The 72,089-nt window shown below is 37.0% G+C and overlaps 4 protein-coding genes across 5 annotated transcripts in view; 2 read left to right on the forward strand and 2 right to left on the reverse strand.

Moving 5' to 3' along the window:
* Positions 1-29,508: 29,508 nt before the first annotated feature.
* Positions 29,509-38,947, forward strand: baalcb (BAALC binder of MAP3K1 and KLF4 b). The gene is made up of 4 exons (XM_017455397.3): positions 29,509-29,814; positions 32,624-33,085; positions 36,259-36,452; positions 37,020-38,947. Exons 2-4 carry the CDS (start codon positions 32,902-32,904, stop codon positions 37,185-37,187), a joined length of 546 nt encoding a protein of 181 aa, XP_017310886.1. The 5' UTR covers positions 29,509-29,814; positions 32,624-32,901; the 3' UTR covers positions 37,188-38,947.
* nme6 (NME/NM23 nucleoside diphosphate kinase 6) lies at positions 36,626-46,515 on the reverse strand. Its single transcript, XM_017455396.3, has 5 exons — positions 46,126-46,515; positions 44,162-44,264; positions 43,790-43,829; positions 41,205-41,365; positions 36,626-39,943 (listed from the first exon to the last, which is right to left on the reverse strand). The coding sequence occupies exons 1-5, from the start codon at positions 46,216-46,218 to the stop codon at positions 39,792-39,794; spliced, it is 549 nt and encodes a 182-aa protein (XP_017310885.1). The 5' UTR covers positions 46,219-46,515; the 3' UTR covers positions 36,626-39,791.
* Positions 46,516-52,177: 5,662 nt separating this feature from the next.
* On the forward strand, positions 52,178-67,314 carry eif2b4 (eukaryotic translation initiation factor 2B, subunit 4 delta). 2 transcript variants are annotated; one of them, XM_053675906.1, is made up of 14 exons: positions 52,178-52,934; positions 58,256-58,417; positions 58,874-58,911; positions 59,499-59,673; positions 61,333-61,536; positions 61,772-61,854; positions 62,479-62,570; positions 64,020-64,134; positions 64,323-64,399; positions 64,545-64,647; positions 65,938-66,065; positions 66,179-66,359; positions 66,455-66,635; positions 66,736-67,314. In XM_053675906.1, the coding sequence occupies exons 2-14, from the start codon at positions 58,351-58,353 to the stop codon at positions 66,933-66,935; spliced, it is 1,644 nt and encodes a 547-aa protein (XP_053531881.1). In that variant the 5' UTR covers positions 52,178-52,934; positions 58,256-58,350; the 3' UTR covers positions 66,936-67,314. The 2 variants fall into 2 exon arrangements, with proteins under 2 accessions (XP_053531881.1, XP_017311472.1); XM_017455983.3 differs by having other exon boundaries at positions 52,180-52,934; positions 58,256-58,372.
* A 367-nt stretch (positions 67,315-67,681) lies between these two features.
* atraid (all-trans retinoic acid-induced differentiation factor) overlaps positions 67,682-72,089 on the reverse strand; it is a 4,445-nt gene continuing 37 nt past the window's right edge. The window contains exons 1-7 of the mRNA XM_017455981.3: positions 71,976-72,089; positions 71,750-71,868; positions 71,599-71,667; positions 69,636-69,707; positions 69,434-69,555; positions 69,216-69,316; positions 67,682-69,109 (exon numbers count right to left, since the gene is read on the reverse strand). The exon at positions 71,976-72,089 is cut by the window's right edge and continues 37 nt beyond it. Of these exons, the coding sequence (XP_017311470.1) occupies positions 69,005-69,109; positions 69,216-69,316; positions 69,434-69,555; positions 69,636-69,707; positions 71,599-71,667; positions 71,750-71,868; positions 71,976-72,080 (693 nt within the window). The 5' untranslated portion in view covers positions 72,081-72,089 and the 3' untranslated portion in view covers positions 67,682-69,004. The remainder of the gene's footprint in view (positions 69,110-69,215; positions 69,317-69,433; positions 69,556-69,635; positions 69,708-71,598; positions 71,668-71,749; positions 71,869-71,975) is intronic.

Here is a 72,089-nt window from a genome sequence, read left to right on the forward strand (position 1 = left end):
ATCCCCGACCTCAACCCAATTAAACACCTTTGGGATGAATTGGAACCCAAGACCTCCTCACCCACCATCGGTAGCTGACCTCACTACTGCTCTTGTGGCTGAATGGACAAATACAAACAGGTATGTTCTGAAATCTAATGGAAAGCCATATAACCTATTATAATAGCTTATAAACAACAAAATACTACTGATCATTTAGGGCTAGTTTCAAGTCTTTTTGTGTGTTTTTTGAGTTGTAGACGGGGTGGGAATTTTGCAGAAACTCCACAAAATCCACCCAGCGTCAATGAGCTGTTCTTTAACACTTGCAGAATAGTATAGTATTAGTAATAGTATATTATAGTAGTACAGTGGTATACTACTGTATATGCACTACTTTCCCCCCTAAGTTCATTTTTTAAAAATAGGTAAGTCATTTAAAATTTACTGTTCCATAGTTTTGACAATTTCTGGCTTCATCATTAAATGATTTTGATGTGAAATTGTCATCTTTAATAAGATTGCCTGGACTGTTTACACCTGATTAACCCTGGATGGCTCATTTGCATAGTGCCACTCATGAAGGACTGTATAGGCATCTCCTAGTTCACTTCTGTATAAGCTTTGAGATTTGGCCAGAAATTTACACACACACACACACACACACACACACACACACACACACACACACACACACACACAATTACATTAGCCGATGAAGCGTTAATGGCAGTAGAGAGAGGAAGTTTGTGTAATGGAGGGGGCTGGTTATATTCTGCTGGACAAGATTAAGAAGAAACATAATTGATCTCTGTTTGAAGATCCAATAAACATAATTTCTCTTAAGTTTTGTGCTTATCACCCAATTCTCATCATCACCTAGGATTGTAGACAAAACAATCTAAAACCTTCATTGCAGGTCATGCAACATTGAGCCATCAGTCATGTTCCGATTTATTTAACTTTTTTGCGTCCATCTTCCTTTTGTTCTCTTTTACTCTCTATCTCTCATCTATTTAACCACCTATCTAATTATTTCTCTCATGAAGAAATAAATAATGCTGAGATCTTTGCTCTCCAGCTCACTGACTTTGATCAAAATAATGGATTAAAATTGGGACTTTTTAAACAAAAGAAAAATTTCTCATTTCAAGGCATTTCTCATTTCACAATAGGACACAATATGCTTGCACACACTGAGTAGTGAGTGTCTGTGATGGGTGTGTGTATGCGATTCCATAATGGGGCCAGATGTTCCTTTAACAAGCACCATTTGCTCAGTAGCAGAACACAAGAGATTGGGCGGTAATTGCCATCTGGCCTGAGTCATTCTGCAGAGTCATTTTTGAGAAGAAACATACACTTTTACTATTGCAAGCTGTTGGTGGGTTCAATTATCCAACTGCATGGTGCACTTTCACTGCCATCGTTCAGTTAAATGCTTATTGCATGGAGTTTGTTTCATGTGTCTTTCACCTTTGTCTTCTTTAAGACCCTTCAGACATTTAGTAGTAATTTACTGGGAACTGGAGCCTCTCTCCATTGAGAAAAGAATCCAAACAGGTTTTCTTAATTTAAAGGAGAAAACTGTGGCTCTGTTGGGGGCTTTTTTTGTCATGGTTCAGTCCATTGGTCCATTTGGAGTAACTGCAAATAAATACATAATAAATCTTATTCTGACTGATCATCTTTATCCTATGATGAAACATTTCTATCCTGGTGGAAGCAGTATTTTCCAGGATGTCCACATCCACAGGGCACAAGGCTTTACTGGATGGCTTGATGAGTATGAAAGTGATTTAAAATCATATTCTGTGGTCTTCGTGTCATTAATGTTAATCAAACAACAAAAGACAAAGAAATATCACTCTCTGACTCATTTGACTGAATTCCTTCAGTGAATTTAATAAGAATCACTGTATATTTCATACAGTGATCTGTTTTATTTTACATTTAATTGATTTATTCAATTTTCATAGAATTTATTACTTGAATACTGATAGACATACCTGAGAAAACGTATCGTTATCGTGAAATAAGATGGTAGTCATATCTCCCACCCCTAAACATTAGCAATTTGGGATTCCAGTCTTGAATTTCATGTGAAATGTGAAATGTACCTCTTAATGTAGTAAATATCATAAACCCTGATGATTTTTTTATTTTTTATTTTAGGAATTATTGGAATTTTAGGAATTGGTATTTTTTGTTACATTTATGTTGCCATTGGTTTCTGTAGGTTAAAATATTAATTTAACAGCTCAAATTAAATTTCAAATCTTTTTACAATTTAATTACTTTCTGGACTCGGCCAGACTCGACTCGGACTCGGCCATTAAGGACTCGGACTTGAGTCCAACTCTGCCCCTTTTGGACTTGGACTTAGACTCGGACTCAATTGGTTAAAGACTTGGTCTCGACTCGAACTCAACGGGGGTGGACTCGGACCCAACACTATCAATCAGTAATGGGGTGACTGTGAACATGACCATGAATGTGGTGTATGGGTATTGTAGTCCAAGATGTCCATGTTTGTAGGCTTATGTGCATTGTGGAGTTCACTGCTGATTCTGGCATAGACTTGACAGATGCCAAGATCAGGTTAAACATAGATCCAAAGGATAACTTAAGAAACAGGCAGAAGGGCAAGATGAGTATAGACTTAAAAACCAAAAAAAGTGCAAATGTCTTTACCGTATTCAAACATTTTGCTTGGCACCACAAACTGCACAATCAGAACAGTGAATATTGTGATTATTTTAAATAAAGTTAAATTGAAAAAAATAATCTAGTTTGTTCACCTAAGTCAGTGTAAGAAATACAAGTTATTGTATTTTTGCTAGTTTTTCAATAATGCCATGAATGAGGTCAAATAACTGGGGTAAGGAAAGTACATTGAAAATTGCAGCAGACTGTAAATAGCAAACTCAGCAGTTAGTGGTAAGTAGCAAGCATGCAGGAAAAGACAGTGGAGAGCAGCCAGCACCAGATTTCTGCAGAAGAGAGTGTGATATCAGGCTAGGAACTGGAACTGCAGGCCATCTTTTTGAATCAATCAGTAGGTAATTTGAGTAACACATACAGCGGTCGATCGAATACTTACTGACATGCGCTCCATAAAACAAGGCTGGCTGCAATGAATCATTGTGAGGGATGACACTGTGGAGTGCAACAGCAGATAATAGAGCTAGCATGCAGTGAGGGGAAAAATAAGGAAGACTTAATCCCAGTAACAGCCCAAAATCGTAAGAATTAATGTCCTTTATGGAAATACAAATAGAAAAAGGCTATTAGATGATCCAGAAAAGAAAATTAACATTAACAGGCTGTCCCAACAAAGTATAGATGTGTAGTGAGCTCATGAAAATTTCAGAAAAAGCAACTATATAAGTGATAAACAATAAATACAAGTCTACATGACTTCTGCTTGTGAAAAAATATCAAGGCAATATCAAGTTAAATGAAGCCAATATGATATATGACTTACACGAGACAAACTTACACTTGCAGATTTAAACTAGATGAACTGCAATTCGGGATTCGGAATAAGCTGTTTGCTGTACAGCCTTTGCTTGTCAGTTGTTCAGAATGGTTATACATCATTAAAGACTAGATGCAGTTACACCGACTTACTAAATAAATCTGATCATTCTTACAATTATATAACCATTATGAAGCACAAAAAACAAAATCATCATGTTTAAAATGTACTGCATTCATACATCAGCACTGTTTTGAAAGCTAATTTGAATTTATCACCTGAATCTTCGCTCTGCTTACACCACAACACTTAAAAGATTTGTGCAGACATGTCCCGGACTCTACCATTTTAAAACCACTTTGTCATCAGCAGAAATGACCAGCAGCTCCTTCATTTAGACTCACTGGAAACATTTATATTGTTATATTTCCATTGACTTTGGGCTTTTATTCCTGTTGAGGCTTCGCTGTGCTGTTTTAACTATTTGGGTTGGGCCAGTTTGCCCGCAAAGCCTGGCAGTATGAGGCTTTTCCAGATTGCATCTTTGTGGGATTAATACCATACAAGTGTGAAAACAAAAATGTAGATACAGCCAGTCATATTTTGAATGTGGTTAAAAAGGCCTCCCTTTAGAACTTCCCCTGAACAGAATCCTATAATACATTTAATGAAAAATAACTAGTCTTTTTCTTATTTTATATTTTACCTAGAAATTGTAACCTGTAGATATTAAGCATATGTATTTAGCTAAGCTATGTATGAAATTTTAAATAACACACTGAAAAGAAACTTGATTGACTTGAGATTTACAGGTTCTAGCTATTTACTGGTGAAAGAAATTATCTACTAAATAGCACATCTTGCATTGTTGTTTTGTTTATGTAAGTGTCACATCTTCATTTGCAACCATCCATAAAACAACAACCATTCACTCCCTACACATCACTCATTTGTGTTCGTGCACTCTACTCCTAGAGTGAAAATACAGGAAGGGTACAGTGAGATTCTCACACAGATAATATTGTGTTTGTTGTAATCATATCCAGTTGGTTAAGGATAATTATGTCCATAGTAACATTTACTTTTCTATCTAGAAGAAGTACACAATACAAGACCTACAAGATATACCCATTTATTCTTTTGTTTAACATCCAGTTTGCATATTTATTACAAGGTAATATATGCTGGTTTCTGGTATTCTAGGTTGATATTAAGCCGCTATTTTATGGCCTGTGGTTACATGATGGGTACACTTTTCACTTTTCATCTAAACCAACATGTACTTGCAGCTGGGAAAAAGTGGGTTTCAATGGAAAGCTTTCTGTTTGTTAGGATTCTTTATAAGCATTCACAATTGCAAAATATCACCAAACATCCTCTCACATAATCAATTATTTTTCTCATGCATATATATATATATATATATATATATATATATATATATATATATATATATATATATATATATATATATATATATATAAAATTTCCTTACCCATGTGAAAAGGGCACCAAAAACTAGACCTTCTGTGCCACACAAACTATGAAAGAAGGAATCAGTGTACAGACATGAAACAGTGAATTATGTCATGTATGCTATTTGGAGAATGATTTAGGCAAGGAATGCCTAAAGAGAACTTGCAGAACTGACTCATCATCCTGTCATTCCACAGAGATTCACCCACCTTCACTGTACAAGAAAGCTGAGCCCTCATCTCTCAGTGATACAGCCCACAGTGTATCACAATTTCAGTGTATATGTGTGTATATATACACACAGTATGTCCACAATATATTTAATAAACTAATATACAGTATACAGGTGGAATATCGTGGAAAAGTTAGGGTTTTTTCCCATAATTTAATTCAAAATACATTGTAGATTCAGTACACATAAAGTGAAATATTTCAAACCTTGTATGTCAGCAATGTATATGTAATAAATACATGATTTAATAAATACAAAATAGGTACTGCAGGAATCAATTAGCCAATGAATTTGTAGACAAATAATTTAATTATTTGAAAGGTTTAAACACGAGGATTAACAGCTACAAAGTTAAATTATTGTCTGAAATCTAAACTGCATGCCTGCACTTATTGTGTATTAAAGTCTCAATAAATCCTAATACAGCAATGCGGTTGAGAATTTTGCGGTTCAATTCAGATGCGTCCCATGCATCACATCAGCCATATACAGCATCAGCAGGGAAAATCTTTAATACCATTAAAAAAAAAAACAGAAAAATGTGCTTAGCTAAAGGAATCCTTTGTGTGCAACCAACTGCTGTGGATTTAGATAAATTGGACATCATTATTTGGCAAAAACTCTAAAGCGCTCTCTTTTAAGAGCGTGAAGTGTGTTACCAAACCATTAAAAAGTTACAGCTTTGCATCGTTGCTCCCTACTGCCCAGTGGGATTATGTCAATACAAAGCTGCCACTGTTTGGCCTTTAAGTGTTACACACAAGGCAACGTTCAGTGATACAAAACCTTAAGACATCAAAAACCAAGCGTCCTCAAAAGAGACATCAATCACACACAAACACAAACAAAGGCACCGAAATGAATCTTTTCTTCGGGTGAAGTGATGCAGTAATAAACACTAAGCAGTAAATCTATCCGAAATACATATAGCTTCCAAAATGAGAACTTCATGTACATACCATTATTAAGGACAAATAATAAACCTTACTCACAAAAACTGAAACATGCAGTCATGAATGCTGGAGAGGTTTGTTTTCTTGGGAAGTGTCTCATATTTTAGACCCTTGAGCTGCTATGTAATTGAACTATGCCAATATTTCTTCACCTCTCCATGTCTGAATAATTTATAGATTTTCACAAATTCAGCCGAGTGGAAATCCCGGTTGATGTAAATGCGTGGCTTTAATGAAGTTGTTGATTGACAGTTGTGAATGAGTCACAATGGATGTTTTTATCTCTCACGAAATGATTATAATTACAAACTCTAATTGCACGTTCAAGATGGTGTCAGATATTTTCCAGGACAACAGCTCTAGCTGTGATTTGCCTATTATATTTTGACAGAGTGTCTAACTGTTTGAATTTCATGCTGTTCTGAATCATACATTTTTGAATTTGTCAATATAGTGGTGTGGTTGTACTAATAACAATGTTGTGTGAATATTACATCATAGCATCCTTTAAACAAACAAGGAATCTTAGATCAGTGAACAGTGCTCTATATTCACCATTTTTGTTGTTTTGTTTTTTTGCAATTTAGAAACGTTCAATCTTATGTCTCGTGACTATTATGTCATCTCTCACACTGGACCCAAGCCCAGAGCTCTGCACAGCCAGTTCAAGCTACTCACATGCCATTAAATCATTATTATGAGTAAGCTTTTTGGTGGCCCCCTTTTCTGTGCGTTTATGGTATTTTATAGAAGCCCTTAAGTGAGTTCTGTTTATTACATTTTTCCATCAGTATATTACTGGAAAAATAAATTATGTAAGCATGATTCCTGTTATTTACCACCAAGCAATTTGTCTGATTTATGATAACTCCTGGGAAGGTGACGTGATTTCTGTAATTCCCTCCCCTAGCTGTCTATTGCACTGCAGTCAAGGTATAGGCCTGTAGAGCTGTGCAGTATTGTTAAAGAATGACACATAGTGTATGTGTAGAATATAACAAACATGTTTGTGCTCGTCAGACTCCGGCCAGGTTTCAGTAATGGGTTTGTATATTTTCTGCAGTGCCGATGGCTATCATGGCCTCATTCACAGGCTGTTTTCACTTACACTATTTGCAAGCTGTGTTGGCTGGTAAGAGAGGATGAGAAAAGGTCAGGCTTACTCTGAGGTGTTATTGTGATTGCTCTGATCTGATCTCAGGCAAGAATTACTACTGTAAGAACAATTGTATAGTATTTTAGTTGAATTGAATTATTACAGATAGACACTAAACTGCTCTTCAGCTTAATTCAGCGTAATTATTCATGAATTTTTAATAATATAAGGTAAGGTAGAGGGTAGGAGTGCAGCGATGGCCAGGAAGTGTTCACATTCTCAGTTGCAGAACAATGCAATTAGGAACGTGGAGCAGAGGAAATGTAAGTGAATTCAAACTGATAATGTGTATTTAATGCCATGAGAATATTTGATCATATTTAACCTTTTGTTAACCTAATGTTTTAATGTAAATTTCATGGTGAACATGTGTTAATAGTAAATGGACCACACATTTACAGTGGCGTCCAATAGTCTGAGACCACACTGAAAATCAGTTTGTTTGTTTGTTTGTTTGTTTGTTTGTTTTTGTCATTCACAATTTGAAATAAACAGAAGGTTATAGAATTTGGAAATATTTAAAACAAGGACAGTAAATATAAATATCTAGAATATTTATCTTATCAGATTATCTTGAATTTGTACAAAAGGTCAGTTTTTCCTCATGTCTAATCTCTTCTATTAAAGCATGTGTTCAGAGGAAACTCTGATGGATTTGATCTAAAATGGATAATAGGATTTTGCACAAACATGTGGAGTCCATGTCAGCTCGAGTGCACACTCTCATTAAAACAAAAAGGGGACAGAGCAAATACTAAGAAACTCATGTAAAACGTTTTATAAACATGTTTACTTTACACTTAAAGGCAAAGGAAGTCAGTCACAAGCCAGTGAGAATCTTTAATGAAAACTAAACATGTGTTTATAATCTGTGATACACACCAGTAGGTTGTATTAGATTCATATTTGGATTATATGGCCACACCATGAAGTTGTGAAAGGCATAAACATGCTGTGTAGACTAAAGCCACTCTGCATTTTTCTTACAGGAAACCCTGAAGAACAACAACAGCAATAAGAAGAGGAAGAAGAAGAAGAGAAAAAATTTTTTACATTGCAACCAACACTGCAAATATTATAATGTGGTCTGGTTCTTAATTATTGTCACATTAATTAGAAATTAAAGAGCTTGTAAATGGTACATTTATTAACTCAAGTGTATTAAACTCATAAATATTACCTAAGAAGACTATTTACTGAGGAATATTTTCCTGAAGACCAACAACAAATTAACTTCACAGTCAAAGCTTCATTCTGTTAAGGAGATTAAGTTGTAAATGGTTAAGCCGGGTGCACACTGTGCGATTTTTAATAGTTGTTTGCGACTGTTGCTTGTCAGACTGTATGAACATGATCCCCGCTGTAAGCCATGTCACACTGTAGGATCTCGGTTGTCATTAATGTCGGACTGTACGACAGTCAAGATGCGAAAAACAGATGCACACAAGAAGACTCATACAGAGTAGGAGGAGCCACACTTTAGGACTGTGCCTCAAATCTTCTGACATTGCCAGAATTTAATCGGAGGAAAAATTTGATCGCAACGGCCGTTAATCTGCTGTCGGGAAACACATCAAACTAGCGATCAAAGGCTACAGATTAGGATTCTCAAATTTGCCTCAGATGACCAAATCGTGGCCAAAATCATACCGTGTGAACTGGCTTTAGTTAAATAAAGAATGACGGTTCAGCTGCTGCAGGGTTTTCAGCATTAACTGCTTCACTCCATCTCATTGGTATTGTTTGACCAGCTGCTACACATGATTGCTGAGGCTTCTTTAGAAAGGAAAAGGGTGTTGTATGTGGTTCCACAAGTCATTTTCTGCCAAACAACCCAACAGTGCAAGAACAAATCTAAGAAAGAGGAGAAGGGAAGGGAAGGGAAGGGAAGGGGGGAGCAGAGGCGAAACCGTGAAAGACTCTGAAGTTGATTAAAGAGAAGCTGTAGTTAATATGAGAAGAGAGGTAATCAATGTAGGTGATGAAGCATGGGAGTGATGTGCAGATGACTTGGTGTGTGTGAGCAGCTGAATTTTGAGTTTTCACAGTTAGCCCAATAAGAGAGCATTGGATTAATCAATAAGAAAGATAATATAAGTATGGATTGGTGTTTTAGTGTCATTAATATTCACGAAAGGTAAAGGGTGAAAAATGTGCAGTGTTATGGTAATCACAAACAAGCACAAAGACCTGCATGGATTTTGCAGCCACACTATCTACTTACTGTACAGTGCTGTGAAAAAGTATCCTGATTGCCTATGTTTTTGTGTATATCTCATACTAAATTGTTTCAGAAATTAAAGCAAAATCTGAGTTAAAACAAAGGCAACCCGAGTAAACACAAAATACAGTTTTTAAAAGATAATGTTATTTGTTTAAGCAAAAAAGTTATCCAATACCAACTGGGCCTGTGTGAAAATGTATTTTCACAGATCTATGGAACTGTATTCATAATGGGGTTCAAGTGGACTGGACGTAACCAGGCCTGATTTTTTCAAACGCTGTTCAATGAAATCATACACTGAAGTTGGTTAAAAGGTCTTACCCAGTAACACACTATACCAAAATTGAAAGAAATTCCAGAAATGATGAGGAGGAAGGTGGGTGACACTTTGCACCAATGTGGGAAGGGTTACAAAGCTACCTGTGGGACTCCAAAGAACCATTGTGAACCATTATCTGCAAATGGAAAAACTTGCACAGTAGTGAACCTTCCCAGAAGTGGATTGATGAGTCGAAAGTGGAACTGTTTGGAAGAAAAGGGTCAAGTTACATTTGACATAAACCAAACACAGAAGTCCACAAAAAGAACATCATACTTACTGTCAAGCATGGTGGTGGAAGTGTGATGGTGTGGGGATGCTTTGCTACTTCAGAGGCTGGGCAACTTGCAATAATTGAGGGAAACATGAATTCTAATCTCTACCAGAAAATCCTAAAGGAGAATGTCTAGTCTTCAGGCCATAAGTTGAAACTCAAGCGCAACTGGATTATGCAGCAAAACAATGATCCAAAGCATAGGAGTAACTCCTAGTTCAAGAAGTAAGTGAAAGACTGACCTCCAATTATCAGAAGCGTTTGGTTTAAGGGTGCAGTTATTCACATTGGTGATAGGTGTTGGATAACTTTTCTTCTTCAATAAAAACATAAAAACTGTATAGTGTGTTTACTCAGGTTGTCTTTGTTTTATGTCGTATTTCGGTTGAACACCTAAAACTATTTAGTATGAGATATAAACAAAAGCAGAAGAAATCAGAATGGGGGCAAATACTTTTTTTATAGCACTGTATGTCCAAAATGAAGATATGAGAATATGGAACATTCACATTCAAATGCACTTATTATATGTTTTTGTGATAATAGAGCTGACACCATGTGAATGACATTCTCATGCTAATGTAGTTATAATGTGCAGTGGTGCTTGAAAGTTTGTGAACTCTTTAGAATTTTCTATATCTGCATAAGTACCACCTAAATCATAATCAGATTTTCACACAAGTCCTAAAAGTAGACAACTTGAACCCAGTTAAACAAATGAGACAAAAATATGTATTTACTGAGGAAAATGATCCAATATTACATATCTGTGAGTGGCAAAAGTATGTGAACCTCTAGTATTAGCAGTTAATTTGAAGATGTCATATAACGCAGGGTGAGGCAGATGCAAGTGCAGATTGAAGTTTAATGCAAACACAAATAATACAAAATATTTAGAGTGGAAATGCAAAAGACATGAACTATGGTAGCAAGGCAAAAAGGTACATGGATAAAATATCATAACTAGAGTGACCCAAGACAAAAGCTAGACAACAGTGCAGTGCAAACTGTGACTATATATACACAAGTGCAAGTTAACATCAATGTGTATCAGGTGCATTTGGTCGTGAGACAGTGATGCAGTGGGGTAGAGTGTCTGCTGGGAAATGTAGTCCTGAGTTTGTTCAAGCATATCCATGACAAGATTAAATTAGAGTCAGGTGTTTTCAATCAATGGGATGACAATCAAGTGTGAGTGAGCACCCTGTTTTATTTAAAGAACAGGCACCTCTCAGAGTCTGATTTTCACAACACATGTTTGTGGAAGTGTATCATGGCATGAACAAAGGAGTTCAATCAAAATGCGTTGTTGATGTGCATCAGGCTGGAAAAGGTTACAAAACCATCTCTAAAGAGTTTGGACTCCACCAATCCACAGTCAGACAGATTACGTACAAATGGAGAAAATTTAAGCCCATTGTTGCCCTCCCTAGAAGTGGTCGACCAACAGAGATCACTCCAAGAGCAAAATGTATAATTGTCCGCGAGTTCACAAAGGCACTCAGGGTAACTTCTAAGCAACTAAAAGACTCTCTCACATTGGCTAATGTTAATGTTCATGAATCCACCATCAAGAGAACTCTGAACAACAATGGTGTGCATCGCAGGGTTGCAAGGAGAAATCCACTGCTCTCCAAAAAGAACATTGCTGCCCCTCTGCAGTTTGCTAACAGTCATGTGGAAAAGCCAGAAGGCTATTGGAAAAAATGTTGTGTGGCTGGATAAGACCAGTAGAATTTTTGGTTTAAATGAGAAGGGTTATATTTGGAGAAAAGAAACACTGCATTCCAGCATAAGAACCTTATCCTATCTGTGAAACATGGTGGTGGTAGTATCATGGTTTGGGCCTATTTTGCTGCATCTGGGCCAGGACAACTTGCCATCATTGATGGAACAATGAATTCTGAATTATACCAGTGAATTCTAAAGGAAAATGTCACGACATCTGTCCATAAACTGTATCTCAAGAGAAAGTGGGCCATGCAGCAGGACAACGATCCTAAACACATGAGTCATTCTACCAAAGAATGGTTAAAGAAGAATAAAATGTATTTAAAGACGTTAATATTTTGTAATGGCCAAGTCGAAGTCCTGAGCTTAAGCTAAAAGAAATGTTGTGGAAGGACCTGAAGCAAGCGGTTCATGTGAGGAAACCCACCAACATGCCAGAGTTGAAGCTGTTCTGCACTGAGGAACGGGCTAAAATTCCTCCAAGTCAATGTGCAGGACTGATCAACACTTACCGGAAATGTTTAATTTCAGTTATTGCTGCACAAGGGGTCACACCAGATACTGAAAGCAAAGGTTCACATGCTTTTTCCACTCACAGATATGTAATATTGGATCATTTTCCTCAATAAATAAATGACCAAGTATAATATTATAATAGTATAATAGTCTCATTTGTTTAATTGAGTTCTCTTTATCTACTTTTAGGACTTATGTGAAAATCTGATGTTTTAGTTCATGTTCATGCAGAACTGTGGAAAATTCTAAACATCTAAACACAAATTTTCAAGCACCACTTTATATGACCAGAGATTGCATGGTGTTTTCAGGCAAAATACAGTAGTTGCTTTATAGTGAAAAACATCTTCTAACCATTTTAGATAATGAATAAAACATTTTTAAAAATTTTCATAATTCCATAAAAATTTTTAAATAAGAGTTATTTAAAAGTAGCAACTTTTTTACTTTCTTTTCAGTACATTTTTGTTTGGATATGTACAATTTTAACTAAGATTTCGATACATAATCTACTGTATAATTTCACTTGAGTAACATTTTCCACCCCTGTTCAGTATGTAGTGTATGTACTCACAATAAAGTTAAAAGGACAAGCTCAATGTCACTGTGATGTCATTCCTATTCCACTGTTCACAGATGTGCTATTTTCGTGCTAATCGATTTATTATGTGCAGCTTCAGTAAACAGAAATCAATTGCCTTTGAATTATAAGTGTTTTATTTTAAACCATGTGATACAAAAACCTTCTACTTCTGTGTTGACTGCTATTTAGACTTAATACTCATGAGGCAGAAAATTAACTTGCCTCAGGTGATTAATCACCAGAAAAATAGTCCTCTCCTTGATATTAAGGAAGGCATGCAATTTTGCACTTTAAACATAATCCTGTGCTGTGCAAGCATCACTTTTGGTGATTCTGGTATAACAGAAAGTGACTGGGTATGAACCTTCCAAATAAGAATTAATATTATTATATGAACCAAATGCATGTTGGAAGTGTGAATGTTTTCCATTATTGTTTACTCATTTTTCCCCTTCCGCTTTCTCTTTTATACGATATAAGACAGGCAAACCTAATGATTGTCCTTTCATTTTTAAATTACTGCTTTTGCATAATGTATGAAACATTCAGTTACAAATTATTGTGACATGTTCTTTTTTCAACTTTAAAGATTTTACTATTACTGAAAACCCCTCAAAACCTCTCAGGTAATGACATTTCCATGGCATTATCTCCTAAGCAGCAACTAAATGGCATGTTCAAACTAGATTGAGTGTGAATATACAGCACGGTTCTATTATCCACATGGCTTTGGCCAAGGTGACTGAGACATAATGAAGCTTGCTGGGGCTAAGTGAGTTATAATTAGATAAAACTGATTGTCATAACAGGACTTGGACAAGAGTCACTGGCCAAAGCTCATCAGATGCTCCTCTGGCCTTTAACTCCATAATGGCCGAATGTTTGGATTAAGGAATGTTATAGTTATGTTGGTGTTTCATCTTTAGTAGCATTTTGGCATAACATTCTTACAAAATATTAATACCAGTCATAGTTATTTAAAGGGAATTTTTTTTTTTAAAACCTCTCATATGTATTACTTTTATTGTGTATGATAACATTTGCTGTATTGATTTAAGTATTTTTTGTTAAATATACTGTTTATTAGGGGTTATTTTGACTAGTACATTAACTACTCCTTGCTGTGGGAATGTCAGGTAATTGAGGTGGTGTAAAAATAAATAAATAAATAAATAAATAAATAGTGGCAGACAGTAAATAAATACAGGTAGATGGGGAAAAATATTTCAGACTAGATTACAGACTACAAATTCTACCTTCAACTGCACATTGTATAATGCTACTGTCACGTAATGGAGGCTGAGATGGAAGCAAGTGCAGGTTAGGTAGTTTAATACAACAGTCCAAGGGAACAGGCAGAAATCAATAAACAAAGACAGGCAGAGGTCAGGCAATCAGGCAAACAGTCCAAACTAGGCACGGCAAAGAGACAAGGTCATAAATGTGAACAAGGTCAAAACCAGAATAAACAAAAACAGTATCAAAGGTTGGAACTAACAGAGACAAGGCAACTGCGCGTATAGTTCGCAAAACTAAGTGTTCAAACAGTCTCCTTTATGTGTGTGTGAGATTGTGTTCTGGGAATTGCGGTTGATGGCAGCCATGTTTGTAGGCCACAGTGCAGGATGGGAAATGTAGTGACTGGTTTGTTGTGATATGACAGCTACTTTGGGAAAGTATATATATTTGTTTCTTTACTTTGTATGAAATGTAGTGCACTAATCAGTTTTTGCCTAAACAATGGAAAAGATTTCTCAAATAGTCCACTACTTATCTGAATTAGGCCTCCTGGTCAACTAGTAAAAAAAAATTTGTGGTTGTGCAATCCCTTACGTATTTAGGCCTTACATGTGTTTTCCAATATTGAAAATATATTACAGTAATAAAGAGATTTAAGATGAACTCACACAGAATTGTAGGCCTTTCTTGTTTGCTATGAATATCCTTGCCTTCCATTTCTCTTGTCTTCACAGTCCATCAGTGTTTCTATGTTCAACATATTTGTAGGTCTCTACACTGGGTGATACTTTTCAGTCAGGCAATCATACTAAAGACCAACCCCAGACACATTTCTGAATTATCTTTAGAAATTTAGCCAATAGACATTGGTTGTAAACCAGTGTTTCAGCCAAGTGAGATGTAAGACCGTGCACAATGTTCAGTGGCACATACACAATGTGGGGGGTCACTATTGCTGTGTGTGTGTGTGTATGTGTGTGTATATATATACACAGGTTATATGAAACAAGGCAGCAGGCCATATCTGGCATTGAGTTTTATACATGTGGTGTACAGGTAAGAAAATATCCAAATGTAAACCTAATTTGTTGTAAATATATATATATATATATATATATATATATATATATATATATATATATATATATATATATATATAAAAAGATATAAAGAAATATCCTAATATAAACCTAATTTCGTGCAGAATATATATATATATATATATATATATATATATATATATATATATATATATATATATATATATATATATATATATATATATATAAAACCCACTGATTGTAAGATTACTTACAATTGTAAGATTATTAGGTCTACCAGCTAGCAGCAAGGCTGATCAGGACAAAGCCCTAAGGCACTGTCATTGACATTATCAAGGTGGCACAGTGGTGCAGCCGTTAGAGTTGCCACCTTACAGTTCTGAGATATGGTTACAGCCTGTGTAATCTTTCTCATGTATTCATGGTTTTCCTCAGGGTTCTCTTGTTTACATGTGAAGGAGTGTGCAAATGTGTGTGTGTTTGTGTGTGCGTGTGTGTGTGTGTGTGTGTGTGTGTGTGTGCGCGTGTGTGTGTGTGTTTATGCAATGCTCTTCGATGGACTAGTCTCCAAATTAGTGTATAGTTCTAGTTCTAGTGTCCCTGCTTTGTGCCCAGTGCTCTTAGAATAGGCTACAAATCTACCATGATTGTGACCAGAGGCCTGGTTCACAAAGCCGGCATAGATAAACTACACCATCTGCTGAAAATCCATATCTTTCATACAGATGATCATCGGGAAGAGCAAGTCAATTGTGTCTGTCCCTAAAAGTTTTTTCCCTTCAAAGTGCCTTCATTATTTGCACTCCGAGCTACACAAACGGTGACGCCACCTCTACAACCACTAAACGGTTAACTTTGATGTGTCAGATTTATATCACTTTACTCGCAGCTGATTGGTCCAAACTTGCTCCGGAGGAGGTTAGCTGTGTAGCATAAGTTACCATGGGGATGAAACACGCTAAAAACCAATGCACCTTGTTGAGACTGAAAAACTAGAGTTTGCTCAAACTAAACTCAAACTTACCTGGGTAGCCACTGAAACCGGCTTTATGAAACAGGCCTCAAGAAAAAGCAGTTACTTCAGATGAATGAATGAATGGTCTTACTTCATGACCTGCTGCTACTATTATTTTTTCAAATATCCATGTGTGTGAATATGATCCACAAGTCATTCTATTGTTTTACTGAGCACAAACGAAGAATTCATTGCAAGATTTAAGCATTTTGTACAGGTTTTAGAAAACACCTCCAAGCTATGTAATATCAGCACACAGAAACTGCAAATGTTTATCAGTATAAAAGTTTCCCATCCTGCTCTTCTGTTACAACTGGTGCTAGGATTTCTTCGTTTTGAATCCAGCAGGTAGTGTTGATTTATGCCACTGCTGCTTTTCTAATGTTTTGAAACCAGAACCTAAAAGCAAATCTTGCTGTCCCACTGCCAGGGCCCCATTAGTCCACACGTAATAATGGATAGTGGTTTGGACAGGTTTCCTTATAAGACTCTAAACACTAAGCATACTGAACAGCACTTAAACAGGGGCTGCATATTATAGTCACCACTCAAAGACATGAAGCCAACTATATGCACGATGGTATGCAAGTTCCATCTCAGAATAAGACTGCTTTGCGGCTCAGGTTAGAGTTGCACACTAGAAAATCAGTATTGATATGACCACTGTTTCCAATTGCACATCTAGTTAGTACATAGTACAGTGGTAAATTTGATGAGGACATTTTGCAGTTATGTTGATCACAGGGGTGACTAGGCAGGTGTCTATGTCACCTACACCAAGAACTGACCCTGAGTTTCATGTTACTTACTGCATGTATAGTAGTAGTACAGATTTAATATTATAGTATTTAAAGGTCTCTGCATTTCATGCTGGAATGTCCATCCTCTACAAAGAAAGACCATATTACATTCATAGTCTGGATATACAGTAGCACAAATTTTTTTTTTATAGTGCTGGAAATTTTAATAAAACGTTTATTCATGACAGATCACCCGGTCTGAATAATTAGAGTGTAATTACATTCAAGTGATAAAGGATACAATTAAACTTTAAGAGAGGTAGTAAGAAAAGCAATAACATATTTTGACAATCCTATGAGATTTTATATAAACCAGCCTTTAAAAGTATGAGGTTGTGAAAGAAACAAAATGAGAGTAATCCATAGAACAGGTCATTCACTTTGCATAGGATATTGTGTGTAATTGAGCAGTCAAACAGAAAACAAGGCTATGTTGAGAAAAAGTTCAGTACTGAGTTTTATGTTAAGTGCAACCCCGATGTAGTATTAATAAATATAAGAATTATAAATGTCCTAATAAGAGGGGCAAGCATACAATATGTAATTGAAAAGAAATTCTCTTTTATCATGTACTCTCTGATATTATGAACTGCTATCAAATACCTATGATGAATGTAATCATTTAATTACCTTGTATTCATTTAATTACCTCTTTAAATAAGCTGATCAACTGCTATCCTTTATATAGCTTTATATAGATTATAGCTATATACTTGAAATACACATGTATTTCCGTGTCAACATGACACAGGACTTATTTTGTATTATGACTATGTGCTGTGTGTTTTGTTTAAATCTGTCTGACACCTGGACCAGTAGAAACTGTCCACGCACTGCTGTTATCAATGTGTATAAATACTCTTGGTTTGCAAGAATAAAGTGGGATGTCTTTATGAGCATGCAAGAATTCAGTGTGTGTTCATTTTAGACCCCCAGGCCTGAACGCTCCACGGTAAACCACACTTTCTAAATGTTAATAGAAGTTAATGGTAAAACAGGCTTGAAGGCATGACGGATGATCTGACAGGCATAAGATACGTGAAATCTAACAGTAATAAAAAAAAATCATCACATATATTAAATTTAATACATACAGATCTCAGTGAAAATGTTTACCCCTATCTATCTATCTATCTATCTATCTATCTATCTATCTATCTATCTATCTATCTATCTATCTTATCTATGACCCATTGATACTTGGACTCCACAAGACCTCTGAAGGTGTGCTGTGGTATCTGGTACCAATACGTTAGCAGCAAACCCTTTAACGTCTGTAAGTTGTGAGGTGGGGCCTCCATGCATCTGACAGATCTCAATCAGATTGCGATCTGGGGAATTCGGAGGCCAAGTCAACACCTTGAAATCTTTGATATTCCTTAACATTTTTGCAGTGCGTATTTATCGTGCTGAAAAATGCCACAGCCATTAGGGAATACTGCTGCTATGAAGGAGTGTACAGGACTTGGTCTGCAACAATGTTTAGGTAGGTGGTATGTGTCAAAGTAACATCCGCATAAATGCGAGCACCCAAGGTTTCCCAGCAGAACATTACCCAGAGCATTACACTTCCTCCACCAGCTTGCCTTCTTCCCATAGTGCATCCTGGTGCCATCTCTTCCCCAGGTAAGTGACGCACATGCACCGGCCATTCACATGATGTAAAAGAACATTAACTTTTAGTAGTTTGTGTTACAGTAGCTCTTCTGTGGGATCGGGCTAGGCTTCATTCCCAACGAGCAGCAGTGAGCCTTGAGCGCCCATGGCCCTGTCGGGGGTTCAGCAGTTATCATTACTTGGACCACTTTTGTTAAGTACTAACCACTGCATACCGGGAACACCCCACAAGACCTGTCATTTTGGAGATGCTCTGACCTGGTCATTTAGCCATCACAATTGGGTCAAATTCTTATTGGCTTCTGATTGGTTAGATTCCTTGATGTGTGTATCTTTTAGAAAATGTGGTTCTTTTAGGAACATATAGGATCTTTTAGGAAGGCACTGCTTTGTACCCATATTCACAGATTTTCATTCTTAGGTTTTTACCGGTTTCCGATTGAGTGCATGCTGTGTGAGTTTTGGCTGCTGCTGTTCACCAGTTCTTATGTTTGTTTGCGAATATGTTTGTTTGTGTTTGCTCTGTTTCCTGCTTACCAATGTCTGCTCCAGAGTTATCTACTTTTGACATAGTACCAAATTGAATCTTCGAATAAACCAAAAGCGTATTTTTTATGTTTTGGATTACTTCTCTCCTTGACTTCTTTCTAACCCACTGTATTTTGGATGGTCTCACCAGTCCTCGCAGCTTCAATCCCCCCACTGCTGGTGCGGCTTCTTGTGAGTACGTTACTACTTCCATGCTTAGTGACCATGCCACCAGGATCAGTTTTGGTGAGGTAGTTGCAACTGCCTCTCTGTACTATACACTGGTTTAATGCTATGGATTGACTCGTTGCCGCTGATTAACTCAGTTTTTAAACTGGCTGTGTTTGTTAAACTCATCTCAATCACCTGACTCCTGATTGGCTGTTATCAGGAGATTTTGCACATGCATGAACATATTCTTGACAAGATCCTTGCAATGGCTCATTTTTATTCTCCAGCACATTCTCTGAACTTCTCAAACCCAACCTTCAAGAGATGTTTACAATTGCTTTGTTGAACTGGGTATTTATAGGTGAGTAGCAGTATTTTAGAATTGATTTAACAGGTAACCATTGTAGAGATGATAAAATTGGGGTAATGTGTCCATATTTTCATGATCTGGTAAGAACTCTAGCATTTTGGATTCGTGTGTGTGTGTGTGTGTGTGTGTGTGTGTATGTATGTATGTACAATTGCCACCGCCATACTGAGAAGCATCAACCAGTCAGCATAGCTCAATTAACTTATGCACAATTGTTATCTTATCGTTTTATCAGAAATGCCTCATAAGGTTATGAGATGTGTTATGTCAATGCTAGATTAAAGAAATGTGTTTTTAATCTAGATTTAAACTGAGAGAGTGTGTCTGAACCCCGAACATTATCAGGAAGGTTATTCCAGAGATTAGGAGCTAAATGTGAAAAAGCTCTACCTCCTTTGATAAACGTTGATATCCTCTGTATTATCAAAAATCCAGAGTTTTACAACCTTAAAGAGCATGAAGGATTGTAACATGATAGAATATTGGTTAAATATGAAGGAGCTTGGCCGTTTAGGGCTTTATAGGTGAGTGGCAGTATTTTATAATCAATACGGGACTTAACAGGTAACCAGTGTAGAGATGATAAAATTGGGGTAATGTGTTCATATTTTCGTGATCTGGTATGAACTCTAGCATTTTGGACTAACTGTAGTTGATATGTATGTATGTGTGGATGTTTATGTATATGTGGATGTGTGTATATACTGTGGAAATTCTGTGTGACTCAAGGTCAGAAAGGTCATTAAGGGTTTCACTATTTTTAAAGAAATATGATAGAGAAGTGTTTTTTACTTGGAAATGTGAGAAGGATTATATTTATGAAAATGCAGCAATAGGGTAGAGTTGCTCCTTTTTATTTATAAGTTAAGGTTTAGGTGCAGTGTGTAGCATTGCCACCACATACTGTATATCCCGACCCTGATCCCGAACTCGGGTTACTGTCTGTGCAGAGTTTTGCATGTTCTTCCCTTGTCTCTGTTGGTTTCTTCCAGGTTCGATTTCTCCTACCTCCCAAAATATGCCGTTAGGTGGAATGGCTACGCTAACTTGTGTGAATGTGTGTGTGCATAGTGCCCTGTGATAGACTGGAATCCTGCCCAGTGTTCATGGGATATACTGTAAGTTCCAGATCCACCATGGCCCTGACCAGGATAAAGCGGTTACTGAAGATGAATGAATAAATGTTGAGGTTTATGTGTCAATGCTTGGAACAAAATACTGGAAGGAATATGTAATGATATATTTTTTCATGAATTCTTCTCAATTGGTAACATGCTGACTTTATTAATGTTGCTGGAAAACAAGACAATGTGAGCTTATAAGTTTCTTATTCGTAAGTGTTAAGAAAAAAGGATGTTTCTGAACTTTGATTTCTGTACTTAACCAAGCATGATAAAATGAAAACACTTTTAAGTGCAATCCATTCGATGCACATATTGTGTGTCTGATGTGCACTGCATGGAGTGAATGTACCACTCATGCCACCATGTGGTATCTAGTCATACTGCTGTCATACTACTGCGTATGGGCCTCTCTTTCATTTGATGTAAGATTTTCATTTATTGATTTAGATATCTGGCTCATATTTGGATAGTCAATCAGAAATGCACTGTGTATTGCTGAATCTAGAGAACAAAATAAGGTGATGCCATTAGTTAATCATTCTGTGGACAAAGTTATTGCCAATAATACAAATTATTCTTTACTTTCAAAATAAGGACAGATCTATGTAAATGAACTAGTAAACACTCCTATGATTTAGTCCATGTTTGATATATATTACTGCTTTTTCAGTAGATTACCAGAAAGCAAAGCCTAACACTGGTTTTGGAAGGTATTGCAGTACTTCATTAGTTGTATTGAGTTCTGTATAATAAATGATTCTTGAACTAGCTTGCAAGATTTAGCTGACAGTTTATGTGATTTCAGTGAATGACTGAATAAGAACTGTGATGTATAAAATGTAACACTGAAAAATGTATTAAAGTGTAATTTAAAACAGAAGCTTCCAGTCTTATCAGGCAGCAGAGTGGCATGATTGCCTGTTATGATAGTTTGATAGTCACCCAATACAGAACTAATTTTTCTTTATGGCTGAAGAGAACAAGGAATTACAGATCTTTGTGGTCTATCAAGTGCAACCCAAGCCTATCAATCAGTGACACTCTTAACTTGGTCTAAACCCTAGAATGAAATGGAAGGAGAAGTCCACCAGAGTTCACACAGCCCCTGTGGGAATTAGATCATCTCACTCTGTCAGTTTCCTGATGAATCTGCACCTCAAGTCTATCCAGGGTCTTTTGTCTGTCATTCTTGATTGACTCACCAGCAGACTGGAAAAAGCCTCTTTACCCTGATGTAGATGATTGCTTTCTCTCTTGCTTTGTCTCAAACACACACACGCACACACACACACACACACACACACACACACACATTGTCTTGTGTATATAAAATGTTGTGAGCAATCAATTATTCATTTTCAGTAATATTACAGGACATCATGAGCACACATTCACACACTCGTTTACATCTACGACAATTTAGCATAGACAATCCACCTGCTGGAATTTTTGGAGAAAAACGCAGAGGAAACCCACATAGCTGCTGGAAGAACATGCACATACGTCATAATTATGCCATTAGAACAACTTAAAATGTGCATGATGCAGAAATTACAGAACAAACCACGCTCCTGTAAGTAAGGGCAAGGGAGGGGGTATAGCACATACCATATATATATATATATATATATATATATATATATATATATATATATATATATATATATATATATATAGTATGATCCAAAAATGCCGCCATTCTCTGGGCCAAAGCTCATTTCAAATGGACTGAGGCAAAGCGGAAACTGTTCTGTGGTCAGAAGAATCAAAATTTGAAACTCTTTCTGGAAACCATAGACACCGCGTCCTCTAAACTAAAGAGGTCTAAAGAGGCGAGGGACCACCAGCTAACCATTAAAACCAATACCATTACCATAATTGGTCCGTAATGGTATCCACAAGACATAACATGCCACCAATAGAACGCAACAAATTACCATTACAGTTTCCATTAAAACCAATTCCCTTTATAACTATTAAAATCATTTCAAATTCTGTGAGGGTTTCTTTTGGGTTTTTTTCTCCAGCAGGGATGTAACATGTTTACATTCTAAATACTATAGTGTATATTCAGTTAACGACTCCATCAACATTCAAAATGAACTGCAATTGTGTAAAAGTGACCGAGGCTGCATTTGTGGCTCAGTATTATGTTCTTCGCGTACGTTGAAACCACAGTCATTAGAAGCCAGTGAGCATTGTATTTTAAAGGAAAAGGTTTACTTTCTGAAATTGTCCCGAGGCTTTGGATAAGTGCTAATACACAGGCTTCACTTGCACACTTGTTCAATAAGCTCCTCTAATTCCCATTCTGGAACAGTTCCTGGCTCCAAGAGGATTACTTTGTACTGAGCTTTTCAAGACAAAGCAGCAAAAACTAAATGAAAAAGCATTTTGTGCACATCCTACACAGAGTTGGGTAGAGTAGCTAAAACCTTGACTCAGGTACAAGTAAAACTACTTATAAAAATAATTACTCGAGTAACAGTAAAAGTAAATGTTAACAATCACTTCAGTAAGAGTAATAAAGTATCCAATGAAACATATTAAATACTCAAGTTGCAGGTTACTAGTTAATTTGGATCTGATTAGAATGAAAGGAAAATTCTGAATCTCAGTTTGTGTTGGTGTGTGTGTGTATTGATGTGTGTGTGGGGGGGTGCCCTGATTATTCCCACTCTTCAGGACCGAGCGGCTAAATACGTGAGCGTTTGTTGCGTCCGCATTCAGACCACTGCAGCGTATTGTATCGAGAGGCTCGTGACATCATCATACGTGATATAAACTAATCATTAAAACTACATATGTTCATTAACATTTAACAGTAACGGAAGAACGCCATCGAATGTAGCAAAGTAAAAGTACATTTCTGTGATTAAAAATGAGTAAGTGTATGGCCAGTTAAACCTACTCTTAAAAGTTTACTCAAGTAAATGTAACGAAGTAAATGAAAGGCCTATTTCAAACTGATCAAATTCATCACAAATGTTAAAACAATACAAACTGTTACTTTGCTGACATAAAATAGCTATTCAGGCAAAATTTTGATTACACCATCACCATTGTATTCTTTTAGTCAGCACAAGAGTCAGCATTAGTGAACACTTTTAATTTACTACAATAAATCCAGCCCGTTCCACATAAAATCCATAAACATTGTAATGTATTTTATTGATTCTCTATTCCTAATTAAAGACTCCTTACTAAGCGGGACATGAATTCACATCATACTGAAGTGCTAGCTTAAAAGTTAATGGGTGCACAAAGAAATTCTGACACATTCATTTCTCCTAAAGGATTAATCATTCTTAATGTCTTATGTAGTAAAAGTGAAATAACTTGACAGATCCTCTAACTCATTGTTTGTGTGGGTGTGTGTGGTCTACGTCCAACTTTCATGTGCTTGTTAGCGTTTTGCTCATGGATTCTATCACAAAAGCTGAATACTCAGGATTTCTCTCCCATATTCCGAGGCTAGACTTTTTCAACATGACATAGTCAATAGTACAAAGGTTAAAGGTGCAATAGTAAAGTTTTATATTTATTTCTAGCACACATAAAAGTTTTGAAATTACATTCCAGGCCAGTCTGCCTATGTGTGTTTACCTGGGCCTTCTCCCTGCCCAATCTCAGGCGGTTTGGAAAGGAAAACATGTCAGAATTTCATCCAAAAAAAAAAAATCTGATAATATGATGACAATAAACTAAAGTAAACACTAGTAGTACATTTCCGAGATGGAGAACTGTATTACTGGTGAAGGGGCTGAAATTGGATGTGGATTTAGCGATGTTGTTCATGGACAGGCATGTAAATGTAATCTGTATAAGCGTTGAAGTGTTACAATAACTAGTTTTGCTTAAGTAATCAAGTAGACACCTGTTTTTATTTAGCTGTTGCTTTGGAAGAACTACCTTTATAAAAACATTTGTAATGCTGTCTAACCCTCATGAAGCTAATGATGCTATCTAGCTAACATCAGTAGTTACATTCAACTGAGAAACTCATGGGAGCTAATTAAAAGAAAAACAGGACAGCAAAGACACTCAGGGGAAATTAGTATGAGCTGAATTTCATATGTTTATAGTGATATAACTAAACTAGCAAGCTGTTGATTGACCTAGTGTGCAAAACCACGGGTCAGGGTAAAGCACTGCCACGAGGACACACAGGAGTTTGATACCTGCTCTGGCAAAAAAACTGTTGTATCAAGAAGTATTCAGGTAGCATGATTAGAGGATAAGTCACTCTGTATAAGTAAAATGTAATGGTATGTCATAAATAAATAAATCGGCAGCTGCTGAGGAAAGAGCACTGATGTAAATGTAGCTGTAGTGATGTAGCCCTCTTTTGATGCTTATCTTCTAGGCATAGGTTTCTGAAAGCAGCTATATAAACTAGCCTGTTGCCACTCTATTCACTGTTGTTATTAACTTGTGATGTTGTTTTAGCTATAAAAGAAGGTCAAAGATGTCATCTTTGCTAATGATATCTAGGCTATATTCAGTGTTTTGGTCTCTTATCAGGCAACATTAGCATAATGCTAGCATAATGACATTCTTCTAATGCAGTACAAGTTTTTATCATCTCTTTAATAAACAGCCTACCTCATTGTTTGAAACAGATGCTATGACAGTCCATGGTAATGCCAACTCTCACTGAACTCACAGGCCACTGGGAGGGTGTGGATTTTTGTACATGGGAGGGAATGAGAGGCCAGTTCAAGGACCAATGTTGTTTACCTAATTCACCATGCTGGGGAGCTAGACCTTCAAACTGGACTAATATTGACTAAAACACCTTTAAATGTAACACTGAGGTATCACTTTATTTGGACAGTCTGCTTTAGTAACTCTACAAACCACTTATAGGCTCTTATGGAATCGCTATTAACATTTTCGATTCAATTCATGTGCATGAATACATGAATACATGAATAGAAGTCCACATGAACTGAATGAAAAATTATTAGACGGTTTGGACTATCAAATAAAGTTTTACAAAATATATATATTTTTATATACAGTACATGCCATGTATAGAAATAGTTTGACTTATATCAAATGCACACTTTTGCTTGCATAACTGTATGGAAGCTCACTTCAGCTGGCTTTTGTGAAGGGGATGTGACACATTTGGCTGAGATCGATGAAGTCTAGCCAACAGCATCATGTTGAGTGGACCAGAGTGTCCAGTGGAGCCTGCTGTCACCCTTATAACACAGACAGTGCAATGTGAATAGTCCTCTCACTGATACTCAACTGCTGTTTTGCTGACAGATATACGATGCATCTGTTCTGTTCATTTGAAACCGGAAGCACTAAAGTACTAGCCTCAACATGTCCAGCTTACAAAGTGTGGTGTGATTCATTAGATAAATCAGTTCCCAGATGTGATACCTCATTTCATGGCAATGATTCTGAATGTTCAATGGATATTGTTTTTTTGTTTTGTTTTGTTTTTTAAAATGCCTAGAGTCTGTGAAAGTGCCTAGAGGTCAGATCAGGTTAAACATCATGGACTAATCATTTGTTGGTTTAAAGCAAATGTGTAGAGGAATAGTATCTGAACATTGGAAAAAGGGTCAGGTGTGTGATTAATGTATTGTTTCTCAACTGTTTGAATGTGATGCTATGGATGTACTGTTTACTGTTAAAGTTACTGTATGTTAAAGGTAAGACTTTTTTTTTTTTTTTTTTTTACTTAACAGGACTTACCATGATATGAACTCTGCATACTGACAATGCCAACACTGACCATGTGTAGATTGCAAGAAGTGAAAGATTAATCTGTACTGCCCTCATCTGGAGAAATGGCTCATGTCAATGCATTTAGTGCATCTCCTTTCCATGTGAGTAAGATACAGATTTAAATTAGCAGTCTTTTTTTTTTTTTTTTTTTTAATAAAAATACTAATACAATATAGGTAAACCTGTATGGAATTATTACCATACTAATATTCTAATATTTACAGTGTGAAAAATGGCAAATATTATCTAGGCTCTCTTAGTGACACCCAACAACAACCTACTCCTCTACTGACAACCTGCATGCTACATGCATTTTTTAAAATGGTGTTAGTACTATTTAGTCTGTATTTCCTATACCACAGTGCCATAAGTTACAGTGGAAACTGGTGGTTTAAGACATGAAAGTGATTAGCATTTTATTATTTCACAAGCAGTATACTGCAGAAAACTGCCAGCAATTTGGATATTTAATAAAATTTTAGCTGTGCCGCCAAGGAAATAATCAATCAGGGACAGTAGATATAGTGTGCTAAATTAGACCATGATTGTGAATATCTAAACTCTTCACAATCTGACCATTTTACAACTGCATTTTTCATAGCTTAGTAAGGGGACAATATTTTTCTTCATGAATGTTAAATAAATTAATTTTTGACAAAAATATTACAGTAGTGTAGTTGTAGTGCTCTAAGACATATGTGGATGAAACTTGTATACATAAAACACTATACAGTTGACTGTATGCTGTAAGTAATTCCTTGTGAGGCAAAGTATAAGGTTTTATGGTGGTTACCATTATGCACCTTTTAAAACAAGTTAAATGATTCAGTTCATGGCACAAACAATTTATTTACAACTAAATCGGAAGTCTAGATTCCCATAAAATTTCATTAAAATGTATCAGTGAAATATCTCACCAATGGGGCCAAGCGAATATAAAGGGTGATCATTCCACAATTTAGGAGCAAGTATAGAGAATGCTCGATCACCCTTTGACTTTTGCTCAGACCGAGGTACAGCCAACAACATTTGATTTGTAGACCTCAAAGGCCTAGACCAACTATAAAGGCTTAGGAGATCTGTGATATAATGTGGAGCCAAGTTATGTACTGCTTTAAGTAATAAAATCTTAAAATCAACCCTGAATTGAACTGGCACCCAGTGAAGAGATGATAACACAGGAGTAATATCCCTCCCTCTTTTTTTGACAGCCTGACTGCAGTATTCTGCATAAGCTGTAGGCAGAACAGTTTCCGCTGACAGAATCCTGCATGAAGAGAGTTGCCATAGTCCAATCTAGACGTAATAAAAGCATGAATAATTTTTACAGCTAAAAAAGTTTTTAGCTTAGAAATCATCCTAAACTGATGGAAGCTACCTTTTTACAACAGAATTGATCTGTTTATCAAAGCTAAGGGTTGAGTCAATGATGACACCAAGATTTCTCACACTGTTTTTCAAAGTTATCACTAAAGGAGCAAGAATACTGGTTATCTTCTCTGTGAGTTTTGGTGGACCAAATATCATCTCTGACTTTCTTTAATTTAGTTGAAGAAAATTGTCATACAACCAATTTTTCACATTTTCTAAACAGTCCATAATGGACTTTAGAGACAGATCATTCCCAATTTTCAGAGGGATATAATTGTGTGCTGTCTGCATACGTGATAAGAAATGCCTTTTTTTTATTCGTTTTTTCACCTTTATTTTAGCCAGGATAGCCTCTCTGTGTGTAAAAATCTATTTCACAGGAGTTTCCTGGCCAAGATGGACAGCAGTACACAGTCAATTACAATCACAAGTTACAAACAAGAATCAACAAATTAAAACACTTAAAGACAATTACACATCACTGACTCATCTTCCAGTTGATGAATAATAGATTCAAAATGTTCCATAGACACCAAGTTTTGTAAGTTCAATTTCAGTTAGACGGAGCTGCATACATGAAAGCCTTTTTTCCCAGTTCAGTTCGGACAAAAGGAACAGAGAGAGTATGACCATTTTGAGAATGGAGGGAATATTTCCCAACACTTTTCCATTGAATGAGACAACAGAGATATGAAGGCAACAACCCCAAAATGGTTTTGTAAGTGATTATATACCAGTGCATTTTCTTTGAACTTGAAAATAGCATATGCTTAGTTTTATCAGCATTCAGAACAAGTTTTAAGTTATAAAACTGTGACTGAATGACATCAATTGCATTCCACAATGTCATTTAAGACTTTCAATACAGCTTTTGTGGTACTATTTTTTTACGAAAACCATGATGGCGGCAGATAGAACCTAAAGTATGCATGTATAATGAAGACAGAATAGGACCCAGACTAGAACCCTGAGGAAGACCATATTTTAGGGTGACCATAGAGGTCAATCGTGTAAATAAGAATCAAACCATTTTAGTACTGTCTCTCGAATGACGACTTCATACTCCAAATGGTCTAAGAAAATTGAGTGATCAACAGTGTCGAATACGGTGCTAAGATCTAACACGATTAAAATTACAGAGAGCCCAGAGTCAACAGCTACTAAATTATGCTTTTGCCAGATTCGCTTGTACACCATTTTTTTTTTTTTTTTTTTTTTATAACCAACCAGCTCAACAGCTCTGACAACTTAAGTAGGCAAAGGGGGGGGGGGGGGGACTATAGAAACCATCACAGGAATTCTAATGGTTTCCACTACAAATATCATTACAAACCATCAGCTAACCATTACACCCATTACCATTATTGGTATCCACTAGACATAACATACCACCAATAGAAGGCAACAAATTACCAGTAGAGACCCACAGCAACCATTACGGCTTCCATTAAAACTAATACAATTCCCATTATAACCATTACGAATTCTATGAGGGTTTCTATTGTTGTTGTGTTTTTCAGCAGGGATTTTTTAATGATGATATGGAATTTATTGTTCTGTGTCAGCATAATCTGTCATCACTACGTGACGATTGTAGCTCTTTGGATAATGCAATACGTTTTGGAAAAGATCAAACACCCACACACACTCCCTTGGATTTTTAGCGCACCACACACACTCACAGCCTCGAGATGAACCGCTCGAGATGAGCCACACACACACACAAACGAACACACACAAACGCACACACGCACTGAAGAGGGGGCGTCACATTTACTGTTGAGAAAAATCACCGCTGTAACGCACATCTGCCAGGAATGTAGCAAAAAATGCCCAGAAGCCCAAGGTGAGTGATTGTTTACGATCATTATTTTTTTTCCAAGGTAGAGTAAATAAACGCTGCGTTCCCAGTTTGTTGTTGTTGTTGTTTTTGCAGTGAAATGTAGAATACAGTGTAGCACTGTTTTGAAGCTTCTACCGTAAGATAATTGCAGTGTGAGCATGCGCACTGAGTTGCGTTTTCAATAACATCGACAGCTAATTGTCAATCTATGAACGATTAAAGCTCACACGACTGGATTTCTCAATCCTCTGACATATTGCGAATGTTATTCCGGCTCAGAAAAAAAAAAAGTATTGAGGGCATGATATCCGTATTTTGATCCCAGGTGGTTTCATAATCATTTGTAATAGTTTGTGTTTATGAGTTGATAACACAATTGAAATGGCACCTATTTAAATGTCAGCCATGTGTTGGTGTAGTGATCTTCCATTTCAGGAAATTACAGAGCTTTCATTGTTAGCCTATGTACATTATATAAACATTCCATTGAAATTCAATAATTAAATTAATTACACATTAAATACATCAGTAACTGGAACATAAATAAGTGGACTCTTGAAAAGAAATAAAGCAATTAGCTTATGTGAAATTGTTTCATGGAAATTCCTATTAGTAAGTGAAAGCTCATCTTGGTATGTATGAACAAGTGGGGAAACAGTGGGTTTAAACCACAACAGAGATATAGCTCAGTATATCCAATTACAACAGGGGCATGGTGGTTAGTTAGCAGTTAGTGATTTTTTACCATGGATATAAAAAATCTACATACCCCTATTAAAATGGCAGGTTTTTGTGATGGTAAAAAATGAAAACAAGATAAATCATGTCAGAACCTTTTGTATCTTTATTGTGAAATTTTAAGCTATTAATTAAAGTGGAAAAGAATAAGAAACATTTTAGGGGGATTTTTTTTTTTTTTTTTTTTTAAATAAAAAATGTGCAATAACCTGGCTGCATAAGTGTGCACACCCCTAAACTAATACTTAGGCTAGTTGAAGCACCTTTAGATTTTATCACAGCATTCAATCTTTTGGGGGTAAGAATCAATCAGTATGGCACCTCTTGACTTGGCAATATTTTGGCCATTCTTCCTTGCAAAAGCATTCTAACTTTGTCAAATTGGCTGGCCATCTCCTGGGCACAAACCTCTTCAGGTCAAACCCACAGATTATTGATTGGATTGTTTTGGTGAAGCCATTCCTTTGTTGATCTGGAGGTTTGCATTTGGGTCGTTGTCATGCTGAAAAGTGAAATTTCTCTTCATCTTAAGTGTTTTAGCAGAAGACTTAAGGTTTTGCACCAAAGTTGACTGATATTTGGAGCTATTCATTATTCCCTCCTCCCTAATTAAAGCCCCAAAAGAAAAACAGCCCCAACGTATGATGCTGCCACCACCATGCTTCCCTATTCGGATGGTGTTCTTTTGGTTTTTCTTGGTGTTTCTTTTCTTTTCTTTCTTTCTTTTTTATTTAAAAAAAATAAGCTTCCGTCTTGCCACCCTACTCCATAGACCAGACATATGAAGAATTCGGGAGATTGTTGTCACATGTAGGGAGCAACCAGAACTTGCCAGAAATTGCTGCAATTCTTTTATTGTTGCTGTAGGCCTCTCGGCAGCCTCCCTGACCAGTTTTCTCCTGGTTTTCTCATCAATTTTAGGTAGTCCTGTTCTTAGTAATGTCACCGTCATGCCATAATTTCTCCACTTGTTGATTATTGTCTTTATCATTCCATGGTATATCCAATGCCTTGGATTTTTTTTTTAGCAACCCTCTCCTGGTTGATATTTTTCAACAGTGACATCCTGTACCTGCTTTGTATGCTCTTTGCAGCTCATGGCTTTCCCAGGTGGATGTTACCAAAGAAGATGTCAGGAAAATCCTATAGGAACAGTTGTACTTAATTTGGGGGTAATCAGTCACTTTAATTGATGACAGGTGTACACTAATTAGTATTTAACATGAATTTGAATGTGATTGGTTTATTCTGAACACTGCACCATTCCCAATTATAAAAGGGTGTGCACCCTTATGCACGCTGAGTATTGGAAGTTTTTAGTTTTTCTTTTTTCCCCAAAAAACATTTGTGTGTGTTTGTCATTTGAAACTTATATGTTGCAATTTTACAGTAAATTTGAAAAAGTTTCTGACATGATTTAACTTAGTTTCTGACTTTTCAAGAGGGGTGTCTAGACTTTTTATATCCACTGTAAAGGTAAGCACGTCTGCCTTGCACCTACGGGGTTTGGGGTTCGAATCCCACCTCCGCCCTGTGTGCATGGAGTTTGCATGTTCTCCGCATGCTTCAGGGGTTTCTTCCAGTTACTCCGGCATTGATTGGCATTTACAAATTGTCCATAGTGTGTGAATGTGTGTGTGATTATGCCCTGCAATGGGTTGGCAGCCTGTCCAGGAGGTGTCCCCCGCCTTGTATCCTAAGTTCCCTGGGATAGGCTCCAGGGAATCCCCACGATCCTGTGTAGGATAAGCAGTGCGGAAAATGGGTGGATGAACAACTAGTCATATATATAGACTAATGTCTTTACTTTATGCAATTCGCCTACAATAGTTCTGCAGAGCTCATTCAGATGTTTGGGTGTTAATTTGCACCCTTGCTATAACCTGTTAATCATCACTAATCACTTGATGGTTAGTCTTAGATATTTCTACAGATATTGACCTTTCCAAGATAGGCTCTACTAGCATTTAACATTTTATTATAATATACTAAAATATTATATTAATTACTTATTATTAGGCTACTTAACATCAACACATGAGAACACCTTAACCTTGTTTTGTGTCTCCCACAGAAATAGCATGTTGGTCAGTGTGTAAGTCGACTCGCCATTTGATCAATGGAAAGCAACAAATCAAGAAGACCCAGGACTTCACATCTCAGAGTCTCTTCAACACTGTCTCCTAAGATCTAACAGGCTGGACTGATATATCCATTTAAAGAATGTTGCCTATGTTTTCTCTTTGAAGAGTCTCATTGTACCTCTTTACATCAAGATGAAATAATGAAGAGCTAGTGTATTAAGTACCACTGTTCAGTCCTTCCGGTGTATCCTTCATCCATGGAAGAATCATGGGTTGTGGAGGCTCTAGGACAGATGCTTTGGAACCACGGTACCTGGAAAGCTGGACTAAAGAGACAGAATCTACTTGGCTGACCAGCACAGATACAGACATCCCATTATCTTCAATCCACAGCATCCCCTCAGAGACCTCCTCTGAGGTTGCTTTTACATCAGAGAAAACCACCAACTCTGGTGAGGAAACATGACAAATAATTATGTAGTTTGTTACAATCTTTCAGAAATAATCAGTTTCACTGTTTCACCAAGACAATGCATTGCCCTTTGTGAGAATACTGTCAAGACACCAGTACATTCAGCTTCAGTTGTCATGGAGATGGCTCCATTCCTTCTGCAGCTCACTAGATGGGGATAGGCTTTGCTTAACACAATAAGAGCTCCTTAAAAAAAATCCAAAACAACATTGCTACAATGGTAAAGATAAAATATTTGAATGGTGACAAGGATAAGTTTGTATGGGCTACTTATAAGGAAAGCTGTGAATCTCAGTGACGCAAAATAAAAATAAAAAATCTTAATATTCAGCTTGAATATTCATTATTTTCCATATGATTCTTATTTTCATGTGATTTGAGTTTTATGTAATTGCCATGTAGAGTGGGGTAAATAAGTATTGAATGTGTCAAATTTTTTCAGTAAATATATTTCCAATGAGGCTATTCACATAAAGTTTTCGCCAGACATCAGTATTAACTCAAGAAATCCGGAAATATAAAGAATTCACAACATTAAAGTCCATAAATAAAGTTATGTGTAAGAAAGTGGAATGACAGGAAAAAAATATTGAACACGCTAAGAAAAAGCCGATCTCCAAGGCAAGGTAAGTTAAGGAACCAGCTGAAATCCGTAAGTAATTATACCTCCTATCTGTGCAAATTAATATCAGCTGGCTTAGTAAATTGATGGTCTATAAAAAGGCTTTTCATTACCAAGGTGTCACACAAGAAACCTCTCATGATGGATAAAAGCAAAGAGCTCTCCCGGAACCTTCGCAACCTTATTGTTGCAAAACTTATTGATGGAATCGGATACAGATGTATTTCAAAACTTCTGAATCCTCCAGTAAGCACCACTGGGACCATTATCCACAAGTGGAAGCAACATCACTCTGTCATGAACCGGCCATGCACAGGAGCTCCTCAGAAGATTTCTGACCAGGGAGTCAGAAGAAGAGCCCAAGAGCCAAGGACCACTCGGAAAGAGCTCCAGAAACACTTGGAGGCATCACGTGCCATCGTCACAGAGAAAACAATAGGCAATGCACTCCACTGCTCACGCTCACCCACAAGACTCCATTACTAAAGAAAAGGCATGTCGAAGCTCATTTAAAGTTTGCTACAACTCATTTGGACAAGCCTATGAAATACTGGGAGAGTGTAGTCTGGTCAGACGAGAGCAAAATTGAACTTTTTGGCTGTCATACTACACACCATGTTTGGAGAAGAAATGGCATTGCACATCGCCCTAAAAACGCTATACCTACAGTGAAGTTTGGAGGTGGAAGCATCATGGTGTGGGGCTCTTTTTAATCGCATGGTACTGGCAGACTTCATATAACTGAAGGAATGATGAACGGAGCCCTTTACTGGAAGATTCTTGAGAAGAATCTGCTGCCATCCACCAGGATGATGAAGATGAGACGTGGGTGGAGCTTCCAGCAGGACAACGATCCAAAGCGTACAGCAAAGGAAACTCTCAATTGCTTTCAGAGAAAAAAAATCAAGGTGTTAGAATGGCCCTGTCAATCACCTGACTCGATTACAATTGAACAAGATTTCCAGACAATATGTTTAGAAGAATGGGCCAAAATCACACCTGAATACTGCGGCCGATTAATTTCTTCATATAGGAAGAGAAATTTCGTCTTGAAGCTGTCATTACAAACAAAGGCTTCTCCACTAAGTATTAAATAAATTTCACTTAGTGTGTTCAATACTTTTTTCTTGTGTCATTCCACTTTATTACACATACATTTATGGAGGTTAATGTTTGGATTTCTTTATATGTGTGGATTTCTTGAGTTAATACTGATGTCTGGTGAAAATTTCATGTGGATAGCCTCATTGGAAATATATTTACTGAAAAAAAATGTTGATGCGTCCAGTACTTATTTCCCCCACTGTAGATGTTTCAGCTTTCCTTCTATAACACTCAATAGTTACATACAGGAAGTCAGAGTGTTGTGATTTATCTTTTAGAGTCAAGTATAAGAGTCATCTAAGTTCCACCATTATTATATGCAGTGCCCTCCGTTAATATTGGCACCCTTCTTAAATATGAGCAACGAAGGCTCTGAAAAATTGTCTTTATTGTTTAACCTTTTGATCTTTTGTTCAACAATTATTGGCAGTCAATACTTTGTGCTACCTCCCTTTGCCAAGATAACAGCTGTGATCTTCTCCTATAATGCCTGATGAGGTTGGAGAATACATGACAAAGGTTCTGAGACCATTCCTCCATACAGCATCTCTCCAGATCCTTCAAATTTTGTGGTCCACACTGGTGTACTCTCCTCTTCAGTTCACCCTACAGGTTTTCTATGGGTTTCAAGTCAGGGGACTGGGATGGCCATGGCAGTACCTTGATTTTGTGGTCAGTAAACCATTTTTGTGTTGATTTTGATGTATATTTTAGATCATTGTCCTGCTAGAAGATCCAACCACGGCCCATTTTAAGCTTTCTGGCAGAGGCAGTCCGGTTTTCATTTAATATCTGTTGATATTTGATAGAGTCCATGATGCCATGTATCCAAACAAAATGTCCAGGTCCTCTGGCAGAAAAACAGCCCCAAAATATTAAAGAGCCTCCACCATATTTAACTGTGGGCATGAGGTACTTTTCCATATGGCTACCTCACTGTGTGCACCAAAACCACCTCTGGTGTTTATTGCCAAAAAGCTCTATTTTGGTTTCATCTGACCATAGAACCCGATCCCATTGGCAAACTGAAGATGCTCGAGTTTGTTTTTGGATGAAATCCTTCCAAACAACTTGCGGTGATGTAGGTGACTTTTGGAGATTTTCTGACCCCAAGACACAATTAACTTCTGTAATTCTCCAGCTGTGATACTTGGAGATTTTTCTTGCCACTCGAACCATTATCTTCACAGTGCGTTGGGACAATATAGACTCACACCCAATTCCAGGTTGATTTATAACATTTCCAGTTTCAACAGCAGGTTAAACAATAAAGAAAATTTTACCAAGGCTGGTAAATATTAGTGGAGGGCACTGTAAAGCTCAAAACTTGACCTACCCAAAACCTTTGGATAGATTCTGGCTCTAATGATTGCCAGAGGTCACTGGGTTCACTGACACTTTTGGTTCCTCTATATTTGCACTGACAGATATATTTGACGATGGCCTGCCAGCTCCTGCTCAGGCGTACCTGAAGGTGTGTTCTGCCATGTCTGACTCTACTCATAATGATGTGAAAAGTGGTGGTCCTCATGCTATACTGGCCTCTCAAGAACAGGAGGGGGTGCCCTCCTCACCAGGCACCACAGTCCAGAGGAGAAGTGTTGTTTGCACTGAAGAGATTGTAAGTTTGAACTTTACACTCAACAATAGCCCTATTAGAAATCAGGTGTTATCTTCAGAATAGTTTCATTATAAATACACAGTGTGCCATTAAACTGTCAAGCTGCTATATACAAATTTGCTAGAGTAATTCAAAATAAAGTCCATACTTGATCCAATTTACTGGAGCAGGAAGAAAGAGCAAGAATATTTCCTTTATTTATTAGCCAAAACATTGAGATTTGGTTGGACATAGATGTCCTCAGATCTTAAAATAAATCAATAGTGAGGCACTGAGTTTACAATTATAACAAAAATGTATTGCAGATGTTATTATTCCAGCCTTGATGTTAATATAATCAGGGTACCCCAAGAAGACATCTATCCTAATACTTCTTTGTGGTATCCTGTGTCCAACACATCTTATGTCGCAATTGTGGTTTATCAGTTTCACATTACATCGACCGAGTAGAATAGAACATAATGAGCAGATGTGCAAATTACATTATCACAATGTGTATTGTACAAACCTTTTGCAATCTGTAATCACATTCCATTGTTTGTCTTTTTTGTATTCTGCTAAACCAAGTGGCAAGACAACAGGATGTCCACTAAGCAGGTAACCATCACTGTAACCCAGAGCATTCGTCAAGTGGACAAGAGTGGAAAGATCAAAGAAAAATCCCACACTACTTTTGAGATCATGAAACCTCAGGATTGTTTGAAGGAAGCAGAAGCAGACTCTCTTTTGAAGTGAGACTGATATAAGGAGACTTATGGATCGTCAGTCTTGTAAAAACTGTGATGAACAGAAGGCAGCATGGAATCTAAAGGGAGGTCTGATTTTTGACAGAAGCACAGGTCTGTAAATGTGGTCTCAATCAAACAGGCTTTATTAGACTATGTAGTTTTGTGTGAAAGTCACATTTTGTTCATTTATGCCAAATGCTCGCTTTTACTGATCATTCTCCAGTGCCATGTCTTTATTATAATCGGGGCAACAGAGTTATTTGAAGAAGAGAAAAAAAAACAGGGTAGATTTATGACAATAAAAGTAAACACCAGAAGGCCTCTTAAGTTATTTATATAAAAATATAAACAAAAACACATGGTTAGATCTGTTTTATGTGGGCAGCACACCAATTGTATGTATTTTTCCTGTTAATCAAGAGTGCCTTTTTGAAGGTTGGTTGAATAATTCACTTTTACTATTTTGATAAATGGGATTTTATTGGGGAGCATTTAACAAATTAATATAATAACTAGGCAGCACAGTGGTGCAGTGGGTATCATTGCTGCCTCACAGCTCTATGGTTCAATCCTGAACCTGGGCAAAGTTTCTCATGTTTACACCATTTTTACAAGGGTGTGCTCTGCATTTCCTGGTTTCCACCATGCACCAAGTGTTACCAGGATTAGCTCTGGATCCACCGTGATCCTGACTGGGATAAAGCAGTTACTGAAGATGAATGACTAAATGAATGAATGTAATACCCAAAATAATAAGTTAATTGCCTTTGGTTTGACATGGAGTGTCAGAACATGCTAAGCTATAGTCATATGAAAAATAAGTACACAACATTTAAACTGATTTTTTGTTTTTTTGCATATTTGGACAAGCAAACAATAATTTTCACAACTTAAATTAACAACAAAAAAAAGAAAACAGATTAGAAAAAGTCACATGGAAAAAGTAAGTAACATTTATCACACCTTCAAATCCATAAAATTAGAATCAGGTGTTTTTTTTTTTTGTTGTTGTTGTTTTTGGTGCCAGTGATTAGAATCTGCTTAGCGAGTGCAGGAGTTATTTCAAACTCTCACATCTAGTGTCTGTTGTTCCCTTTGCTATTGAGGTGTATGGAGTCATCATGCCCAAATCTAAAGAGTTCTGTAAGGCCTTCAGAAAAAAGGTTGTGGATGCCTATGAGTCTGGGAAGGGATTTAAAAAGATCTCCAAATGATTTGAAATACATCATTCCACTGTAAGGAAAATCATCTACAAATGCCGCAGATTTCCAACGACTGTCAATTTATCCAGGACTGTTGGCCATCCCAGCAAATTCAGCCCAAGAGCAGACAGTCTCATACAAAAAAAGTCTCCAAGAACCCCAAAATTTCATCACAGGATCTGTTAGTACATCTTACAACTCTTGGTGTCAAAGTGCATGCTTCTACAATCAGAAAGAGATTGCACAATTTTGACCTGCATGGGAGGCGTGCCAGGAAAAAGCCTTTGCAAGACAACAGTTTGCCAATGAGAATACAGACAAAGACCAGGCCTTTTGGAATAATGTGCTCGGGACAGATGAATCAAAGATAGACATGTTTGGCGTAGACCAAAGACAGCTGTGAAGCACGGTGGTGGAAATGTTATGTTATGGTTTGGGGTTGCTTTGCTGCCTCAGGGACTGGACAACTTGCATTCAACTATGAATTCACAAATTCTTTCAACAGGATAATGATCCTAAGCACACTAGTGAATCAAGAAACGGCTCAAAATGAAGAAATGGAGGGTTATGGAATGGCCTAGTCAAAGCCCAGATTTGAATCCCAATCAAATATTGTGGGAGGATTTGAAACAATCAGTACATGCAAGAAAACCCTCAAACATCTTGCAACTGAAAGAATATTGCATGGAAGAGTGGTCAAAAATTCCAGCAAGCCTGGTGGACAATTATGCAAAATTCCTACAAGAAGTAATTTCTGCTAAAGGGGGCAATACTAGCTTCTGAGGCCAAGGGTGTACTTACTTTTTCCACAGAAGAATATCACATCTGATGATCTTTCTGTTGAATAAATGATTGAAAAATATATTTTTCCTTGTGGTTTGTTCAAATATATCAACTTTATTAATAGGCACTGTTTCAAAAATGATTAAATGTTTGCTTGTCCAAATATGTCAAAAAAGCCAACAATTTCCATGCGGTGTACATATTTTTTTCACATGACTGTATAACACCATGATAACACAATGATGTTCCCATCTACTGCTTCCAACATTAAGGCTTTTTTATTTGTTGATGTGACGGAAACTATCAAATGTATGCTCTAAATGTATGAGCAAAATCCAAAGCTGTGTTTAAAACATTAACTGGATTTTTTAACTGCTTTGATGAGTGTATTCAATAATAAAAGTAGCAATTCAAAGTGCATGTGATGCAACACAATCATTTGCAAAGACAAAAGACACACAAATATTTGAAAATAATAAAGATTCTATAAATCATAAATCAAAGAAGGTAACACAGCACCCTGTCAGCAAATTAAATACAAGAAAATGGCACAATATTCAGCATGAGCAGTGCACTCAGGTCTTTATATACAGTAGAGCTGATTCTGGGTAAGGCAGTAGAATGTGTTAGATGTGTTTTAGTGCAGTATGGATTTGTCTCTGCTCATCGTATTCAACGTGCCCCGCCCTAAAATATGGCTCCTGCATCTCTAGCCAGTGCTGAACACTGAACTCTGGAAAGAAGAAAGCAATCTCTCTTTCAGCAGACTCTGATGAATCTGTGAGAGCACACAAAAATTTTAATTAGCTTAAGTAAAAGCACAGATACAAGCAGAAGAACTGATCCTGACCGCAGCATTCGCAGGCAACAGAACACATACGCATTCGGTAACTACATATCCACTGGTAAACACCCACCATAAAATGCACTTCCAGGAACATAACACAGTTTGTTTACAAATGGATGTGTGCTGACTGTGTATATGGCATCACTCAGTCTATTAGATTTGTACAATTGTGAGAAATTGGTCACTGAATAGAGAGAAAAAAAAGACTGCATGAAGAAATTGATTTCAGCAGGAGAATAGATTACTCCAACAACAGCCTCTTCTGACCATTCATCTGCAGTTGAAGCAGAAAAGCCTTTATATTGTTAGCTAACTCATATTGATTCAGGTCATTTTAGAGTGACCACACATGATGATTAATAATAAGGACATTTTGTACACATGTGACTTTAACCGTGGTGTGATTGTTGGTGCCAGATTAGCTGGTTCACACACAACAGAGTTTATACAGAAAGGTGCAAAAAAAAAAAAAAAAAAAAAAAAAAAAAAAAAAACATTCTGTGTGCAGAGGGTCTGCAGACTGAAACACCTTGTTGATGAGAGAGATCAGAGGTTGCAGCGGGGTGTCATATTTTGAGTGAAAGGTTTGTATATGTGTTCTATCTAAAATAAACACTTAAGTTATTTAGCAATTTACTATTTATTGACGTTTTATAATTCAAGCACTTTTTAAGCACCACTAGCACAACTATTTTCAAGGTTTTCCAGTACTTCAATTTCAAAAAGCCGAATTCAAGTACTTCAAGCACCTTGTATGAAGCCTGTAATTAATACATTTTTGGTTTTTAAGAAATTAGAAAAAAATACAAAAAATCTTTGCAAAAGAATATGAGCAACTGACTAATTATGATTTGTATTGCTTTAAAAAGTAACACTGTTTAATTATAAAGGGGATGTGTAAACACATTGCCTGGTGTTTCTGTGGATTTGTCTGCTTCCTCCTCACTTAGTTAACAGATTATGAATGAAAAGATGTGATAAAATGTGAAATGATGATAATACTGGTGACCCACCGAGAATCTTAACATACACAAAATTTTGATTCGCAAGGAACCGAATCATAATGAATTTCCCAAGCTTGCACTTGTACACTGTGTGGATATTAGTTGCTTTTGATGCTCCATGTTGTAATTGAATTCCGAACATTTAAGGATGTACACATCACATTCTGCATGATCATGTCAGCAAGTACCTGAGCCGTGAGTTGTGTTCCTGGTGTCAGTGAGCCCATATAGTGCTCGAATGCTCCTGGGTGACGTGTACCGCGCTTGATACACTTTAGTGGGACCCATCAACTCCCGCCAGTGAGTAACAGCATCCTCTTTCGCTAGGATGTAAGCTCTCATTGGACCACTGAAATGGAAACAATGAACATCCTATCTTAATTGCTAGATCCCTTCAAGTAGAACGGCTAACCTAGAAATAACTTTTTGTCACATCATTTATACTGGTATTGTATAAAGTCAACAGTATAACTATTTCAGTTTAAGCCACAGCACACAATTCTCGAATCCGATCGTTCAGATGTTGATTAATTTAGTATAACAGCAGCTCTGACAGTCGTGCCAGCTGTAATTCTAATCACAGGTTTATATTAATGCACTTGTTCTAATATATTATCACTTCTATAGTAATAGCTCATTCACAGGCCAAATGCTTCACATAATTTAAGTCTAATAATTACCAAAAAGAAAAAAAAAAAATGTATACTCGTTGATATGGTAAAGGTCTCTATAAGGAGACGATTATTTTGGGGATTTTTCACCCAGTTTCTCCCAAATTTGCTCTTGGCCAATTCCCACCCACTCCCCTATCAAACAACAGCTACCAACCAGGAAGGGCTAACACGTGCTTCCTCCGAGACATGTGAAGCCAGTCAGCTGCAGCTTTTTGAACTGCTCCTCATGATGCATCACACTCAGAGGAAAGTGCTATCCGCCATCTTCCACATACATGAGCTCATGCCATAAACGATGCCCATGATTGGCTAGTGTTGTTGTGACTGACAGGGTAGAGAGAGTATACCATCCCTCCTACCCAGAAGACAGACAAATTTTGCACTCTTGCATTCAGTAATAAATGAAACATACATGTGACAGCTTTCACCGTCCTTGGTTGGTAACCCTTTTATGTAAAATAAGATAGAGAGATGACATGAACATTATCTCTAAAGGACTAGAACGTTGTTCATGACTAGCATAGATTAATTCTGCTTTTTTTGTTTGTTTTAAAAGTAACCCTGTTGGGCTGTAAAGGGAAATATAAACACATTGCTTTGTGTTTCTGTGTATTTGTCTCTAAAGGACTAGAACATTGTTCATGCACATGTCTGATATAACAGGAATATCGAAATAAAGAGCTGCTTCTTTTATGGGAATCCAAAAAGCAGAGCCAGCAAACCTCAAGTGGCGTGCTCACGTTTCATCTTTTATTTTTAAGCTGCCTGATGACTGGCTGCCATGGAAACAACTGACCGGATAAATCCTCATCATTTTAGGCTAATCCATCCTTTAAGAATCTTAACAGTACTACCAGTGTAGACTACAATATTTACCTCATGTTCAGAAGCTTAAATAACTATCTGACAGCACATTTTTCAGGATTTTGGTATTATAAGCTTCTGTCTGGGTGAAGAGCCATTTTGTGATATGAGACATGAAAGATTTGACATTCTAGCCAGCAAAAACCTAATGTTCAGTAATCTGCAGTTACAGCTCAACAAGGCCTACACTTCAAGATTGCTCAAGTTTATAACATTCTATCTAACTTATTATATAACCCGTTTCTTATTAAGCGATCTCGTAATCTCATTAAATAACTAATAAATGGAAATAATCTCAGCAGAGAAAGTTATTTCGGGGCTATTCGGACCATATCATGATCATATATGCTTGTCATTACTTTTCAGTTTTATTTTTCTGAATGTATTCGCGAAGATCTGAATTACAAGACATTTTTTTAAACGTTGTTCCTAATCAAAATATTCTGTCTTGAATTTAAGTTGGAAAACATTTAACAACAATAAAACCTACAATCAGAACCTACAATACATGTTTCTGTGCAACCACACAAACACATCTTACAAGTGAAGTTCAATTTCTTTAAGCACATTGAATGTCAGTAATATTTAATGCTAATGTTATCTGATGTTAGCTTTTCTATATTTTTTTTATATATATACACATTATTAGCTTTTCTCTATGTTGAAGACTTTCTAAAAACATTAATGCACAAAACCAGGAAGAACAGTATTAAACTTGCTTTTTAATACTCTCATGGAGCATTCTGTATGGGTAACACTGACAGATAAAAGTTACTTTTCCCTCTGGCTTGCCATACAGGCTTCAAGACTGTTCTTTTCTGATTGGCCAAGGCTGCCTATGTTGTGTTAACCATATGTTCATCCTCAAAGATCTTATAAAACCAGGTTTATCTCTGGGTTTCAGAGCACACCACAGAACCTAATCATTTTTACCAAAATGCCATAAAACCTTATAATACAGCAGTTTGTCAGTAATATGAATGTCAAAAACATATCATTAATGCTATAATATGTGACCCAGTTAATATCTGAATGAAAAAAATGAATTTACAAAGGCAAACACTTGAACAATGATTAATTTACACTTTCACACAATGAACTTTTTGAGTCCAACACTGCCCACAAATTCTTTAGTCTATAATTTCTAATGTGCAGTTTTCTTCAGGCTGCTTTATGAAACATGATGGTGAAGAGATGGTGAGGAAGATGATAATTACATAATGACTTACTCATACCTTGACATGAATTCAACTAGTCGCTGGTAGAAGAACCGTCCTACAATGGAAACCAAAATGTAAATGGATTTCAAATGGCATGCTATAAAGCAGCAGACTTTTCTAAGGCTGGTGATTCAGCACCTTCATGACTCATATATGGATTATGAATGACATATGCAAGTTGGCAAAAGAGAGCAATATTTTGTTGTTTGTCAGAGAAATGATAGCTATTACACTGGCATCAGTTGGCTCATTCAGGGAAAACTCTTTCAATTAATTATTAGTTAGGAATAAAGATCAGTATCCTTACACAATTTCATCCTTTTCTTTTGCCTTGAATATGAAATGCATATAATCCACATCTGTGAGAGTCGAAACATTCTTCCTTACCTTTATGCTCTGCATAAAACCTCTCTGAATCACTTCTTCTCCAGATGAGATCTTTCCTTCTAACAATGAAGAAGTCGTTCTCTAGAATGTTCTGATGAAGAGCCTTAAATATAAAAATGCAACATTTTAAAATGAATTAGTAAACGTATTGCTACATGAAGAAAAAAGGAAGATGCTGATATTTTAACATTTAGATACAAAAAATTGAATTCTAATCAGTTGAAAAAAAATTTAATGTGGGTGTATGCTGCAAGAGGAGATTTCAAAACACTTCTTTATTTTACCCTAAAGGTATGCAAATTTTATATCACTGTAATTTCTAAAACTATCATTGGGTCAAATAGCCATTGAATGTAAGTCATGAACTAATTATTTAGCATTTTGTCTTTATTAGTTATCTGTTTGCTGCTTTTTATTGTATTCCAGTCTCACATCATGAAGTTGGCTGTTATAATTCTCCAACTCCCTTTATAGGATTAATAAAGTGTCTGTCTTCCTGTCTGTCTATAGATATATAAAAAGGCAGACAGATCCATCTGTCTAACTAACAAGTATATTTAGACAGACAGAATATGGAAAATATCTATCATTCATCTAAAAATTTTCAAAATCCAAAGTTATGACTCAAAATGTTGAAGGCTTCTCCACTCAAGGGCATTTCAAATTAGCACAAAGTGGGAAATGTCAGATTTCACCCAATGTTTCAATTAATCACTTTCATGTGCATCTACACACACAGATTAAAGCACCACAGCCTGGGTGCCAAAAGAACTAAAGATAATTGCAATTCTTTGAAGCTGAACCATTGTATATCTTTATCCTGGTCAGGGTCGTGGTGGATCTGGAACCTATCCTGGGAACACTGGGCATGAAGACAGGAACTTAACATTGCCAATTGCCCAACCAGCATGTTTTTGGCAGGTGAGAAAGGAAAGGAACCCCACACAGACACGGGAAGAATATCCACACAGTCAGTAACCCAAACTTAGTATCGAACCAGGGACCCTGGATCTGTGAGATGGCAATGCTATCAACTGTGCCACCCTCTTTGAAGATCCAGATCACTAATGTTTCCCAAGGGCTCCAAATGTATGGTCCACATGGCCAACCACAAAAGCTGCCATAGGCTTTATTAGGTTGGCAATGAACTAAGAATTAAAAATGCAATTACAGTATTGCATTGTAATACCATAACGGGCTCAACAAACCTCACAGTGAATTGTGAAGGGACTGTTCAATCACAAAATCTTTGACCCAAAGACCTGCCCTATATGTATAAATATCATTCAGGAGAACCAGTATCCTGTAAAAGACTCAAATGTTTCACTAATGCAAAGTATTCAATTACTATTTACTACAATTCCTAATAATAATTTTACAGATTATTTCACATAATCTATTGATCTTTAACGACACGCGCGTGGTGCCCTGTGATGGACTGATTTATTCCCACCTCACTCCCAGTGTCCCTGGGATATTCTCCAGGTACACCACAACTTTGACCAGGATAAAGGGATTACAGAAGATGAATAGATGGATGGATGAAGAATACACCAAATTCAACTCATGAGTTGAATCTCATGTGCTAAACTCTGACACATCCTGGGTCATTGCATTACCAGTGAAAGGTAACTGGTGTCATTGTGGATCAACATTTAAAAAAAACACTCGCTTTGTAAGCAAACATCCATATTTGTCTGGACATTCATCTACCCTTCTTCTAAACCACAGATTCCCAACCCTGGTCCTGGAGTACCCCTCTGACCTAAACATTTTTTTTTTTTTTTGGGTGTGTTTTCCCTTCTCTGACACATCCACACTCAAGAATTGTCTTATAATTAGCTGCTTAAGTTCAATCGGGTGTGTTGGGCGCAGAAAATGCGCAGGACAGGGGTACTTCAGGACCAGGATGTCCTAGACATACGTGCACACAGACTGTAACAATATTCCCATCCGCCTCTCACCTCCAGTATTAGAGGATGCGCGACAGCGTCCGGTTTTATGATTGCAAGGGTGAGCTGCAGCACCCGCGCGCATCGTAGACGAGTTAATATCATAACCTGTGTTGGGAATAAAATGCTCCTTCGTGTTTACCTGTCACCTTAATCCACTAGTTGTAAAAATTCGACCCTAATAACGTTGTGATGTAAACTGGCTAACACTTCACATCGTCTAGTAACCCTGTTAAATCTCCCAAAGGCTTCGAATAACTAACTTGGATTAATATTTATTTATTTATTTATTTTAAACGACTAATGGTTCGTTCATTTCTTTCAACCTTTGCTACTTCTGCACAAGACCCGCAGCCTGTGTGGGCGCCGCCATTTTACTCTTTCGTAAAACAACAAGAGCGGTGAACGGTCCAATCAAATTTCTCCTCTCAGGTCAAAGGGAAGGGAGCCACACATCAGTACTCACGTACTGCCCTACTAAATAGTATGTCAGTATAATAGTCTGGCGTGCTATTTTGGCATACTATTTAGTATGCTAGTATGAGATGTAAAGTAATATGCGTAGTGTTAGTATAGGAGTAGCCAAATCCAAACGGTGCAGTATTAAATGTATTAAACAGTATGTCATAAACAAATACACTTATTACTTGACATACTACTGTTGTATGCGTTTTTGGACGACGTTACAACGTATTAAACACTGTCTAAGATTAAATATAGACTAAATGTAGTCTGCTTTTTAGTCTAAATGGAGTACCATCTAGATTTCTGTCCTGTCTCATTAGCATTTTAGCATTAATAGAGTTAAACTGTAACTGCTGGGCAGATAATACAGTAGGCCTAATTGTTTTTTCTAATAGACAACATATATTATTATTATTATTATTATTATTATTATTATTATTATTATTATTATCCATCCATCCATCCATCCATCTTCTATACTGCTTATCCTTCCTTCAGGGTCACTGGGAAACCTGGAGCCTATCCCAGGGAGTATCAAGCACAAGGCAGGGTACACCCTGGACAGGGTGCCAATCCATCGCAGGGCACAATCACATACACATTCACACACCCATTCATACACTATGTACACTTTGGACATGTCAATCAGCCTACCATGCGTGTCTTTGGACTGGGGGAGGAAACCGGAGTACCCGGAGGAAACCCCTGCAGCACGGGGAGAACATACAAAGTCCGCACACACAGGGCCAAGGTCGGAATCGAACCCCCAACCCTGGAGGTGTGAGGCTAACCACTAAGCCACCATGCACCCAACATGTATTATTATTATTATTATTATTATTATTATTATTATTATTATTATTGTTGTTGTTGTTGTTGTTGTTGTTGTTGTTGTTGTTCTTATTGTTCTTGTTGTTCTTGTTGTTATGTTTGTAGTTGTTTTCTTTTGTTCCCTTTAAAATGGTCAATGCCAAAGTTGCTGTTGTTGGCTATTTAAAAAGGTGGAGGAGCCACTTAATATGTCCCACTCTGATTACCTTTTTTCAGTTTCAGTGGAAATTACGTCAACACATTGAATAACGCTGCACGTTTCAAGGCACTTCATGGGGACTGTGACATAATTAAACATATATTTACACCCAATTAATAATCATTTAAAAATCTTATAAAACTGTAAAACCCGATTGTAGCTGGAAAAAAACAAGGAAACGTGGCATAATTTATTTATTTTACCAAAATGAAAGCATGCTTGAGAGCTTGATTGTCAACAGTGTTTTTGCTGTATTTGTGTGTTTCATATGAATAAACTTCGTATGCATACAAGACATTTAATTGCTGCATGCTTATGACAGTTTGGAAGTTGTTTATTTCATGCTGATAATTTTATTAAATGCAAGACAGCATGCTGTTTGGTGGGTCGGGTAGAATCTGGTGGATCTTTGTTTAAACATAAAACACTGCTTCCTAGTTGTTCTAATTCCCATACTTTTCTTAATCAAAATACCAATTTAAGCAAGTATAGAAACATAGTGAGTTTCCAGTCCACCAGTCTAACAAATAAACAAATTAGAATGGGGCAAACCTTTTAAAATATATTACTTGTTATTATACGATCCATTCCCCAGGCATCACTTGTCACGCTCTATACAGGAGGTCTGTCCTGCTTTTACAACAGGGTATAGCTGACACCAGTTGAAGCCACACACACTCTATTTTGACACCCTGTGTGTTTCATGTGCCTCAGTAAAACTGAAGGTGACAGGGTGGGTCAGGTCAGAAAGGCATTTCCTGTCATATTCCCATTTGGTCATCTGCTATTTAGTGTCCTACCACTGATTGTACTTTTATTTTATAGAACATTGAGATGTGGCATGCTAATCAATGTATGGGCCATAATAGATATGGGCCAATATAGTTTCAGTTGATAATCCAGGAAAACGGACTTACAATAAAGGAACAAAAATAGCAGTTTCCATTTTAACATGTAAAATACCTTTGTAGCTGAAAGATTGTTTTTCCCTCTATAAGGCCCTGTTGTCTTCATTTTCCTCTCTATGTATGTCCATGTTTTCATCTGAGATAAAACTGTCATCTGCTGGCTCTGACTGGCACCTGTTTTAACTTTTACAATCCTAAATACAGGTCTCCTTTGACCTTTTCTATTCTGATCCCTCTTGGTGTGGGCTGGGGCTCTCTGAGACAGCTGTTTCAAGCTCAGCCTGAGCAACTGGCATCCCCAAGGATGGAATTCACCTTTAACTCTAACTGTTTTGCCAGCAACAGGTCCTTTTAATGCTACATGTTTTAATGCTACACTGCAAAACTGATATGTGAAAACATCTTGAATATAGTCACATTCATAACATCATATTTTAATATTTTGTATAAGATTAAAACAAGTATTCTAAGAATATAAGATTATAATTTTGTATTATAAGATTAAAACTATTAATATTATTAAACTGATTTTATTTCCTCCTGATTTTAAACTTGAAATTGTATTTACAGGTACAGTTCCCGTCTTCTTGTTGTTTTTTTGTTGTTGTTTGTTTGTTTGTTTGTTTTTTGTTTAGGTTTTTAGAAATAAATGCTTGAAATAAGCAAAATGTATATTTATAGGAATCTGGCAATATAACAATACACTTTCAAGCTTGAAATGAAAGTCTAATAATAATCATAATAATTTTATTCGTTGTATCATAATCCCATAATCATGGTTATTAGATATATTCACCTAATGTAACTGTATATTTAACATAATGTTTCCTCACCAAGATATAATTTCTTGCAGTGTAGATAATTTGGGCAACAAGCATAACTTTATTATATATATATATATATATATATATATATATATATATATATATATATATATATATATATATATATATATATATATATATATATATTTCATCTTATTCCCTCTGTTAGATGCTTTATTCAGTTAAGAGCTCATATTTATTATACAATCACTGCTGGAAAAAAACAATAGAATCCATTACAGAAATTCTAATGGTTTCCTTACAAACACCATTACAATCCATCAGCTAACCATTAAAACTATTACTATTACCATTAGTGGTCCTTAATGGTATCCACTAGACATAACTTGCTATCAATAGAAGGGAAAAAATTGCCAGTAGAGACCTACAGGACCCTTTACAGTTTCCATTAAAACCAATACAATTCCCATTATAACCATTAAAATCATTACAAATTCTATGAGTTTCCATTGTTTTTTTCAACAGGGATGTTATGAAAGAAATAACATCAGATATGTCAGTACTGTTGGCTGTCAATATGTTACTTTGTGTTTATGCCATTTCACTGTTGAAAATATCCCAGTAAATATGTGAAGTGAGGGGGGAAATTTGACTTAAGATACAGCTGAGTGCAAAATTTACATCCCTGTAGGGTAAAATGAAAATAAAAAAGGTAAACATATGCAATGTTGGCTTTTTCAGATGTTACTTTGTCCAACGTTTAACAAAAATGATCAAATGTTTTGTATGTACAGTATGTTAAGATAATGCTAAAATGATTCTAAAAGGAATGTTTCTGAAAAATCACTTCTGGTGATTTAGGTCATAGCAAAACCTTTTTCCAAACTATATTCTCTTGATTTTGCCAAATATCAAATTGGTTTTTGTTTGTTTAGATAAATTGCAAACATAAAGCTAACTTGTCCTTTTTGCTATCTAGAACCCATGGTGAATGCAAATTCTTTTGCATCCAGCCATATCTTATCCTGTTATCTTTTATACGGCACGACCTATCACAAATGCCATAGTCAAAACTGCTCTGGATCTGGTGTAAAAGGAATATAATTAGAGGAAATGCTCTTAAGTAGAATAAAGATCCATCCACCTGCTTTAAAAACACTGGTCAGCTGTTGAATGTGTGGGCCCTAGACAACACTGAGAATAGGAATGACTTAGGGGATTAGTTTAGCTATACAATTCAGCTCAGTTGGGAAGTCACAGCAGCTGAGGTTTAAGGTCTGAACTGAGGTCAGTTGTAGGTGTTCTCTGTTTCTGAAATGGTTCTGAACCATATACGTATGCCATCTGAGCCCAGATCTGCTTTCACGTTGTGCCATCCCTGGGGACATCACATGTCGCTTTTGCTGTTATGAGTTAAAGAGCCATGACCTCTGAAATACAAAGGGATCCTGGCTTGCAAATTCATGTGACAGAGAGGAACAAAGTTATTAGCAAGCTGAACTTCAGCCGGGGTGTGCCTGAGTTAAAAATAAAAACCAGTCTAGAACTGACCTCAACACTGTTTTTATTTCTTTTTTTCTGAGCCGAGGGGAAAAAAATGTCACCTATTTTGTTTTTAATTCCCAGACAACACATTTTCATGCACAGCTTGGGCTATGTGATTTTTTTTTATACAATGGAATTATATGAGCTTTACTATTCTGTATACAACCTGATGAAAACATTCATCCTTTTGAACAGTTTCTGATTTAATCACCAGCAGCACAATCACATGTTCCTCTAGCAGAATATACTGTAGTGCTATACTACAGTATGTCCATTACAATAGCAGTCATGATTGCCATGAAACCTGAAAATGAAAACATTTCATTTTGTAAGTATTACTTGTGAGGAGAAATGAGACTAGGATGTTGATAGTAGCTATTTGTGGAGACTTTACACAGTTACAATACTGCAGGGCATTAGGTTTCAGAGTAAGCTTCGTCTATAGCCCTGGCTTTCTGTGAATGGGTCCAGGGCTCCTGTTGCTCGGGCTCGTTTTAGAACACAGGTGCTGACTTCAGGATACTGCCATGCTTGCTGCAGGGGAAAATAGAGCCAGCGCTCTCCTGTTTCTCTTGTAGAGATAAATCAAGTCAAATGTGCAATTAAAACAAGATTCATTTAGAAAAAAAACAAGACATTGGACAACCCAATCAAAAACATTTTTTTTACACTGAATAACTTCTTTTTTCTTATTGCTTCATCAAGTGCTGTTGTTAAACAACATTAATGGTTGACAAAATGAATGATTTTATCATTTTGTGATTATGAAAGCAGTTATAATGAAATAAAAACAAATAATTGTCCGGTATATTTAAGAAAATAAGGGTTTTACACATCTTCATACGCATATTCAGTAGGCAAATGAGTTGAAATAAAGAACACAGTGAATAACACATGTAATCAAAGTGTACTGAAGCTTGAATCTAAGCTTATCCGAGCCTAGAACGCAGTAACAGTACCTAGAAAACAGGTTGGTTTTAGCCACAACCCTACCCGCTATCTGGCAATGAAACTTTCCTACAGTTGTTTCCGGGGCTGTGCATCAGGATTCGCTTTCTTTCAGAAGCATTGAAATTCAGCATAAAAAGAGGAGTGAAGGGTGTTGGGTGTCTTGGGCCTGGTGTGAACAGCTGAAAGGTGTGACTTGCTCTCCCATGTCATGGCCCTGATTGGGCTGGACAGCAGGCGCAGGAGAGGCCCGGGCTTCTAAAGGACACCAACAGGTGGGAGGCCACCATGGCATGGGGGGGGAGTGAGGGAGACAGAGCGATAGAAAAGGCTGGGAGCAGGAAGACATGCCTGTGCAGAATCCACAAGCTGGTCTAAGAGGAGGATGGGACAAAGCGAGAGGGAAAGAGAGAGAGAGAGGTGTGGAGAAGATCATTAAATGATTAGGACAAACTTTTAGAGAGAGGTGTTCAAATGTTTTAGAAAAGCTACAAAGTTTTTTGTTGTTGTTGTTCTGTATGTAAGTGGTCAAGTAATGCTAATTGAGCAATTAACAGTCTAGCTCTTAAAGATAAGCATATTACTGTGCCATTGGTATTAGATTAATCCATCACAGGACTTTTTATTATTTACGAAAGTGGCAGTAGTCTATTTGTTAAAAAACAAAAACAAAAACAAAAAAAACAAAAAAAGGTAATTTTTGCTTCAGAGGATCCAGCAACATCAAGGTTGAGTAAGGTTTGGATTTGGACAATAATTACTTAAAGTATCCCTGCTTTATTATCAAACCCACAAATGCAGGATATCACACATTTGAAAGAACTAATCCATGTGAAAAGGTGTGCTGGGAGGAAGCAGATGTAGGAGTGTCATCAACCTCACACTTGTCATTGCTTACCTTTGATCTACTGTAGCCTGTAGCACTTTTCCACACCTCTGAAAAGTAAAAGGCAGGGATACACTTCAAGGATGTCAATTCTATAGTAGTTCTGTAGGTTGACAACATTCAAGCTCAAGAGGGGATTGTTCTACATTTGCTTAATCAAGCACACCTCTCCTTACTTTACTGAACAACACCAGTGAATCTGCTGATGACGACAATAAATATACAACGCAGGACTTCAGTGACATCAAGTACAGGTAATGTTCAATTTCATTTTACAATGACAGTTTACTATTTTACATTGGTTATTTCATGAATGGCTGCTAGATGCTTACCCAATATAGTTAGATAGACCCGAATAGCCATTTTCATTTCCCCCTTTTATTTTTTATTTTTTATAAACTACCATAAAGTTACTGTGGGCTGATACGTTGCTATATAACAGGACACTTTGTCTGTGCAGAGAAGAAAATCCAGTTATTGCCCCACTGTGAAGACATGCTTCCTTATATCCCCATATGAATAATCTAGTTATGGAATGTAAGGAAGTGTGTGGTTTCAGGGGGAATTTATCATCAAGGTTTACAAAAATAAATAAATAAAAACAACTAAAACGTTTCTATAATTTGTATCATTGTTGTGAAAAAAAAATAGTTGCAGGGCTAATAGGCGAGCCCCCGACAGTGGGTAGCAGGAGAGGTGCTAATACTGTTGTTTATGTGGTTGGTTTGCCAAAGGCATGCGCTGATGGCTCATCGCTGTCTGCTCTAACTGTCTCACTGAGCAGACAGAACGAGCAGCTGTTCTAATCTTTCTGTCTTGCCAGAGCTCTAACCTTAAGAGGACTTTCCTCTATGTGTAGTCAGAATCCATGTTCTGTTGTCCTCTTATATTGACATGTATGTTTTTGTAATTTGCGCACTTTCATACAATTAAGGTGCTAAACAGCACAAACATAGAGTTCACAACAATAAATAATACCTCAAGATATAAAAACGGAGACAGTGAGATATACTTGAGATATATTTGAAAGTATAGTGAAACACTGGTCACAAGGTAGTTCAGTCACACTATGAATAATACAACTTTAAGGAAGGCCTGCAATAATAATAGTAATGTACAACTTTATCCATGACCACAAATCCTGCTTGTCAGATTTACAGAGAATTAAAAAAAAAAAAAAAAAAAAAAGTCAAATAGTTTTCAGATTGCATCCAATGGCTCCAGTGAAAACCCAGTGAAAATTTTTTAATTTAATTTCTTTCTCTCTCAACAGGTAAATATCAAGAGTCATTAGAGAGGATGAAAGGCAGTTGAACCCTAGTACTAATACCAGCTCTGTCCTCTTGTCATTCCCTCACTTGTCCTGAATCAACACACCTTGCTGTGGCTGGTCAAATGGAACCAAGTCAGGTGTTTCTGTGAGGTTTGGTCCCCTTCAACCAGCTACTGCGCTGTGAATTCAGCCAGCAATTCAGACTATTAGCAAATAAAAACTGTTTATTTAAAACATTTTTTTTTGTAATTTAGTGCATTTCTAAAATTAGTCATAAAGAATAAGGAATACTTTTGAAACCATTATCTATCTTTTTTTTTACGAATGAAATAATATGCACTGTTCTGTATGTGAATTTTATGTTTATATACAGTATAATTGAATAAAATGTTGAACGATTAATGAATCTTGTGATTGTAAACATCCCTTTAATATCTTAGAATTTCAGAGTATTTTACATTTCATCCCATTAGTATTTTTAAATTTCACTGTAAATAAAACAAAAACTGGGCACTTTGGAAGCAAAATGTGAACTCATCATGATCCCGTTAAAGCAAAAAAGTCAGCAGTCTATAGTAAACAAGTAAAAAAAAAAAATTCTATATATTTTTTATTTAACGTCATTACAAACAGGTGGTTACTTATAGTCCAACATGTTTTTTTTTTCCAGATACGTCAGCTATCAAATTTTTTAAACAAAATTTCAGAAAAACATCTGATCATGCCGGGCCATAATCACAGCTAAAATGAACCTTCGGATCTGCGAGTCAGCTCACAACATTCACCTCATATAACCAATTCAAAGAGTGTAATCAATGATCCAACTTGTTCGCAAAGATCACTTCACAAATATTTGTATCTAGTTGCAGGAAACAATTACAAATGTTTTTGTTTTTTTAAATTACTATTATTCTTAGTTTGTCAGTCTATTTTTTTTCTTCACATTTGATTTATTTTTAATTGTACTCAGTTTGATTGTGTAGCAGAGCTGAAACAGGCTGAGCTCACATACAGACTTGCTTGTGGACAGTCTGTTCCTCCTTCTGTCCGCAGCAGCAGGTGTTACTCCTGCACATACAGTACAAGTCGTTTCTGTTCTCTGATAGGTTGTGACTCCTTATTTTCAAACCTGGGGTCTAAATTCACACACATGATAACAAGAGAGTTCAAATTCTCATTACATTCATGCTCTTGTGGTTTACTAAATTCCATCCATCCATCCATCCATCCATCCATCCATCTTCTACCGCTTACTCCTTTTCAGGGTCACAGGGGAACCTGGAGCCTATCCCAGGGAGCTACTAAATTCTCATAGTTATAATTATTGTTTTTTTTTTCCTGTGTTTTTTTTAAGTATGAAATACTTATCCTTTTGAGCAGGATGAGTTTTTTCTTGTCCTGCTTTTTTGTTGTCCCAGATGATTTCCTTGAAGAAAATTAACAGAGGTAGTTAGAGCACCAGAAGGTACTGAAATCAGCTTTCTCCTTGGATAAAATTAGCCATTTTGTCTGCACATTTTAATATTTTCCAGCTCTAATTCAGCTGAACATAAGGGAAAAACTACATTGTATATTTCAGGTGAACTCCAGGGGAGGTTATTGAATAGCTGGTGGCGTTCTTGGTATTCTTAAATTGCATTCTTCTGCTTAAAGCGTATGCTGCATAATTGAAATCACTGACTACGTTTACATGCACATCAATATTCTGATATTAATCCGAATTTGGCAATATTCAAAGTAATATTGAGTCAAATGCCGCAATCCGATTGCCCGGTTACAATATTGCCAGAAGACAATTTTCTGATTCCCACCTTTTTTATTTATATTTATTGTCCAGGGATTTTATGTTGTGCACTGAGTAGGTCTTGTACTTGTTTCTTATTAGATATTGTATGTTTGTTATATTATTTTTCCTGTATTTAATTCTGCATGGAATTTATAACACAAATCAGTGCCAATAAAGACCATTCTAAATTGTGTTTTGAATCTATAGGGACCTGCAGCAGCATTGAGAGAATGAAATCTATACATTGTTCAGGTTCTTCATTTCAGTGGTAAAAAGACAAACAAAACAAAATGAAAAAAAAACCCCAAGAGATTAATTTGAATAAAAAACAAGAGATTCATTTGAATAATTCACTGTGATTTGCCCATGGTAGCCACTAAACATGCAACGCTCCAACCGTGTGAGTCTCAAACCCCAACTAATTTTACAAGTTGAAGGCTACTCCATTGAGTAAAGTAGGTTTTTGATGGATTATATGGAAGTAGAAACTTTGGGGCTTTGATCATTTTAATGGACACTAAAATCTTTATCTTAAACGTGGCCATATATGAGCAGTATATGTAGAAGAAAAATTCCTTTTTTTTCCCCTTAACTCTCCATATGTATTTTCTTCCGTCCTTTTCAAAATATCTGGGCACCTGTATGAATGTTTATTGTCCAGCAAATATCAGTATGGAGCTGGCTGTCAAATGCGAAGATGTTTTTCACAAAAGCTTCATACTACTTCACACACTTTCTGCTTGAATTCAGCAAACACCAGCAAGCCTAAAAGTCAACCATTACCTACCTGTCCTCACCTGTGGTCATGAGTTGTTGCTGTAGGTAGTGACCAAAAGAACAAAGTCATGAGTACAGGTAAGGGAAATGAAATACTTCCGCAAGGTTCCTGGCCTAACTTTTTGTGATAAGCTTGAAAGAAGGCAACTGAGGTGGTTTGGGTACCTTGCAAGGATACCCCTTATTGGCTCCTGCTAGAGGTGTTCACGCATGTCCAACTGGACCGAGAGACCCCTGTGAACCCTCACCAGGGAATGCAGAAACAAAATAATAATGTATTTCCATTTATTGAATTTAATTCAACTGAGTAAACGAGTCATTAATCAGGCCTATGAGCTTATTAACCTGAAAAGGTATATATTAACCCATGGGTTGCCAAACTTTTGGTAGCCAGGCATCCTTTTAAGTGTAAGATAAATTCTATAAACCCCCTCAGTATGGATTTATTTTGTGGGATTTCACAGGGAAGCCTGGAACCTAATCCAGGGAACTTGGGGCACAAAGCGGGGAACACCCTGGACGGGTGCCAGGCCACCATGACATTTTTCAAATAATAATTTTTTGGAGCCAGAACTTTTTTTTTATTCCTGAAATTTCCACTGAAGGAACACAGGTCTGAGTAGACTTTGGTGCTTGGAACCCAAAATGTGATAACTTTGATAATGTGGATTGTGATTTCCACCACTGTAAATAAATAAATAAATAAATAAATAAATACATACATACATACATACATACATACATAAATCACAGACCGCCTGGCTATGATTCATGGACCCTGAGAACCCTAACTTTGAGAATCTCTGTATTAAACTTAAAAGAAGGTTCTGTTGTGGCGAAGTAGCCACAACGCACATGCGTGCGTCCGGGGCGGGGGCGCGCCCGCTCACTGGGCAGGGCGCATGCCTGACTCACGCACTCCAGTCGCTAGGGGCAGTATGATGTTTCTGATCGTTTCTCAGCAGCTTTCCACTTATTGCGTGATGTTCGTAAACTTACCAAATGCTTAATCTACTTCTCATACTTTATGCTAAGGTGTTGAGTGTTTCCTTCTTCTGGGTTTCTGCACATGTAGGGATAGAAGGGAATGAAATTGTGGATGTACTAGCAAAAAGATCGATAGAACATGAAACAGTTGATATACAAGTACCATTAAGTAGAGCAGAGATCAAAACCATTATAAACGGACACGCGCATAAAACATGGCAGGAATACTGGGACACAGCTGACACCGGACGGCATCTATATACCATACAAAAACAAGTAGGCATGAGTGTGAGGCAGGGCAGAAACCCAAAGGAAGAGATGATAATTACGCGTCGTAGAATAGGTCATGCTGGCTTAAATCTAGCATTAAACAGAATAGGAAAACACCCCACTGGACTCTGCACACACTGCAGTACACAAGAGACAGTAAAACACATTCTGTTAGACTGCAAAAGGTATGAGGAGGAAAGAACTGAGCTAGAGATGCAGATTGGAAAACAAAACATGACACTAGAGAACTTGCTGGGGAAAACATCTGGGAAAATGCACCGCCCCCTAATAAACTATCTACTATATAGCTATTTATCTCTTTATTTTCTTTTATTTATGTATTATTGTTTTGTTATTATTATTAGTTTATTTTATTTTTATTTTATTATATTTTATTTATTTATGTATTTATTTATTTATGTATTATTATTCATTTTTTGTTTTTCTTTTCCTGCCAACCTACTGCCCACACTCCAATCCAGTAGGTGGCGGTAATGCACCTTTAGTGGTTTGCCAACCGCCATTAAAACAAAAAGAATAAGAAGAAGAAGAAAAAGAATGTTCGCAAACTGGAAACATGGCAGACTCAGAGGGAAAAGGTGAGTCCAAACAGACTGACAGCAGCAGCTGTGGTAAAGCTGTAGGTAAACGCACGAAGCTCTTTTCTTAATGGCGTGAGCATTTAATTGAAGCGTCATTATAAAAATTACACCTGTGTTGTTTTGTTTTTTGAACACTCCACACAAGCTAGGCTTTTCTTTTAGTTAGCTTGTTCTGTGTGACTCAGCTACCGCTAAGTGTAGTGAAAATTGCATCATGTTTCGTGTGTATTCTCTCACTCAGTCCTGCAGTGCGACTGTGTGGTCGTGGTTAGTGAATTGCTGAATATACTTGTATTATTGTGGGGAGAAAAAGGTTACTTAATGTTTAGTATTTCTTTTATTTTCAACCATCTTGTAACACAGCTTAGCGCCAGTAGCATGCTGCCTGGCTATATTTCCTACATTTATTAAGGCTAAATGTTCATTGACATCGATTTTCTTTTAGTTATTTATTTTTAGCTGACAACAGTTTGATAATAAATTCTGTCTTTTCTGAAGATGGAGATGGGAAAGTCGTGGAGATTGCACGAGTTAAGGTGAGTCATATAGTTTAAGTAAAGGTATATACATGAATTTAGACATAAAACATGTCTCCATCCAGATTCCATACCATTTGTACTTCTGAGAGACTCTGACTCTCTAAGATACTCTTTTTTTTTTATTTTTTTATACACAATCATGTTACTGACCTGTTGCCAATTAACGTAATTAGTTGCAAAAATGTTCCTCTAGCTGTTTATTTTTAGTAACACTTACTTTTCCAACCTTTTGTTGCCCCTGTCCCAACTTTTTTGAAATGTGTTGCTGCCATCGAATTCAAAACTGCTTTATTTTTTCCTTAACATGGTACATTTCTCATTTTAAACATTTGATATGTTTTCTATGTTCTATTGTGAATAACATGTGGGTTTATGAGATTTGCAAATCATTGCATTTGGTTTTTATTATTCCGTATATTTATATCTGACACAGCATCCCAACTTTTTTGGAATTGGGGTTGTAGGATGTAAATGTGTTATTCACTCTTAATGCAGTCAGTTGGTTTAAAAAAAAAAAAAAAAAAAAAAGGAATATTAGTAAACCTTGGTGTTATTGTGTCTGAACTTTAACCTGTCATCTCCAGATTGAAGGTCGAGAACTGACAAAAGAAGAGAAGCAGCGTCTGCGGAAAGAGAAGAAACAGCAGAAGAAGGGCAAAAAAGATGACAAGGGTCCAACAGAAAAAGGGGCGGATAAAGAAAAAAAAGAAGCCCCTTCCACCGCTCAGCATCCACTTCCACAGAGTCCAGCACAGAAAGGTAGGCAGTATGGAGCCACGCCATATTTTAATGACATCATTCTGCACTTCAGTGTCTCATCAGATTTTCTGTCCAATCAAATGCTCTCTAAAATGATGATAAAAAATTTTGCCCCCAATGTTGTAAAAATCACCTTTCCAAAGTTGCGGTTTTAATCATAACTCGCTTTATTGCTCGGGATCGCATTCCATGGTACTAGCTGGTAAGTACTGTTTAGCCTGGGCTGTGAGGTAAGCTAAACGCTATTGGCTATTTAAAAAAAGGGGGAGAGGCCATTTGATATGTCCCGCCCTGACTCACTGTTTCATTGAAAATTTCTTCAATGAATAACAATGTATGCTTCAAGGCACTTCATGGGGGGCTTTAAGAGTAGCTAAAGGTGCACTGAGTTGGATATGACGTGTATCAACTAATTTCTGCGTCGAACTGCAATTGATTATCATCTATGCATCAAAGATATATTATCTTTAAGAGCATGTTTTTTAACCACAAATCAGTATGAAATATCTTCATCAGCAGCATATGAAACAATGCACTAGACTTTGTCATTTAATATGTGCAGCATGTGGTCATCTGAATACTCAGGTCATTTGCTCTCAAAAGTAATATAGCACAATATAATTTTGTAAATATGAATAAACCCATTTCAGATATCAGTGTTTTCATTGTAAGCAGATTATAAATGTCATGTAAATGTTTTTAATACTTCCAGTTGTTATACATGGAAATAATAGACTATTTGTTTTATCTGTGGCATTTCTTTGCATTAATTTGCATACCACCTCATGGCAAACTGTTTTCTTATCTTGACTAATCAGGTTGAACCCAAAACTAGTCTTTATGCTGTACTTCTTGTTTTTTACCCCCACAGAGAACAATTCGATGATATTATTTAAACAGGCTAAATCTAAAACACACCACTAAATATGTTATATTGCTGAAAAATTGTCTATAGAGATATGTCCTCGATGGAAATTATGATAAGTTTGTTGTCATTGATACCGTAGGTTATTAAATGTTTTTTATTTTTTATTTTATTTCACATGAATATATCATGACTTATGATGATGATTTTGTAATCATAGGATAGAATTTAACACAGGTGTGATTGTGCCTTATGTATAGCACCCCGTCCCTGTTGTACAGTTCTCCTGGCACACTACCGAAAGGGGTGGTGATGATGCTTCAGTATCAGGCATTTGTCTGCCTGATTTTATATAAGTTTTTTTAAATTATCAGATTTAAACTTCAATTCCATATTTGGCTCTTGCAGTAAAAGTAATAATACAAATCACAATTAGTAACACCTAAAGCTGAAAGTTAAGTGATCTAGCCCATCCTTACTTTTTCCTAATGGAGGTTTTGCATTTATCAAACATGCCATGGGATTAGAAGGTTCCGTATTTTTAATACACATGGAAATGTTTATGTATACTTTTTTCGAACGTTCTAGGAAGTAATCGTCTGTCCACATTTAGGAATTATTTACACACGCCTTATAAACGAGGCTCCATGGTTTTATTGCTCAGAACTTCAGTGTGCTGATTCTGAGTGTGCATCCCCATATGTTTTAAACATTATACAGTTATAGAAGACTCTGTGTATTTGCACTGTATATGCTGTTTATTCATGTGCTCCTGCTTGGCTTTGGTCTTGTAGTGCCATCAGTTGTTGCTGCGCCTGTCAGTGTAGCTACAGTAGAGAGCTCTACATCTGCAGACAAGCCAGCTAAGAGTAAAGCAGAGCTGAAGGCAGAGCGAAGGGCACGCCAGGAAGCAGATCGTGCAGCGAAACAGTCTAAGAAAGAGCCGGGCGCCTCCTCCATGAGCAAGCCTAAAGCTCCTCAGAGTGAACTACAGCCAGGTAACATAATCATGGTGAAACTGTGCTAATAGACATGTGTTGATTTATATTCTACATGTACTGTACAAAAGGACAACGTAATGAAGTTCTGTCAAACAGTGACTGCTCGCTCCTGTGTAGATCGTTCTTTACATGCCACAGCAAATGTCCATTTAAAACATTTTATTCAGTGTGGGATATATATATGAGAGAGAGATGTATCCTTGCTATGGTTTCTGGTTATGTTATTCCTCAGTGGTGAAACGATTACCAGAACACATCCAAGTAGATGATCCTGCAGTGGTGAGAAAGCTGGCCAAGAAGCTCGAGAGACAACAGGTCAGTAAGTTTTCATACATGCGTTATATATGGGTGATTCCTCCTTCACCCCCTCTTTCTTTATTCACTTCCTCCGCTACTGACCATGTAGATACTGCATCACACTTACTTCAGATGCTTTACCTCCCATTTCTTACAGAGGTCAGGGCAAGGGACCCGCATAAATGTGTCTCAAGTCAAGGTCTGGCCCCGTACTGTGTGTGCAGTGGAACCTTTTTTTTTTTTTTTTTTTTTTTTTTTTTTGCTTCTTAAATGTGTATTTTGTCAGTGCACATGAATAAAGATGAGCAAGCATAGATGGGATGCCACTGATATGTGAAAACATCACTTGTGTGACGTGTACATTTGTTATCTAGGGTAGCTGGCTGTTTCGTTGCGTGTGTTGGTGTTATGTAGGCTAGTTGGGTTTCATTTTGTTATGTAGTAAACGTTAGTGTTTTGTTATGTACTGTGCATCTCACATGTTTATTCTGGCTGTAAAACTACATTAAAGCTATATTTTTATTGCTGCAGCAGCACTGATCCTGAAGAGAAAAGAATATCCTCTGCCCAGTAACAGAGCTGACTGTTGCCTTCATTGTGCTGCAGACTGATGGAGTTCACTTGGGTTCTTTATTCTTACAGATTCCTCTGAGGTCGGAGTATGGCTACAAAGTCAGCCTGTTCTCTCACCTGCACCAGTACAGCCGCAAAGCCCCTCTCACGCAGCAAATCAGGTACTGAACAAAGTCCAGCAATGTAAATAGTTTGAAATAGTTTTGTGTTTTGTCATTTGAGCACAGTAAAATCTGGAAATTAACCCTTTTTGTTGAAAAGTGTTTGAATAAACAAAATAAAAAAAAGGTCAAATGCAAATGGTTGCCTACATGGAAGAATGAAGAAAACGGCACATGTAAATTATAGCACCAATTATACCATTTAGTGTATTGGGTTTCACATGAGTGATGGGAATTCTGGCTCTTTTTAGTTTGCAAATGACATCACTGTTTCACAGATGTTCATTCGTTTTCACAATGAACAAAGATATTATTAATGAAATAACTGCCTCACATATACAGTGCATCCGGAAAGTATTCAGAGCGCTTCACTTTTTCCACATTGTTATATTACAGCCTTATTCCAAAATGGATTAAATTCATTATTTTCTTCAAAATTCTATAAAAATTCTTATTACATTCTAAAATCTTTTCAAATTTATTAAAAATAAAAAACAAAAAAAGCACATGTACATAAGCATTCACAGCCTTTGCCATGACACTCAAAATTGAGCTCAGGTGCATCCTGTTTCTACTGATCATCCTTGATTAGAGTCCACCTGTGGTAAATTCAGTTGATTGGACATGATTTGGAAAGGCACACACCTGTCTATATAAGGTCCCACAGTTAACAATGCATGTCAGAGCACAAACCAAGCCATGAAGTCCAAGGAACTGTCTGTAGACCTCCGAGACAGGATTGAATCGAGGCACACTTTCCTGATGCACTGTGTTTCATATCCTCTGAACATCTTTCAGATCCTCGCAATTGTAATATTCAGGTCCCCCAGCAGTACATTGAATCCCCTACCCCTTTTGCTTTCTTTTTTTTTCCCCCTTTTTTCTGCTTTCTAAAAAATAAGAATTTCTGAGCTTTAACTCTGCCAAATTGCTTAGCCACTTGTGACATTATTGGTTTTAACTTGCTATATAATGTGTAATGTGATTTATCAAGGTGTGTGTGTGTGTGTGTGTGTGTGTGTGTGTGTGTGTGTATTTAGAACTACTCCTGACCATTCATATAAAGAAACCCCTAGAAGTAGAAATTATTATGGGGAGCTTGAATCCCACTCACAGGCCTGCCAATCTTTACGCATTTAGCATAGGATTTTAACATGCTGCTGCAGGTTATTACTCTGACAGACCAGTATTTTTCAGAATTTTAGTTCATGCCATATGATTTAAATTAACTTTTTGTTACAGGGTGCACCCCTATTTTTAAATATTTGTGTGGGTGCAAACTTTTTAATCAAGTAATCAAAAAAATAGTGCTTGAAAAATCCTGGAATTTTATGTTATTGCATCTGTATTTCATGTCAGCGGTGTGGCTTCTGGTGAGGAGCAAGTGTTATTCTATTGAGAGAGTGAGGTATTATACTATAATGTTAATAATAGACGTGTCATTTTCAGCATCCCTGCCACAGTTATTCACCCCTTCATAGTCCGGTTGGGCCTGCAGTACTCCCAGGGCATCATAGCCGGCTCAAACGCTCGCTCTGTGGCTCTCTTGCATGCCTTTAAACAGGTATAATGTTACTACAGCCTTTTCATTTCCCTTGCTTTGGTTGTCCATGTAGAAACACGTCACTGATTTAGAGCTTTTCAGTCATTCTGGTTACTGAATGTCCAACAGCAATAAATCAAGGCAACAAGAATTTGCTTTCAAACCTGAAAGTTACTGTAAGATATAATGTTATTGTGATGATGTTGCAGGTGATTCAAGACTACAGTACTCCTCCAAATGAGGAGTTGTCCAGGGACCTAGTGAACAAACTGAAGCCCTACATCAGGTAAACAGTAAACATGTCTAGTATATCGAGTTGTTTCACACTTCTACCTTATCTCCTTCATTCAAACTTTACCAGCTGTTTAAAATAACACTAAGCTGGTTGCTAGAACTGAATGGAGAAATTTCCCTGCTGTCTTCCTCTGCAGTTTTCTCAATCAATGTCGCCCCCTCTCGGCAAGTATGGGTAATGCAATCAAATACATCAAGAAAGAGATCTCCAATATTCCAAATCAGTGCAAAGAGGAGGAGGTGAGAAATATTATTAAAGAATAACTTGGCTATGCTAATATGTCACTATAAATATGAATCCATCCCATATGTGAATGTGTGTTTGAGATGATGATGATTATTATTATTTATTTTTATGTTTTTGGGTGGGTGGCTTGGGTTGCTTGCTAGATCAGTGGTTCGCGAGTCACATGTGACTCTTTGACAAAAATCATGTGGCTCGCCAGGTGTCTCTCCGTTCACCAGAATATCATTAAAAACGTCACTAGAGATCAGTTTCCTGCAGAAAATGCTAAATCAATTACAATTCCTCTGTTGTGCAGCCTACCGAAGTTGTAAGCGGACTGAAAAGTCGGTTTACATTAATATATTTCAAATTCCGGCCAGTGCATGTATGTAGTGCTGTTTTTTTTTTTTTTTTTTTTTTTTTTTTTTTTTAATAATGTAAAATATTAGTTTTTGCAATGGCTCTTTCACACAAAAAAAAAAACAACACATTAACCAAAGAGTAAAAAAATGTCTCTGGGGGAGGGGAGGTTCCTGTCCCCTGTGCTGCTGTTTATACTCTTCTGGCATTACTAGTCCCCACTGTCTGTACTCTCTGACCATTTTCTGATTAAGTCAAGGACATGGAAGATACACTAATCTTTCTGTTGAGATTTGAGCGTATGGGGTGAGAGACATTCAGATGTTGTGTTTTGTAATTTATAGAAATAAATTTTATCAAACAGCTGCTTATATAAGCAAATATTTCAATGGCTAAAGCAAATTGTTACACTGCATGTTTTGGCTAATTGGTAAAAGATATTTACAAATATAGAACAGCCTTATTGAAAAATATTGTTTTTAAATTTTAAAAGTTTTGTCTGCTGTCATCTCTACAGTGTTGTTGACGGTGCGTGTGCATTACACACCATTTGGCAGCTGGTTTTTTTTATCAGTTTACAAACTGAATCTAGTGGGTTTTTGGATTTATGTCTGTTTCGCTGTGGCAACCAACAGCTTGACATTCACTATGTGAGGAAATCACACATGGTCAGCATACTAGCAGTTAAACAGCAGAAAACAGACAAGGTTAGAAAGTAAATAAAAATATTTTCACATTGTTTTGGTGAAATATATTAATTTTCTTAAAGCATTTTTTAGGCAGGGGGAAAAAAAACAATTCTGGTCACTTTTTGATGGTTTGCTAGAATTCAGCCACAGTGACTTCCAACAGGTTTTCCCAGACCACCACACATATGTAAAATGCAACAACACTGTCTTATTAGATTTTAAAAATGTTACCCCCCCCCCTTTTTTTGTCTATAGGCTAAGAAGAAACTATTGTCATGTATTGACAACTATGTAAATGAGAAGATCAAGTTGGCTGCTGAAGCCATCTCTAAATTCGCAAGTGAAAAGATCAGTGATGGTGATGTCATTCTAATTTATGGATGGTAAGATAATCAATGTCCGTCTCTGTACATTTTTATTTTTAGAAGATTCGCTTGATTGTGCAATGTGTACTATTTATTTAAAAAAAAAAAAAGTACTGTGTTTCTTTTTCCAGCTCCTCGCTTGTCAATCATATTCTGTGTGAGGCGTTTGAGAAACTCCAGAGGAAGTTCCGAGTCATCGTGGTGGACAGTCGGCCCAGACTGGAGGGCAGGGAAGCACTGAGACGTTTGGTGAAGAGAGGAATTCGCTGTACTTATGTGCTCATATCTGCCCTCCCCTACATTCTGCCTGAGGCACGTAACCATACAAAAAAGTGAAGAGTTTTTCTCTAGTGTTCTATTGCACTTTAGTAAATAATCAGCATTCTTATAATTACATTCACATACAGGTGTCCAAGGTGTTTCTTGGAGCCCATGCTCTTCTGGCTAACGGATACGTCATGTCACGAGTGGGAACGTCGCAAATAGCCCTTGTAGCCAAGGCGTACAATGTGCCTGTGCTGGTCTGCTGTGAGACCTACAAGTTCTGTGAACGAGTGCAGACTGACTCGTTCGTATCTAACGAGCTGGGTAATTACGATCGACTTGGCAGATAATAGTATACTAACGGTTTACCTGATAAATGATTTATGTGCATTTTTGACCAAGCCTTTCCCCCTTCCCTCCCTAGATGACCCTGATGATCTGATCGTGACACGGAAGGGGAAGACCCAGCTGGAGAACTGGCAGTGTGTGAAATCCCTGGGCTTGCTGAACTTGGTCTATGATGTTACACCTCCAGACTTTGTTGACTTGGTGATCACAGAGCTAGGCATGATCCCCTGTACCTCTGTGCCTGTAGTACTAAGAGTGAAGAATGTGGATCAGTGATGATCAGGCTTCCCGTTTACATCTGTTTATTCATAAGCCTGGACACGCTGCACATCTGGCATAAAATAAATCTTATCTAAAATGCCACTTCCTTTTTAATCAGTGCTGTTCTGTCTTTTCCCCCCATTATCTTTGACAGAACATCACCTAGAGGAGTTTCTGTACTTGTACAGTTTCTGCATTTCTTTCAGAGGGTCAGATAGGGTGCGTGTGTGTGCGTGTGTGTGTGTGTGTGTGTGTGTGTGTGTGTTTGAAGGGGGGTGGTGCTGGTGTGCGCAAGTATAATGTAGAATAAAATGATGAAAAGGAGACACATTTGAAGGAATAATAATCTGGTGATTTTCTGTTTGTCCACTCAATAAAATGCAACCAGTAGAAACAGGTGACTGAATTCATTGGTACAAAGAGTTCCATGGACCAACTTTTTCACCAAAGCAAGTTACAGCTTCGGGGAGTGAGGCGGTAGAAATGTGAACGCGTGCTGTATCTTACTTTACCTATGACCCCGGTTGGGAGCTTTTGTGCATCATTCAAGCCAAGGCATTAAACTTCAGTAAACTTGTATATACTTAGAAATATGTAAGAAAGATTGTAAATGTCTTTAATTATGTTATCTGGAACAGAATTTGATTTTGTTAGTAAACCTTTTTGATTAAGCTGCGTACATGATATAGGGCTTCTTACAAATTTGACTGCACTTATTTATACTGGCTGGGGAAAAAGTAAAGAAAATGTACACATGAATGTTAAGTTTTGTAATTTCTTACAGCATTTATTTTTAACACGGCATTAGCCTACGCACATTCCATATCTTCCTAGTAACATCGCAATTACTTGTGAGGACATACACTACATAATGCCAGTTGCACACGACAACGACACTATTTGAGGGGAAAAAAAAAAAGTTGACTGTTATTCATAAATGTAACATTCTAAGTTTTAGCACCTTTGTCTTTGTGAGGTTCTTGGACATTTTGATGTATATTTTAAGGTGACTAAACAATGAGAACATATGCCAATAACAAAATCATTATTTTGGTGTAATTACTTGTACCCAGTAAAAGTTTATTCATATATACAGTATTTCACAACAAATGAGAGAAAATGTATGCAAAAATGCCCAACTGTTTCTAGTCATCCAAGTTCAGTAGTAAGGTTAACTGACATCATATGTGGTATAATCCAAAAGACTACCAATGCCCCTCTCTAAAGTACTGTATGTGATGATAAAAACTTAATGTCACATAACAGTCATTAACAGCCAGAGACGTAAATGTAGGGGCATGGTACACTTTAAAATATTTATTCAGTATATATTTTTGGCCGAGTAGACAAATGGTTTAAAAGACGCACAAAGGAGACAATCTCTGAACTTCACACAACACTTGCCATGTGTATATTATACCATTCCTGCAATTTGCAACTCTGTGGTCATCAATGACTCTTAATTTTCACTATTCAGTAGAACTGATGAGCCTCAAAAGAAATCTAGTCATTTTGACTTAAAACCCTTGGCCACTATTTACTACATGCCACAGCATACACCTACAATCCAAAGGACAATTCCTCCCAGTGTTCAGCATACCTGTATAATGCATACCATGCAGTTTATTAATGTGTCTGTTATTCACTGAAGACCAGCTTCTAAAAGACTGAACTTCCAACCTGATCATGTGCTTAGAGCAAAGTCTGTTTTTGTTGAAAACAGATCAATCTTAAACTCAAAAATACATATATATATATATACACACACACACACACACACACACACACACACACACACACACACACACACACACACATACAGTGCCCTCCACTAATATTGGCACTGTTGGTAAATATTAGCAAAGAAGGCTGTGAAAAATTCTTTATTGTTTAACCTTTTGATCTTTTGTTAAAACAATTCAGAAAAATACTCTGCTCACATTACCAAGAGTGCCAATATTAGTGGCTATACAAAGAACTGTATAGAATGCATTTCTCTATTCAGACATTGTATCCCTTTGACACAATGTGTTTTGTTCAGTGTTTCTTACAGCTTTCTTCCAGCTCCCAGATGACGCAAGAACTCAAGTGCCTTTTACTTTTCGCCTTTGGGTGATCCATAGTAACATTGAAACAACAACTGTGGACCCACCTAATACTGCCATGACTTCCAGCATAGGAAAATGGCCCTGCAGTCCAGAGAAGAATCATTATTAATAACACTGTGCTCAAATTTTATACCTATGTTTTGCTGTTATCAGTACAGATGGGACTACTTCAAGCTGAAATTCTTACCTCTCGTAGGCACTTGTATCCATGGAAGTTGTGGGTACAGCTGCACTGAACGAATCCTGGCCCATAAGGCATGCAGATAGAGTTCTCGGGACAATCCAAGGCTAAAGTTACAATGGTGAAAAGGCACTTGTAAAATCTCATAAATAAAGAGCAGCAGTGACTGTGTTAATGTTCTACAGAAGAAGAATAAAAAAAGACTGACGGTGCGCTTGACTTACACATCTGCCCAGTTTGATTGCAGGCATTCCTCTGTCCTTCACAGAGCCGGGTATCATGGTTAACGTCCACTCTGTCCCATGATGTGTTGCCACCAGGACAGTCCAGTTTTATGGGCAGTATACTGAATGAAAAGTAAATGTTAGATTAAATACACCTGTATAATTGTGGTCTGAAATGTGATTATACAATTGGCTTACTTACAGATGGCTGAGATAATTAAAACCTTGGAATATAAAATCACTCATGTTGGAAATAGGGTTGCTTGAGAGGTCTCTGCGAAAAACAAAAAGGCATTCCACTGAATTTGAGACTTATATGGTACATATATTTTGTAGTTACACTTGCTGGCTATTTTACACGTATACAATTACTGACTGTAGCCCATCTGTTGCTTTGCACAGCTTGTCAACCCCGAACTCTCTGTAAAGAACATGCATGCCTGTGATCACCATACTAATTCTGTACATAACGATGTCAAGATTTTAGTCCATTCCTTTTTTCCTTGGCTCACAAGGTCTAATATCTCGGATTCATTTTTGTGATTCTGACTTTTTTTTTCCCCTTCCAGAAAAAAAATACTGATCAGGAATTATGAGGACTTGCATATTTCCATTACTTTTACAGGGCTTTCCTGAAACCTGAGAACATCCTGCATACTGAACATTCCAGCATTTTTTTCTGTCTGAATGTTGAATATTTAGAGTCTATCCAGAAATAAATCCTCTGCTCCTGTCAAGGGACACTACTTTGTGGAGCTTGTTACCAAATCTAACAGGTTTTCTTTTCCCTCACAAACTCTACACCAGGGGTGTCCAATCTTATCCACAAAGGGCCGGTGTGGGTGCAGGTTTTCATTCCAACCAAGCAGTAGCCACACCTGATTCCACCTGTTTAATCAGTCGATCTTGGCTTTCAATAGACTCAGGTGTGGCTTCTGCTTGCTTGGAATGAAAACCTGCACCCACACCTGCATTTCTGGATAAGATTCGAAACCCCTGATCTACACCATTTTATTCATCAGTGGAAAGGGATCCCCCTGCTGACCAGATTTCATTAGGGTGATTGACCATTTGTATTACAGCAATAACACTGATGTGCGTGTGTGTTGCACTGGTATTAGCGTATCAGGTAATGCAGTGTTGCGACAGACTTAAGAAAGGTCCACCAATCAACAAAAATGGCAAACATTTTAAGTTTTTAATGGTCTTGACAACACATCATCGGTCAGAAATTTTGCAAGATTAATCAAATGCACTCCTGAGATGTCGCGTGCCTTCATTTGCTCGTTTACTTTTGCTGCAGTGAACTGTTTGGGGGGAAAAGCTAGAAACAGGGAAATTCATTTATATAGTCTTCTTGTACACAAAGGTAAAATCATGATAACGATAAAAATGTTTGATGTAAAATTCAAACACGTCTGGGTTTACTAAATCAAAATCAAGTTAAAATGAATAAAACTAAATAAAATAAATCATTTTAATAAAATAAAAATAATAATAAAAAGCTGTTCACAGTAAGTTTATCCACAATGTTTAAACATTTCAAAGGGATTTCTTACCAATTTCCTGATCAATGATTTGCTGTTAAGACCATTAAAAGCTTAATATTTTGCCATTTTTAATTTTTAGCTCAAGAGTGTATACTCATCACCTCATGCACGTCCATGTCTGCTGTGTGTGTAATTACTCCATGATTGGATTATTGGCTAATTATTAATAAGTGTATAGGTGGTAGAAGCTGCTATACTGTTTCCACAGGACCAGGACATGGCACTCTGCGTGCACAGCAAGACTTACATATATATATTTTCCATCCATCTTCTATATCCTTATCCTTTTCAGGGTCACGGGGAACCTGGAGCCTATCCCGGGGAGCATCGCGCACAAGGCGGGGTACACCCTGGACAGGGTGCCAATCCATCACAGGGCACAATCACATACACACTCACACACCTAATCATGCACTACGGACACTTTGGACATGCCAATCATCCTACCATGCATGTCTTTGGACTGGGGGAGGAAACCCCCACAGCACATGGGCAAACACACACACAGGACCACGGTGGGAATCAAACCCAAAAAGGTGTGAGGCGGACGTGCTAACCACTACGCCACCGTGCACCCAAATATATATTTTGTTATTTCTTAATTTGTTTACTTACACGATAACTGCAGCAGAAGCTACATGGAGATCCTCCACTTGACTCAGAGAACAATTAGATAAATCCAGCCTGAAAGAATTATATATAGGTATAGATATCTTAAACGCTGAAGTCCCATATTGAAAGAGAAGTTATTGCACTGCTTATCTACCCCAGAATGTTTTCCTCTTCATCCTGTAAACAGCACCGACCCTCAATCCTGCCTTCTGATAGGCAGAACCTCCACACAGCGCTGTGGTTCTGTATAGCTCCTTCACACATGTGGCATAACTACAGTAATCACACAGGAAATGTTCAAGTCAGGCAAAACCTGTGATCGCTTTACATCTTACTAACAAACAGCAAACGTAAATACATTAGCCTTCTTATAGTCGTACCTGAGCATCAGTGAGCTGACAGTCGACGTAAACACGTGATAAAATAACTAAAACGCTAAATAAACATACAACAGAAAAGGCAAAAATGCTGACCCCAGCTGTCATGTTTTCCCC

This window comes from Ictalurus punctatus, chromosome 25, assembly GCF_001660625.3.
Source record: "Ictalurus punctatus breed USDA103 chromosome 25, Coco_2.0, whole genome shotgun sequence".
NCBI classification, from domain to species: Eukaryota; Metazoa; Chordata; class Actinopteri; order Siluriformes; family Ictaluridae; genus Ictalurus; species Ictalurus punctatus.

Excerpts from the sequence above, each read along its gene's own strand:
- nme6 (XM_017455396.3), bottom strand. The coding sequence starts at position 46,218 with ATGATATTAACTCGTCTACGATGCGCGCGGGTGCTGCAGCTCACCCTT. Across the intron at positions 43,830-44,161 it reads GTTTTATGCAGAGCATAAAG|GACGGTTCTTCTACCAGCGA; the intron begins GTAAGGAAGAAT and ends TTTCCATTGTAG. Across the intron at positions 41,366-43,789 it reads CTAGTTGAATTCATGTCAAG|TGGTCCAATGAGAGCTTACA; the intron begins GTATGAGTAAGT and ends TTTCCATTTCAG.
- baalcb (XM_017455397.3), top strand. The coding sequence starts at position 32,902 with ATGGGTTGTGGAGGCTCTAGGACAGATGCTTTGGAACCACGGTACCTG. Across the intron at positions 33,086-36,258 it reads AGAGAAAACCACCAACTCTG|ATATATTTGACGATGGCCTG; the intron begins GTGAGGAAACAT and ends TTGCACTGACAG. Across the intron at positions 36,453-37,019 it reads TTGTTTGCACTGAAGAGATT|TGGCAAGACAACAGGATGTC; the intron begins GTAAGTTTGAAC and ends TGCTAAACCAAG.
- eif2b4 (XM_053675906.1), top strand. The coding sequence starts at position 58,351 with ATGGCAGACTCAGAGGGAAAAGGTGAGTCCAAACAGACTGACAGCAGC. Across the intron at positions 61,537-61,771 it reads TCAGAGTGAACTACAGCCAG|TGGTGAAACGATTACCAGAA; the intron begins GTAACATAATCA and ends GTTATTCCTCAG. Across the intron at positions 66,066-66,178 it reads GTCATTCTAATTTATGGATG|CTCCTCGCTTGTCAATCATA; the intron begins GTAAGATAATCA and ends TTCTTTTTCCAG.